This window comes from Ammospiza caudacuta, chromosome 6 (assembly GCF_027887145.1).
Source record: "Ammospiza caudacuta isolate bAmmCau1 chromosome 6, bAmmCau1.pri, whole genome shotgun sequence".
Lineage (NCBI taxonomy): Eukaryota > Metazoa > Chordata > Aves > Passeriformes > Passerellidae > Ammospiza > Ammospiza caudacuta.
Genome location: NC_080598.1, coordinates 25609155 through 25680112, shown reverse-complemented (window position 1 = coordinate 25680112; position 70958 = coordinate 25609155). Strand labels below are relative to the sequence as shown.

The window sequence follows — 70958 nt, the reverse complement described above, 5'->3', positions numbered from 1 at the left end:
CTAGAACTAGTGGTCCCTAGTGACCCCTGATGTCTCTAGAGTTACAGTAAATAGATACTCCGTGGTAGGTGTTGATGTGATTAGCTTGTTTCTCTTCTTTGACGTTATGCTTTCTGTAATGTAGAGGGCCACCCCCCGCAAGCACTATCAGATCTGTCTTCCCAGCCCCTGGGTGGTAAATTAATGTTTTCATTCATATTTGTCCATGAGTAAGTACTCTGAAATGCAGACAGCTGAGGGGCCCCCAGTGTCAGCCTAGACCATAAGCTCCCCGGGGCAGAGATGGCATCTCTGCTGCGTATGTAACCAAGATGTGCAACTTTTCAGACTCCACCATTTCTTCTGGGGAATGGATTTGGCTGAACCACAATGTCCAAAGATTAGGTTGTGTACATTTTTCCAATTCTCCAGGTTTCATTCAGACATCTTCAACAAAAAGGCTCATGAGCCTCTGGGAGCCTTTGGATGAACTTTTGCCAAATTTGCAGATAGTCACTAAAACGTAAGCCCAGATAAATTTAACAGAGCTTCTGGGTTTGGAGCTAAAGTTTAAATGGGAGTTCTTTCAATAGGCACTCTTAAATCAAACAGGGATCTCTTAAAGCACAGTGTCTTAGTCATGATTCTTATCCACATATGAATTTTGCCATTCAGGTCAACACTCTGTCAAAAGCAGATATCAACATATGTGGTTCTGCATCCCTCTCCCACAGCGCAGTGCTACACTCTGCTAACTTTCTCCAGACCCAAAAAGACTCTCCCATGCGTGGAGACAGCCACAGCACAGCCTGGCTAGATCACTTTCAAGTGACTCCTTTATCTTTGACAATTGTTTTTTCCTAACAGTCTTTTCCTCTGGATGAATCTGCTTATACAAAGTCAAAGCTTTGAACATGTTGTATTAGTTAACAGAAAAATTCAGCATAGCTAAACTATGCCGTAAGGGCTTGTGTACCCCTCTTCTCCGCTGCAGAGGGGAACAAAGATGGAAGAGGAAGGACTTGTGGGGCTGAGAGGGAGGGAGGGAGGGAGGGAGGGAGGGAGGGAGGGAGGGAGGGAGGGAGGGAGGGAGGGAGGGAGGGAGGGAGGGAGGGAGGGAGGGAGGGAGGGAGGCAGGAAGGAAGGAAGGAAGGAAGGAAGGAAGGAAGGAAGGAAGGAAGGAAGGAAGGAAGGAAGGAAGGAAGGAAGGAAGGAAGGAAGGAAGGAAGGAAGGAAGGAAGGAAGGAAGGAAGGAAGGAAGGAAGGAAGGAAGGAAGGAAGGAAGGAAGGAAGGAAGGAAGGAAGGAAGGAAGGAAGGAAGGAAGGAAGGAAGGAAGGAAGGAAGGAAGGAAGGAAGGAAGGAAGGAAGGAAGGAAGGAAGGAAGGAAGGAAGGAAGGAAGGAAGGAAGGAAGGAAGGAAGGAAGGAAGGAAGGAAGGAAGGAAGGAAGGAAGGAAGGAAGGAAGGAAGGAAGGAAGGAAGGAAGGAAGGAAGGAAGGAAGGAAGGAAGGAAGGAAGGAAGGAAGGAAGGAAGGAAGGAAGGAAGGAAGGAAGGAAGGAAGGAAGGAAGGAAGGAAGGAAGGAAGGAAGGAAGGAAGGAAGGAAGGAAGGAAGGAAGGAAGGAAGGAAGGAGGAAGGAAGGAAGGAAGGAAATATCACACAAGCCATAAGGGGTGGGTGAGTGGGAAGGAATCTTCCTGTGAAATATCTTTATGAAACCTCAAATTCACTGGAATAAAAAGAAAAAATGCAAAAACTACTAAGATGTAAAGTGAGTACTCTCATTGAGCTCTTCCCTTTGGCATGAGCTGCTATCATTCACAGGCATTTCTCTGGTTTTCAGAAGGTCCACGGCCTTTCATAGAAAGGGGAGAAGATCAGTCATAGAGAGATTGTGTGTCCCTAAGACATTGCCACTTTTAGATTCTGTATATGGAAAATAGTGGAGAGCAAAAAGGAGGAGAGAGGCATCTTGTAAGAAGAGAAAAGAATCCCCTGTGTTTATTTCGGCTGATCATAGGAGCATTGACCATGGTCTTGTTTTCAAAACCTTTGGTTTAGGAGGGGCCAAACACATTTTGGGGGAAACTTCTGGTAAAGTGGCAGAACAAACATGTCTATTCATAGTTCATGCTACAGTGTGTTAAAGAGCATGAAGTATCTTGAGGACTGCCTGAAACACAGCCCACAGCTGTCTGTCCTGTAACAGTTCATCACTTATAGCCCATTGCCTACAATGGAACAGAAGATTCATGTCACAGCCCAAATAAAGAGGCAAGTGAGTCATCAGCATCCAAGATTTTAAAAGATGAAGATGAATGGCTTCTTAGGTTTTAAATTATAAAGAAAAAAAAAAGTATTAAAGAATGAAGTGGTAGGTTTTGATCAATACTGGAGTCTGTATTCCACAACAGACAATGTAGAAATGATACCCCAGTACCTGTCTTGTCGTCCACTTCTTTTCTTCCTACTAAGCCTTTCCCTCTGCCATCTCAAGAATCACAGCTCATCTTAAAGGTGGATTGCAAAACTGTCCCGTTCATCTACATTTGGATATCTTAAACAAAGATGGCCAGTGTCACAAGAAATTGGCCAGGAGACAGCATGAGACAAGTATTTCTGTTTCATCCCAGGAAAACACATGCTCAAGTCAAAATGTGCAAACCCTTTCACCATCTGGGGCAGAAATTGATCAGTGAAGGTGATTGGGATTGGAAATGATGCTACTGCCCCCACCTCCAGACAGAGAGCAATAATTTTTTCTTCTAAAAGCAAAATGGAAAGAAAGCACCTCTAAAGGTATAAAAGCTCTTACAAAACCAACCAAGTTATTTCTGTACAAAGTCTACAAGCCAGCACTGCAATGCTTCCAGATGTTCCCCTTTATCTGGTTGTTGCCTCCCCATGGTGCACCTGCCTTTCTCCTTACCCTTGTAAACAAGTTATCTTCCACAAGCCAGGGCATATTTTTCTCCTGTTTTAACCCATGACCTAAAAGTTTGCGAAGAAGTTGTATAAGCTTTTTAATGAAATTATCAGAGGTAAAGTAACACAGTAATAACATACCCATCCTACATTATGTGTCTTATCAGGAAAACAATCACCCACATCTTAAGGAAGCTCAAATAGCTGAAAATCCAAATAGAAAGTCTGCTCAAAGATACTAGGCTAAGGTCTGCAGAGATGTCAGCATGGGAGCAAGACCCAAAAGTGTGGAAAAAGAATTTAATGTTTCAAATTCCATCAGCTTCTAGCTTTTTATCCCTGGCATCTTCCCTAGAGATGTAGAAAGGGATAGGTCATCCCATGTCACTGCAAGAAGCTTCCATTGACCAAATTGGATCCTTTCAGGACTAATTTAGTCCTGAACTGACTTGTGCTCTGCTGCCCAAGGCTACCTCTCAGTGCCCCTCTTGATGCGCCCACTGCCCCTCTGTTATGTCCTGGGGCACGCAGGGAAGGGGCCCAGGAGCTGCAGAGCTGGGCTGAGGGCAGCTGCCAGTGCTGTGGGTACAGAACTCACAGCTGAACCAAGGTCAGGCTTGCCCATGGTCAGAGCCAAAGCTGCTCATTTCCAAGGGCTGGCTGCTGTCCATGTGCAGAAGTGTGTCACAGGCACCAGCACAGGGCAGAAAACATGACCATGGAAATCGATGCGGTGTTTGGAGAACAAAATGTTCCAATGTGTTTGGCTTGTGATCCCTTGTGCCACAATCTGACTCTGTGGCTTTCTTTAGTCAATCAAGGCTGTAAAAATACATCTGTGTCCTCCCACCACCGAGCAAAGATGTGGCTCAAAGGGAGGGAATTTATGAAATGCCAACATTAAGCAATGCCATCCATTTGGAACAGTACAAGGCTTGAACTTCAAGTACCCTGTAGATATATTAATCAACTCTTTTTAAAAATTGCTATGACTTCTATTTTCTCTTCTTCTTAGGTCTTCACTAGAGATAAGTATGGTTTGGTGGGCACATCAGTGGGATCCTTCCCATCCATTCCAATGCCTGGTTTTATCTACTCAATTCTAAAGTGGATATTTAATGTTCATAATAAGAATATCCAGATGACACTAAGGTAATTAACAATAAGGAACAGCATGCTAAAAGACAGGCCAAATTCCAGCTGCCTGAGGTCTGGAGGAAAAAGAAATCTCTTTAGAAAATTAGCCCAAAAATTGTCCATAAATTATACTTTCCCAGTTTCTTAAGAAGTAGGCAACAGCCACCACCCAGTTTGCTCGTCCAGCTAGTTCATCAGATCTAGCACAAGGATTTCTACAGTCAAATAAAACAGGCAAACAAGTAGAAGCAGCTCAGGGCCCTGGGAAAAGCCAAAGGCAGGCACCCCACTTCACTCTGATATTTATCATTGCCTCTGGGAGGCACTGAGTGTCAGCTCGAGGACTTTCATTGCAGGAGAAATTCAAGATCATATCTTTGAAATGGTGCAATAAGGATAATTAATGTCCCCTGAATTTATTAAGAAATATTCTTAAGGACAAAAGGCACAAAATCAATTGCACCTGAATTGCAATTAAACATTTCCCCTTTCTGCTCTGTACCTCATCAGCCAGCCTACCTTCCTGCTCCCATTCACCTTCTTCACTGCATTTATATTTTGCTTTCCAGCCAACATATCCCCCCTAGGGATAGTCTGGCTGCTCTTACCTCCCCCTCAGTCCCAGGCTCTTCCTGGATTGCCATCCTAGTGCCTGTTCTCTCAGTCCCCACACTGAGCACTGAGACCTTGGAGCCATCATTTCTGCAGGTGACAGCCTTGCCCTGGGTCTGCATCACACTTGGAAGATGCTGATGTGGCTTCTGAAGTCTGGCAGCACATCACAGCCCTCTCTGCTGACAGCCATGGAGAAGCAGGGGTGGCCCTGCCACCCTGCATCTGCTTCCCATGACAATTCCTGCATCAGCAGAGGGGATTTGAGCAGAAGGCGATTGACTGTTGGTTCATTGAGCTTTGCAGTAATACACAGCATCCTTGTCCATTATTTTCCTTCAACAATTATCTGTCTGGTTTTATTTTTTCAATAATAGGTAATTAATAATTATATTGCAAAAGGTACTAGAAGCATAAAGCTCACATTGGTCTGAATGTGTTTATTGGATTTGTCTGTTGCAAGAAAACATTAGTGTTTTCACTATAATATGTCCCAATTTTGTACTTAATGTTTTCATAAGAATGTAAGAATTGCCATCTCAGAGCAGCCTGAAGTCCTGTCACTCTCTCGTCCTGGATCCAAAAATGATAGGTATTTCAGGAGGTGTTCTAAATGATATGTCAGATATATTCCTCAGATCTTCAGATAAAGAAAATATCTCAGGCTCCAAAGCCTCCAAAGTCTAATGTCTCAGCCATAAAAGGATCACTATCGATGATCATGACAATGCATTTCTTTAGTGTCCCTTTAATGTGTGACAGGAACCACCTAAAATATTGGTGGGTACCTTGGAAGATCAGAAGTTAAAGCAAGACCCTAACACTGGTTATTTTTCCCTTAGCTTTGGAATTTAATTTTTTCTGGCTACTGTAGGTACTTGATCATGTTCTTTTCAAAATAATTATTTTGAAAAAATCCAAAATAAAAATAAAATCTAATAAGAATTTTTACAAATAAGATTATTAAGTGGATTTCATATGCTTAGCTACCTTGAATTGATCTAATTGCCAATGACATTCACCATTTTCTCCCTGGGGAGCACAGTGTGGAGCTCTGCACAGGGAAGAGGCAGTGCCTGTTTCAGCAAGGCTGCTCTGCTCCTCTCAGACAGCGCTGAGTGCAGCTCAGGATGGCCCATTTCAGGATGGTCTCCCCCCCAGAGCCTCCTGCCAGCTCTGCCCCAGCAGGCTGGTGTGTATGTGAGGATGCACAGCAGGCTCCCTCTGATGGCTTGCTCAGAGGGGAAAGGCTGATGTGCCGCAGCCAGCTTGAGGATTTCATGGCCTCTTTGGGTGGTGGAGTTCAGTTTCAAGGGCCTTCAAAAGGGAAGTGGAAAATGCACCAATTTTGTCTGGATTCTGGCCAAAAGATGAATTTCCCCACTCTGTCCCTGGGGGAGTGAAATTCATCAGTCATGAAAAACAGAGCCCTGTAGCTGCTTCACTGGAGATGGGGGTGCAGTTCAGCGAGGACTTTACCACTCTCAGACCTGAGGGCTCATACTGGCCCCCTCCATTTTTTATTCTGCTTTTCATCCCCAAAGAACGAACATTTTAACCTGGACTGTTCCTAATTTTGCGAGGCTACAGCAGTCAGCAAGGCACTAAAGGACACTCACCTTACGCTGGAGACTCTGGCCTAGCTACTTCTCCCAAGTCTCCAAGAAGGCCATATGGATTTGTACAAGACCAGGAAAATAATGTGACTTTCGCATTTCAAACTTTGTCCTTTTTGTTGGGAAATATTAGTGCTTTCCATCATGTCAGGACACTGCAGTTACACCCCCATGACCCATTTCCATTTGTGGAACAAGGACATTAGGTCTTGCCCCACTGTGGTCAGTGTGGAGAAGAGGTCAAAGCAAGAAGCTCTGACAGATGCCAATATCTGACTAGGGGAGAATGATTATTGACTATCATGAGGAGTAAGTTTCACATGGTAAATGGAAGGAAGAATTTTATTTAGAGAGGTGAATTCTAGATGTCTGAGTAAGTCAGGGTAGATCATTTAGCTCGGTACTAACAATGCACTATTGAGGTAGGGTGTTTTTAAATTCAGATGCCAAGCTGAAATTTGGGCTAGGTTGGAATTGATGACTTGGCATCAAGCTAAAATTTTAAGTTTTGAGGGAACAATAGAAAAAAAAGTCTGTCTTTTGTTTTGTTCCAGCACCAAATGCTTCTCCCAACTCAAAGCGATTGGAAACTATTTAATTGTTTTCTCTCACTTTTATTTTTATCTTGTGGGTTGGTTCATTTTTTGTTAAACTACATTAGTTTTACACTTCTAAAATGTTTCCTACAGTTGCTTACAAAGAAAACCATTAAGCCTTATTAAACAGTCCATACATACGACCCTTTTTTCTTTGATTCACCATTTTTCCAGGTTCTCTCCACTAAAAACAGCACACGCCATTTTGCCTGAGACAACACCAGACAACCTCTGTCAAATAATTCCTGTTTTTTGGAAAAGCAGACTGCCCTTCTGGTGTAAGGCACATCTGACCTGATACCTCTATCAGGTGTTAGATCATTGAGCCAGGAGAGCGCCAAAGCAACTGGCAGCACCATCAGGACTAAGAGGGCAATGCAAAGAAAACATTGAATCAGTTTAATTCCGTGCTGCAAGGATGGCACAAGGCAAGGCAAAGATCATGTTGAAACAACTGCCTATACCTGCTGTAAATAGTCAGTTCTTTTCTCCCCGGTGCATTATACCCACTGTGTGTCTCTGTTTGCCCCGGCCTTTTCCCGAGCTGAAGCCAAGGGATTTTTCCATGTCCCTGAGGAGTGTGTTAGAAAAGCGGTGTTTATGTTAAGGGACTTCATTAACATTACTAGTCAGGCTGTAGTACCCAGAGACCATCACAGCAAAAACGAGACCTTGTTCCTTTGCGTCATTGGCCCAAGCAACCAGCAGGCTGAAACCTAACCCTGGCTGCTTGCCTTCAGGGGAAAAAATAAGAAGGGTAAAGTAAACAAGGCCCCTGTTCAGCTTTCCTGAGCCTGGATGAGAATTGCTTGCAATTATATATCAAAACTCAAAGCTGACTCTGAGCAGGCTCAGCTCTGCTCCTCCGCAGCCACAACCCTGGGAAGAAAATCCACGCCCGCAGCTTGCAGCTGCTCTGACCAGCCACCTCCACCCTAAGCCACGAATCCAGGAAACTCTTAAGTACATGCTTAAATCTACCATTGCTCAGGACAGCACTGATTTGATACCAGCAGGGCTTAAAAGCAACCTGAGGTTACAGGCTTTCCTGAACATGCTTACTTTACCGAGCCTGGTTTTCAGACATTCATTATTTTATCCTGATGACAGCTGAGGTTTGGGGTTTTTTGGCTGCCGAACTCAATCCCCCCACTCTCCTCTCCATCGTGGCAAGCTCAGCCATGCTGAACCCACTGCACACCTGCCCCTGCCAGTTCATCCCATCAGCGAGCTCCATCGCACCTCCTGCTCCTGCAGCGCCTGCTGCTCAGCTGCCTCCGCTCTGCTGGGGACGCCTGGGGGTCATGGATGGCCACTGGCCTGCAGCTAAAACCCCCCAAGCACCAGGTGCAGGTGCACCAGGTCCCCTGCATCACCTCATTCCCTCCCATCCCCTCCTTTCCCACTGGCAAAGAGCAAGGGGCTCCCACTGCCTCCCAGGCCGTCCTGCTCAATAGGGCCCTAAGCACACCCATCTAGGGCCCCAGAGTCCTTCCTACATTAATGCAGCCTATCTTCTAGCCTGTTGTTCATTCTTGGGAAAAGATAGCTGGTTTCCACCTTCCCTGTGAGCTTTAAAATTCCCCCACTTCCCAACAAATCAACTGTGTGGAAAGAGGAAGGATGTCAGGTAAAATCAGTGTTGCCCTCATCTTGCAGTCTCTGACGTTATCTTATGTGAGAATAAGGAAATTCTCCAGACTTGCAGAATCTAGAGATAGTTGTGCCGGGTAAATTTTATATAGTTGACAGGAAAATTTAAGCTTTGGATTTGAAGTGACAGCTGAAGCAATACCGTCTTATCTCACCATTAATCTCCTCTCCTTCCCCATACAGTGTAAGCTAACTAGGCTTCTGAAGAGACGGCATTCCATGTGTCTCTTCTCTTCTCTTCTCTTCTCTTCTCTTCTCTTCTCTTCTCTTCTCTTCTCTTCTCACAATTCCTAATGATGCATTTAATTAATAGTAAATGTGCATAGAAGTTTTCTGGGCAGCCATATGACAGCCACATTAACACCATATGAGCCTAATATTGTTTATTGTTATTACAGTAAATACCAAAGTGAATTAAGAATGATTGATCAGACATTTATTGTGACTTGCGCAAATATATATATATATTTAATAATAGGATATTTCAAAAGAAGAAAGAAATGTTGGCAGAAGAGAAATTCAAACATATATGCTTCTTTCTTGTTTGTTTGTTTAAAAAATAACTAATTAGCTGAGCTGTGTGGCCATATTTGAAAGAAAGAGAAGTATTCACTGTGTTTAATAGCACTACGCTAACCCAAGGTGACACCTACAGAAATAACTTGGAAGTGTCACTTGACAGTCAATCAATTCCTTATGGTCACAAACCCATTAAAAAAACCATAGCACCAAAGGTATTAAAAATATTAATAGGGCATTTAAAGTCCTGCAGAAAGACAGAAACGTGTCAGGCTGGGAGGAAGGCAGGAGCAGGAGGGCCCTGCCCGGTGTCCTTGTGCTTTCCGCAGGGAAGCGCGGGGAGATCGGGCATCCCCCACGGGAGCGCCCCTGCGCCGCGCTCACCCAGGGAAACAAAAAGAGCAGGAACCCTTATTGAAAAGATTATCTTTCCCATCAATAATCCCCCTCTAAGCGTTCTTTATTAGTAAACCCCGTGGCAAAACCTGACATATTTACAGCTTGCAGTAAACTTTATGTATCTGAAACAATATTAATAATAAAGAGCCGGTGACCAGAGCAAATCATTCCAGCCTGCAAAATGATCAAGTGAAAGCTTAATTGTACTGAAAAGAGAGAGTCCTGACAAGTTGAAAATCCTTCCCACACACCCTTTCCAAAAAGCAAACTTTACTAAGATGAAAAAAGTGTGCTGGAGGATTGGAAACATAAGAATACATATTTAAAAAAAAAAAAAAAAAAAAAAAGCCCAAGTCTGATATCACAGGCTGAGCTGAGACAGAAACCTGATCTTTTACATGGAATGGGCAACATTTGGGTCTGTTTTATGTGAATTGCTCCAAGCTGTTTTGGTTAGAAATGTATAGATTTTAAGGTAAGGAGTACCCTATAGGCAGTGCAGGTCATTCTCAGAATTGGAAGACGTTCCCCATTACTTTTCAGCTGACAAAGGTAGGGTCCAAACTTTTCTTTCTTTGCTGAGTAACTTATTTGCTTTAACGGTGAGCTGGATTTGGCAAGAGAGACATTTGTATTTTGCTGCTTGATTGTGCTTTTCAACACTCTCATTCCCTCTCTCCTTCCCTTCTAAGGATTATCCTGTTTTAGTCGCCAACCTGCAGAAATTTTTATTTTCCTTTTTCCTGCTAACATTAAAAAAAATGTTATTTCTCGGTAATTCTACAAACTTGTCTTCGCTGGTGAAAATGGGGAAAATTAATCTGTTTAGAACAATTTTTTATTTTGGAGGGGATAAACCTGAAGAGCTCCAATTGTTTTTAGAGTAGGCTTTGCTTCTTATTAAACAGCATTTATGTGCTCTTATTATGATTTTTTTTCACTAAAAATATTGAAAAATACCTTCCCATTTTACCAGTCAAAAATATTTCCTTGCCTTTATTTTACTTGACATAATAGCTCGCAAACATCTTCATATTGACTAAAGAAGAGAAATATTCATGATTTGGAAAAGGCGATTAGAAATGCCAAAAAGAGCATAAGTGTAAGAATTTTTGTAAAAATTGTAACATCTTCCAGGATGTTTTTTAACTCTGTTTCTGCTACCAAAAACAAAAACAAACCCCCGCAAAGAAATTATCAAACCTAGTTCTGCTTTTATTCTTTTAATTATTTAAAACTATATTTTGACAGCATCATATTTCTTATACATGCATGTTAAAACTAGGGGGACAAATATTGCAATATATTTTTGAATGTCTGATATGTACCATTTGTTGATTTAAAATTTACCAATGAAACACACAACAAGAGAGCTGTAAAACTCTCTTTAATATGTTACATATTTAAGTAGTGCTTACTTGTCACATTTTGGCTAATACTTATGTAGCCTTTTAAAATGAAAATAAAATATCTTGACCATGATGTTGTAATTATGCACAGTGCGTTCGTTCCCTTTCCAGAATTACTCCCTGCTTTACTCTTCTCTGATAATCACACAGCAATAGCTTCCCTACGTGGCAATTTATTTTTTGTCCTCAACGTATTTCTGCTCTCAGAAGAGTTTGCATTTGTAGGGCAGCACGTCCAGACAACGAGCTGCAAATACATATTTGTCTGTCCCCATGAATGTCTGCACACAGAGGGATGAGTAGTGGGTTTAGTCCAGTTTTGCAATGAAAAGAAGAAAATCCTACGGGAACCCGCTCCATTATTTCCCTGCCTTGGAGCCATACTGGTTCACTGTTGGTGCTTGTGTGTTTGGCACACAAGTTTCCACTGAGTTTGTCCTTTAGATATTTATCTGCTTAAAATGTGGAGGGTTTTTTTTCCTCAGAGCGTGAGATCAGATCTTATTTGTTTATTCACTTTCTGTCATCAATTGTCACAAGCCACATTTTCACTAAATTAATTTTGCTGCTGTACAATAGTTATAAATGAAGTGAGGGGTGGGAGGGTGACTGCTGGGTCACTTGTTTTTTCTTCAACTATCTTCATAAAAATAGACAGAGATTTCATAAAAAGAATGGGGGAATAATTTTGTTTGGAAAAAAAACCTTCAAGCAGCAGAGATGTGCTGCCTACTGCCCTCAAGAAATTACTAGAAGAGACTTGAGAAAAACATCAGCTATTTTTGCCTTGTGATTCTCTTTAATTTATTTTTATTGTCTATTATTATGTAGAGATACATCTGTCCATAAATAGATTGCATTACTTGCTTTCCTAATATAGCTCAGCTAATTAAATCAACCTCAAAAAAGAAATATTTTCTCATCACATTTTCAGTTTAATTGCCTCAAACTTGGAATAAAAAATTGTTTTAATTTCAGTACACTGGGAAGACTCATACTTAAAAGAATAAAGTAGCATACTCTAAACTTATTGTGATTTTCCTTTAGCCCGTTATACTTTCTAATACTCTTGACTTGCCTATTTGAAAATGTTAAAGACAATGCCACTATAAACACAGCTCTTTCTGTATTGCCAGGTACATGCACATATATATATATATTCCAAAGGCAGGTTATAAAGTGCACCCAGTTGGCAGCTGTCGGGAAGGTTATTTGTGGAGCGAGCGCTTTAGCCTAGGGACGTAGTGGGCTCTTAATAATAAGCAAGGGGGGAAAAGAATTTAATGTTTTCTTTAAATTAAGACTCAAACAGAATTGCTTTAATGAATATTGGAGAAACTCACAGGCTTCAGTTTGCTCCTACTCTAACAAAATTTCCTTTGTGGTTTTCACTGTAAGATCAAAAGGAGCCAATTAACTTTTCTATAAGGTAAACAAACTGGAAATAGACCCGCGAATGATCCGACTGGAGGGGTCCTGCCTTTTGTTGTTTTCCCTTTATTTTCGGCGCCTTTTCCCGCATCGCCAGGGCAGGGGCAGGGGAGCTGCCCCCCGTGCTGGGCTCTGAGGGGACCTGAGCAGGGGCTGGGGAGGCAGCCCAGCCCCGTGGGGCTCATGAGAGCCAGGAAAGGCTGGCAGCACCGCGCAGAGGAGCCCAGGGCTTCCCCAAAGGTTGGTGCACCAGAGCTTTTGAGACGCAAGATGTTTCTCAGCACTGAAGAGGACAACATAAATTGAGACCACCATATAGTGGGGGAACGGGAGCATTTCCTCACCATCACAAACTGCAGTCCCTCCCCTACTGCTGGCTTCACTAGGATCCTCCACAGCTTGGAAGGTTCCCTCAGCACAGGACCCCATCAGGCTGAGGGACCCAGGCATGGCTTGGCCATGCTGCACAGCCCAAGGAGAGACAAGAAGGCACACACTGGGGGTGCTCTGGAGAAATCTGGGGTAGGAGAGAAGCAACAAGTACAGACACAGACACAGGGAGATGAGTAGCGGCCAGGGTAGGAGAAACAGAACGCACAAGAAAAACTTTCAACTAAACCCTCTTCAGTTTTCTTCTCACAATGTGAAAAAAAAACCAAAACAACATAAAAATATGCAGGTCCTCACTCCCACCTTGCACATAACCAGGAGAGCTGCTCTTTTTAACTTTTTCTTTGCTGGATATTTGCTTGGTTCCCCAGCACAGCTGCACTTGCCTGGTTAGCCGAGGAACAGCTGCATTGCTCTCTCAGTGGGGAAGCAGAGTCCTCAGGATTGCACCTCTCCATTGGGAGTGCCACACTGATCCACAGCTCCAATGCTCCCCAGCAGCCACTGCTCCCCACCATCACCCAGACAGGAGAGCCCAGATGGCTCCCTGCATCTCAGCAAGTCACTCCAGTTTTAGGGAGCACCAGCTGTACTTATAAATGCAGATAAGGGAATAAAATTACCTACCCTTAGGAAAAAAAAAAAAAAGGCTTTCTGGAGCTCCAGTTCTATTTACTTGAAGTGGCCATTTTATCTCTGAAAGAGTCACTGAAATTGTGTGTACCAGAGGTAGGACAGAAGAAGGCTCATTTTTTACTCATTTTCTGCAGAAAAGTAGATATTTCAGTAAGGTGTTGGGCCATGCTGATGCTCATGCTTTGCCTCCAAGGTAGCTCTGTCTAAATCAGCTGGAGTACCTGTGACCCACACAGCTTATGGTGTGGAGCCCAGAGGTGCTGCTTTGGAAAGAGCAGGGCCGTGTCTCCAAGCCCCAGCCCCTGCAGTATTTCTGTGTGGGACTGCAGCTGTCACATCAGCCACCAAAATATCGGGGTGCAAAAACCCCCACAGGCTTCAGAGGGCACAATGGCTTGCCTTTAGCCATGAGGTCAGAGAGCCTGGGTTTGCAAAGCCAACCAGGTCTTGGTCATCCACGCAATATGACAATATGAAATCAATCAGCATTAATTGCTTTGCAGGGCCACATCTAGAGGTAGGAGCAAACTCAGCACAGTGACACCAAATTCTTCGTAGCTCTTGGGTCAGATGCTGCAGTCATCAGCACCATGGAAATACTGCAGATTGACAGGCTCAAAGACACCAGGATGCAGATGTGAGTCACATACTTTATCACTGTGTAAATATCTCAAAATACTTCCAAACCTCTGAATAACACAGAAATGCAGCCAGCTCTGGGATGAAGGGCAGCAGATAGCAGACTGCAGCATTACAGATTAATGGCAGGAAGGAAGGGAGGATTTGGCAGGCCCCCCTCACACCAAAAGGCATCCGTGGTGTTTGATGTCCATGCAAAAATATCTCCTCCCTCCCAACAGCAGGGAAGAACTGCAAAGCCATCTCTCCTGCATGCCCACCCTCAGCATCTCCAGCCCCGGCTCTCCCCCCAGGTGCCTGGGGGCACAAAGGCACATTTGCACTCTCACCAGCCATGGGGTTTTGCTGCTCCCATTTCAGTGCCACAGCCTCGCTGGAGATATGCAGAGAGGAAAGTGCTGTTCCAAGGTTTTCCCTCATGCTGCCACAGGCTGGTTCCTACACATGCCATTGAGGAGCACAGAGAGTTTCTGCCCTTGGAACGTGTGCGGGGTGACCTGAGCAGAGTGCTCATGGGGCAAAGCATCCCACTGTCCTTATGTACCAAATAACTTGAGGAGATGGGGAAGCAGAGTGATGAGTGCAATGGTGTGAATAAATTGTTAATTTAACTCTCAAATGGGTTTAATTACTGGGAATTTTCTTCCTTATTCCAAGGGGCAGCTAACAGTTTCTTGGGTTTTTCAGAACAGGCTTTCGCCGTCATGTCACCAGTACATGAAACTAAGAATTTCTCTACCCCCACTCCCAACCCCCACATCTTCCTGTCAGATCCCTTTGGTGGGAAGGAGAGTTAGCAATATTCACAGATCCCAGTCATTAGGCCTTTCCTGCATAATTTCTAGAATGCACTAAGAGAAAAGTGGGGGGCAGGGGTGGGGCGGGGGGGCAAAGAAAAACTCCTTTATTGTGCAGAGGCTCATAAATTCACTGCAGGACAATTTATAGCAGCAGAGCGTAGCACCTAACTCAAGTCAATGCAAGAGGTTAATATGAAAGGTTAAGGAACTCGGTTCTGGCTGATTTATGGTTGCACTGTCGTCTTTTATCCTGACCACAGCTCTGCAACTGTAGCTTGGGACTCTACAAAGCGCAAGAGGGGGTGGTGGTGTTAAAAAAATAATGTGTATTTAGACATTATCCCTGCCCATAAAATAAAGACCCCAAAATTCTTAAACGACCAAGAAGCTTTTGTATCACCACATGCCACTGCAAAAGCAAAGCACCTCCACTCTTCTATTGCCAGGCTCCCAGAGCAGAGGGGATTGCTGTGATCATCTTGTTTGCTTCCTGTATTACACAGGCAATAGGTTTCTCCCACAAGCTGGATTAAAGCTTCTCTTTCTGAAAGCTGCCCAAGATTAAAATTCCCACGTGCCAGCACAGAGCACAGGATAGGCAGAGGTGACTTTGTGAAAATAAGATCATATCTTGCTCCAAGGATGAACTTCCTTGACTCCAGAATCCAACCACTGCATCACAAAAAGCATTTTTCTTGCAGTATGGAAAAGCCCTATGCAGGTGGATATTTCTCTTTGCAAGTGCACATAGTCAGTGACCTCCCAATATTTTGTCTCCAACAGGACAGCCTCCTTCTATGAAATTTATTAGATTGCCTCACTGACAATCTTTTCAACTTCCTCCAGCTGTTGTCCAGCCAGAAAAAGGCAGAACTGGTGCAACATTTGAGTAGCAAACTTACCAAGTATCATACAAGCTCTGCTACCACAAATACGCATTTCTGCTGGTGTCACACTGGCAGTATTTTCATTAAAATACATGAATAATTTTTTTTTCCATTTATAAAGTTCCGTCTTAATTCCACATACTGTAAGTTCTTAATCTGGCAGTATTGAGACAGGCATTGTCAAGAAATATGAGTAGCTGAATTTCATGTAAATTGACTTTAGTAAGCAAGCTGTATTTCTGTTTCAAAAGGACAAGTAGCTCCTCTCACAAGACCCATTCCTGTGAAACAGTGTATTGGCAAAACACTTTTGTCCTTGCTGTTTACCAAAACTATTGCACTTTTAATCCGTGACCAACATCAGACTGCTCTGCCTATAGATCTCTGAATCATCCTTTAGTCCCAGACTCAGCACTGTTTACTCACAAAGTCTCGTGGATTGGCCCTAGATGTACCTCTGGGTAACTGAGAGCCCAGCCTGGGCACTCAGAGCAGTTCTGTCTGACCATCCATGCTGGAGAAGGGACATAGCAAGGATGCTTTTGCAGTAACATTTTGCAGCAATGATCCAAACCCACAAGAAATTCCTGTGCCTGTAGGTCTATTACTATGTTAGAGAAAAATTGCATTTGTCCTTTGATTTTTTTATAGAAGAGTGTCTGTCAGTCAAAGCTTTGGGGAGCTGGGCTGTGTTAAGGCTCCAGCCTGGAACTGGACATGAAGTTTTCCTGCTCAGGAGGGAGGAAGGGCTGAGAGGCAGCCCACAGGCACTCGGTTTTCCTTTCTCTGCTTGCAGACAGGGTGTAACTCAGTTGTCCCCACCAGGACACGGTGTCCTCTCAGAGCCCTTGGCCATCCTGGTCCTTGCCCATGAGGTGCAGAGACCCCGCTCCCCGCTCTGCCCTTCCCAAGCTGCCTCTCCAGGCGCTGCCTCCCAGCATGGCCCACGGAGGATGTTCACGTCCCAGCTGGGCAGCAGCACAGGGGGGACAGTGTCCCTGTCTGTTTGCAAATGCTCCCTGCACCAAGGATACGCTCCTGGCCAAAAATAGCCTTTGGGTTTACATGTGTTGGCTAAACAAACCATGAAGCTTTTAACCCCACTTGAAACCCAAATCTCCCGAGGATTTCTAATCGGAGAGAGAGAATTGTACCCTTATGTGTTCAGGAAATACATTATTTTTTTCTTAGCTGTGTAACTAAGCTTTTTGTTTTCACTTCATTTTCTTTTTGGTAGATTATGGTTGAATAAGCTCAAGTTTTAATATCTGCATGTTTGTGCTACTAGACACTGTTCTTGCTGCTTCTGGAGAATAGAGAATATTGGTTTATGGCCCATATGAGGCAGAGAGAGACAGAGACAGTGAGAAACAGAGAGAGAGGAAAGAAGTTAACTTTAGATTCTTCTTTAGCCAATTTTTTAACAACAATTCATGAGCATATTCCTGCTCTTGGCTCTTAAATTATTTGCATAATACTCTAAGTACATAAGGCATACAAGTATCTTTAAGAGCCATTATGCAAAGGTGAAGTACAGAGCAACTTTGTCAAGTTATTGTAATCCAGGAAAGTGGGCATTTGCATAGAACCATAAGTTTTGTACTCAACTGGTAAGAAGTTTAAACGCTCAGTGTATGGTATTTCAAGTAAAAAATAAATCCTCTCTCCTCTTTCTTTCCCTATCATCAATTGACATCAATAGTTAAAGGCCTTGGCAGAAAATCTAAATCACAGATAAAGAAGTAATACAAACAGAAAGCCTAATCCTGCTGCCAAGAAGTTGAACGGCAAAAAATTTATTGACGTTAGCACAGGCTAGATTGGGTCCAGGCACAGAGAAATTAGGGAAAGTTGCTATCTAGATTGTATGAGCCAACATAATGCAGTCTCTAGAGGTTAGGGAGATTTCCCTTTGGAAACTCATCCACCCAAATGCTTGAAATGCTGGCAATTCATATGACTGAGAGAAGACTCAACTTCCCTCACAGACTTGCACATATTCTTCTTGGACAGCTCCAAATACATATATATATTTCTCTTTTTAGGTGATAGAAAAGCAAACTTTATAGTCCCCATACCTGGACTAGTAGAACATATGTGTAGGTGCATTTTTTGTGTAAAGATGGGCTGAAAAATTGGTATTTTTAACACTTCCCCAGAATGTTGCATGTTCTTGCACTCTTCAAGCTCAGACATCTTTTTAGAGGTTTTACACTGTGAGCAGCCACAGCGGCAGGGAGTCCACGCTGCTGCATGTATGTGGTCCTTTGTATTCTAACCAGAGGAATCTCTCAGAAGATGGAAATATCAGTACAAGAGCCTTGAAATGGCCTCTGCTTCTGTAAAGTGACTATGCAAGAGCTGCATCCTCAGCAGACATGAGCAGCAATGCCACTGCAGCAAACTTTACTGGAAGGCTTTTCCTCCAGGGGATTCATTTAATCTCCAGGTAAATTCAGTTCCCCATGGCCCCACTTGCCACTCAAAGAAGGACATAACCTTGCAGACCCAGTCATACTCACAGTATTTTTCTTTTCCTGCTATAGTTATTTAGGGATTTCAGAGGGCAGTCCAGAAGGATCAGCTCAACAAACCCTATATAGCTTCTGATAGCAAACCAAGACAGTGCTTAGCAGCTTGTCACGTGTAGGTATGAATCAGAGGTTGGGGTCAAGTGTCCAAGAAGACCCCACCAAACCATGCCCACTGCCTCTTGCACCAGGTTTCCTGCGCAGCTGCCAAAGCCTCGGCACTGACTCCACCTGTGAGGCTTGCACCCAGGGTAACACAGGAATTATGCCCCTGGAGAGGAGGAACTGGACACAAGGCACTGGATGCAGTTCCATTTCATCCTCAGCCATGGAAGTAACTGGATTCATGTTTCTGTGGTATCTGTGAGGTCTCTGTTCATCTGTGCAGTTCAGTGATCTCATCCTTGCTGCTTGTCCCAAGGTAAAATAAACTTATGGATTTAAGGTGACTGAAGGTTTCTAAAACAAATCTCTTCTTGTCCCTCAAGGAACCTAAAAAAGTCATATTTCAGCTTTCTGTTTTGTTTAAATGGCATCACACAACTCCATTGCCCTCCCAGAAATATCACCAAGAAACTGCCTCAAATATGACCTGGGAGAGTGCTGATGCAGTTGAAGTAAATCCTGCCAGTCATCCAGAGTGAACTTTTATTCCCATTCTCCTTATAAAAATAATATTAACCAAGGTAAAAAAAAAAAAAAAAAAAAAAAAAAAAAAAAAAAAAAAAAAAAAAGAATGCTGACTTTCTTGGAACTGGCTATCAGTTGAGTGGGTCAATTTAAGGTTTTTAGTGAATATATTTCCCTCATGCTGCTTGAGGCCTTGAAGAGGAACTACTATACGTCTTCCAATATTTTTCAGTGCTGTGTGTTCTATAAGAAAAGAAATCAGATAGACACAGCACTGAACTCTCTCCTTTTGTCCAGTTTGGCTGGAAGTTTTGCTGATTCTGATTGTTGAAATACAATCAACCCAAACCCAAGCTGCCCTCCTTCTGAATAGCATTATTTTTTTTAAACAAAATTGATTTTTTTTAATGGAGACAAATACTGAAGAGTGAAATGCCTTGTGTGAATTGCCACAATGCCATCAGGGCCACGTCAATTTCTGTGAGGTGAAAAACCATCCTGGGTATTCAGAACATTAAGGCTGCTATAGACAGTTCTGCTGGGAAGGAAGATGGGAAAATATAAGAGGTAAAAAGATGTGCCTTAACCCCTCTAGAAACAGCAGGTTCATATTTCAGACCCATGGGGTCTCAGACTGATGCGTTTCTTAAAAGGAGTCAAAAAGTCACAAATTCTGTTCACTGAGCAGATGTTCTCCAGGTAATAGCAAAGGCCTGTTTGATTAATACTCTTTTTCCAACATACTTAAAATTTGCCCCTCAGAGCTGTTGGCTCTTTAATAAAATTCCTGTTCAAAAGGAGAGTGAAAAGGAAGCAAAGGACCAGCTCCTCAGTGTAAAACTAGTATTATCCTCATTGAAACCACTTTGAAGCCAAAAGAGCAAACAACTTGAAATAAGGAAAAATCTGACATTTTCTAGCCATGTTCTGGCAGCAAATATATTTTTGACCCTCACTGGCAAGGAGCTGAGAGTTGTTCCCATTCTTGTCAGCAGAGTGCTTGCTGGTGGGCAGCTCACCATTGCCATGAGCCTTTTGTTTCCAGTAAAGCAGACGAGTTCACAATCATGTGCATGCCTCATGCACTCATGACCTGTGTGACTAGGGATAATTCAAATAGAAATAATCATATTAGCTCAAAGATGGAGATCAAAAATCTTATTGACCTTTACAGGCAGTGACACCTTCATTCTGAGCACTGTGCTCAGGACCAAGTCTTGATGGTCATTTCATGCCACTGAAGAAAACAGAGGCACACCGCAAGATGCCATGGGCAAGAGTGATTTATTTTGTCTCTATATGATTTGGGGGTTTTGCCCTTGATGACAGGATTCAATGCAGAGTTTCAACCAGATAGCATGGAAATTTCAGTCACAGAGAGCATGAAGTTTCTTTTAGGAGAATCTGGATACTGTGAACACTTACAAATTGGTCATTTATGTCAAAATATAAGAATTAGTGTGAGAGAACAGATTCTTCCACATATGGAAGTCATGGCCACAATATCTAATTTATTATATACCATTTGCCCAATGAATCTGATATCATAAGCCAAACAAAAGACAGTCATTTTGTCCATAGAAACCTCAAGTGTTGGATGTGAACTCAAAAGACACACGGTCAGACTGCAAAAAGGGGTTGAAGTCACTGTGTGCCACTGTAGCAGAACTATTTGGTGGATTTGGTCCCCTTGACCCAGAGCAGAGAATCTTTCTGATTTCACTGTTGAAAAATGGTGAGAAGTGAATGCCATATAAAAGTATTCAGAGATCAGAGATACCCTGTGGAAAAGGGAGAGCTGGTTGAGCTGGTGGCGCCTTTGTGAACCAATGGAATTTGTTCCAAGGGAGTGTGTACAGGCACTGGTTGTTCAGTGAAACATCCCAGTATGGTCATTCTCTGAATCTGCTTGGGGTCTAGAGTGATATGAGGAGAGAAGGAAATCTGAAAAATTCAGGTCTAGCCACAGCTGGATTAATACACACCTCAAGGCAGAGACACAGCCATACCAGCATGTGTCTGAGTCCCTGGACAGGGAATGCAAGGTGAAGGGTGCCTTGGAGAAGGGACAGCCCAAAAGCTTTTATGACATTTAAATCTCATAATTCCTGGAACCCATTGATTCTCCTGCTCTGATGCACAAGGATGTGCTTCACATGCTCTGGATGTGCAGTTCTACATGATTAGCCCACGCATACACATGTCTCACCATGGGCCTGGGACACACCTCTCAGTAGTGAGCAGCCTGGTTACACAGTGCTGCTGCTCTCAGCACATTTTTGTTGATCACACCTGGATGAGGGTTACTGCTTCTGGGTAAGCAATCAAAAGTTTAAACTGCATCTGCGTAAATATTCACTATCACATGTGGGTTTAAGCTGCTCTCAGCAGAGTCAGGAGTCATCAAGCAAATGCCCATGGCTTGTCTGGGTGTATCACCATCTGTCTGCATGGTTTTGTCCTTTTTCAGTGGCAAATGAGGGCTTAGTGCTGGTGCACGTGAAGGACTGGTGGCTTCACAGAAAAGCAGGTGCTCTGAAAGCTTTAAATAGCTCTGCCACATACTTCAAACATGACTGGCAGCACTCCTAGTATTCTGCCCTGCATTATTTGGCCAAGAAGCCTCAGCCTTTAGCTTCCAGACTTGGCCATTTCGACCTTAAGCCTCCATATGTCTCAGTCCTTCAGAGCATCCCACCACTGAACCTTGTCTAGCACAGGTATGGCTGCCCGGGGTGCTGTTCAAACATGCCAAGGGAGTGGAACATAATGAGAACCCATGGCAGGGCATCTTTAATTTAAGCCAGGATTTGAACCCAGGCCTTGGCATATGTCTAGGAGAATTTTGCCCAAGTGTGCTTGTTTTCCTCCTTTCTTTTTCCAAGTGTTTGTTTCCCAGTTTGCACTAAATTTTATTGAAAACATCAGGCTAATAGCAATGGGGAGAGTGGTTGAGTAGATTTTGCCTCTTTTTCCCTTTTCTTTCTGGAATGCAGCCATCAAAATAAACATTAAATGCAAAATGCTGGGGCTTGAGTTATTACTTGTGAGGGTGCTGGGAGGGAAATTTATAGCAACATTACTGTGTTTTGCTAGAAATCTCTTAATGCACCAAAGTGGAGAGGTGTGTGTGTTTTTTATTAAAATGTTGCACTCTATAAATCTGAGCAGCAGGGAGGACACAGGTGGGCCCGGGGCTCAGCTGACTGGACTGTCATTCTAAACTTGGGGAAGGTCTGTCTGACTGTCCTCCCACGCCAGCCCAGCATCAGCACAGCCACAGGCTGTCTCCATCACAGGCTGCAATGGCTGTGGAGGCTCTGCCTTTGCCTCATTACAGCAGCCTTCCAGCACCTAAAGTGGAAAGAGGGAGAGGGACTTTTTGCAAGAGCCTGTAGTGATAGGACAGGGGGGAATGGCTTTAAACTGAAAGAGAGTAGGTTTAAATTAGATTTTAGGGAGAAATTCTTCACTGTGAGGATGGTGAGGCACTGGAACAGGTTGCCCAGAGAAGGTGTTTATGCCCCATCCCTGAAGTGTTCCAGGCCAGGGTGGACAGGGCTGTGAGCAACTTGGTCTAGTGAAAGATGTCCCTGCTAGTGGCAGGGGGATTGGAACTGAGTGATCTTTAAGGTCTTTTCCAACACAAACTATTCTATGATTCTTTGCTGTTATTGTTATTGCTGTTGGGTTTACTCCCTCTTTTTGTCCTTCTGATTTTTAAGCCACCAAAAATGACCAGTCAGGCTGTCATTGCTCCTGCTTTGATAGCAAATTTCCTAATGATGTCACTCAAACACTGTTCCTTTTCGGACTTTCTCAGTGACCTTCTCTTGGGCCCTGGCAGCAGTGTGTCCTGATGAGAAGTGTTCATGAGTGCACGACCCCTAAAAGATGAGGATGGCAGCTGGGCAGAGGTCTGTTGCTGTGACTGGGCAAGGTTGTCACCATGTAATTTGAAGACTTGGGTGCACTTCACCAAGGCTGCCAACTTAGTACTTAATACAGGTTCCAGGGAAGCTGACGAAGCTCAGGACCTAGAGAAATACCAGACACTGTGTCCCTGTGTCTCAGTGAATAAGGTAATTTTGCCTGAAATTCAGTGGATAAGGTAATTTTGCCTGAAATTCAGAGGCTGGCCATACTGTCACCTGGGCTGCTGCTCAGCTGCTCACTGAAGGAAGGGGCAGAGACCCACAGGACCCCGGGGCTCTTTCCCAGCATCCAGCGGACAGCAGATATTGTGGCTGGGTGTAAGTTCAAGGAATCACTGTTTGCGGCTACAAACATTTCTACATTTTCTCTACCTTAAATCAAGGGTGCTTCCCTCAGGGTGAGACTTTAAAGCAAGGATGTGACATCGCTGCGGAATGTCCATACAGGCAGGCGTGTCCTCAGCCTGCTCCACAGCTTGCAAAATGTCTCTGTAAGACCAATCCTGGACCATCCTGTGGAGGGAACTTGTGAGCCCTGTGGACCGACTCCCCCTTAATTAGACATGGTTCTGACACAATAAGCCTTGATTAGATATTTTACGAATTAAAAAAAAAAAAATAGCAGTGTTCCTGAAAGGCTTAAAAAAAAAAAAAAAATAAGCAAACGAGTAACAGGAAAGAACGAGTCATATCTACGGTCCAGGAGACTGGAAGAGCAGCCTGAAGCCCCTGCTGGGAATCACATCTATCAGAGATCCCGCGGCTGTGAGACCCGGCCGAGGCGGAGAGCGGCGCCCCCGGGCAGCCCTGGGGCCGGGCGCTGCTGTGTGCCCGCGGCTGCCGGGGCTGCGGGTGTCCCAGAGGAGACACCGTGCAGAGAAACCGGAGATTTTATTTGCAAATCCCCTTTGTCCTTCTCCCTTCCCTCTTCGGGAAAGTTCTGGAAGGGGCTTTTCCAGGGCTTGCCTAAGTCCCTCCAAAAAGCACACGTCCCCCTTCCTGTACTCCTCCTCCAAGGAACCTGCTGATAAAAGGGGGTTTCCTGCGGCAGCAGTGCCTCGGAAAGCAGCGCTCTGAGGAGCGGGACGGGAGAAAGGCGCTGCCGTGGCCCCGGAGCAAGCGTGGGAGCCCAGCGCGGGCGCTCCTCACCCGGGCCAGGAGCTCAGGAGCTCCGCGAAGCATTTAGCCATTGCCCTGAGTACTTAAACTGGGCAGCAAATTTTGGTGCAAATCACAAGGAAAATAAGTTTGTGCGTGATGCCCTGTCCGCCTAAAATTGTGCTGTGATATCTGTGATTGGTCCGCAATTGTTATCAGAAAAAGAAAAATCGTCACCATTATAATTCGTAGTACTGGGTCAGGAGTTGCTTTGTCTGGGAATATCTATTTTCCTTTGGTTTACAGCTGGTTTAAGGGGGCTGCTTAGACATTGCAACGAGAAAGGTGCGTTTGTTACAAACAACCCCGGAAATATCTACCGGAGAGAAAGGCTGGGAGAGGAGCAAACGAAATCCAAGGGCCAGGCGGGACCGGGGACGGGGCTCAGGCGGCCGCTCCATCGCGGCAGCCCCGTAGAGTGCGGGAACGGGCGCGGATCTGCCGCCCTTCTCCCAGACCTGGAGCGCCTTGCCCTTGCCTCATAATTGTAATAACAAGAATACACACTTCTCTGGGAGGGCTTTTCATCCTCCCTTGGCAGCAGGCACCAGCTGCTGCTCTCCGAGGGATGCTGGAGGTGGCTCTGCGGGCTGGGCCGGCGGCCTGGGCGGCGAGGCCGGGTCTCATACCAGGCGTGACGGACCGGGGCGAGCTCCCTCTCGCTCAACCTGCCCTCCTGCCCCGGCCTGTCCCCGTCCCTTCTCCCTCTCCCCGCCGCCGCGGGCTGTCCCAGCTCGTCCCTGCTCATAAAGGTCAGGGAGAGCCGCTCTCGCCGCGCTGACAGGTGCACCAGCTGCCACTGGATGCCTTCGGCCCGGAGCTCCCTCCTCCCTGACCTCTTTGTTTCAAGCGCAGGGCAAGGAGGACATTCTGAGGCCGGCGCTCCCCAAGGGGCGATGCCAATCCCTAGGCGCATCGCGGCCCCGACCCCAAAGGTCACCAGTGTCGGGGCAGTCCTTGTCCTGTTCCTGGGACCAGTGCCCGGGCGCTTGGGGCGGTGGGTCCGCCCGGTTCCGTAGCACATTCCCGGGACAGGGAGGCGCGGTGCCGCATCCCCGGGGCTCCGCTGCCCCGCCAAGCCTCCCGCGGCTCCCGGGGTGCTGCCGTGCCGCCTCCCACCGCCGTGCCCTCGGCAGGAGCCGCTGGCTCGGCATCACCGCCCGGAGGGGCAGCGCTTCCCCCGACGGCACAGCCGCCCTGCCTTCACTGCGCCCCAGCTTGTGAATTACGCAAAAAATAGCGCTGATTTCAGAGCCGGGGCTGGTAAGGTTACCCGCAAAAGGAAAGTATCGAGCAAATTAATAGCAAGTGCGTATTTCCCCGCGTGAAGGAATTTACTGACTGCCACCAGAGATGACATATTCAATACAGACCCCGTCCCTCCACCATCCCAGGTCTGTCCGGGGTGCTTGGAAGAGGGACGAAGTGAGCGGCAGGGATTTAGCTCGGTCCAGCTTTGCCGTCTAAGCCAGTCCGTGGTTCTCAGAGCCAGCTCAGCCCGGGCCGGGACACGGCGCCAGTGGGGTGCGCTCCCCGCGCCCGGCGGCACCGGGGTGCGGAACGGGGTGCGGAACGGGGGGCCGGGGCCGCCCCTGCTCCATCCTCCCATTGGTCCTCACACACTGGCGTCACCCGGGGCCCCGCGAGCGCCATGCCAAAAGAGGTGATTTTCCGTGTTTTTCTGGAAACACCGGGCAAAGGACGGGATCGAGGGTTTCTGCTGCTCCGGGGACAGCTCCGCGGAGCCCCGGACAGTGCAGGGCACAGCCCTGGGCCCCGCCGCCCTTCTCCGGCCGCGGCCGCCCCAGGGTCTGCGGGCAGGACCGGGCACATGAATGCCGTACCCTGCCCGCAGCTGCGAGATCCACACTGTATGGAAAATAAAACAAAATTTAAAAATCAAAATAAAAACTAAGGGAACACCATTCTCGTCTGGAAAGCCCTTGCGGCCCGGAGCAGCACCCTATGGCACCTTGGGGACCCCGGCATCGTGCGAGCAGAGCAGGCCACGGTGGCTCTGGCCCCCTCCTGCCGCCGCCCCCTGTGCCCAGCACGGAGAGGGCTGGGGACCCCGCCTCGCCCCCTCCTCCCGAGAGGACACCGGGCCCCACCATGCCCCGGCAGCGGCGGCAGCCCCGGTCCGGCGGGGCCCTCAGCCAGCAGGTGCCCGCTTTGGTGACAGCACACAGGCACAGGTGGCCTTGGGGATCCTCACGGAGCTCTCCGGCCCGGAGCAGCAGGAGGGGCCGCGCTGCGGAGAGCACGGCCGAAAAGCGGGGCTGGGGGTGAGAGCCTGCGGGAAGCGGGGTTCCCTTGCTGAGGTGGATGTAAGAGGCAGCGGGGCGGGATCTAAGGAGGCGGATGGAAAAGCTTTGCCCGTACAAGCCCGGAGAGGCAGAGGCTAGCCTGGCCAGGGTCGGAGCCTGGTCCTTCCTTCTTCCCGGAAGAAGGGGAGCTGGTCAGCTTCAGTTCTCGGCAAGGGCCTTCTTTGCACGAGAAACGCGTTTTGGCAACATTCGATATTTATCCCCGAGGAAAGGCTCAACAGGCAGGGGAGCAAAGCCCCCGCACTGTGCAGCTCAGGCCGCGGCCGGTGCCCGGCAGAAAGCAGGAGCCGGAGCGCAGGGCGGCAGGTACCGGCCGGACGGTCACTAAGCAAGCTCCACTCCTGAAATAAAGATGCAGCCTTCATTCCGCTGGGGGAAAAAAAAAAAAAAAATACATGTTAGGGGAGATTAGCACCAGTACTTTTTTCCCCTCATTCCCCCCTCGCAGTGTGTTATAAATAGGTTGCCTTCAGATCTCGGTCCAGTACAAAAGGAGCCCGCAGGTCTGAAGTGACCACACAAACCAATCCGTTGGGGGAAAAAATTCGAAACAGTTTTCGAGAGCAGGGCTCTGCCGAAGTGCCAGGAGGGAACGGTGTGAAAGATCTCCCCTCTCTCCATCCCCCTCTCCAGTGAAATGACCCCGCTCCCTAAACCGAGGTATTTCCTCGGGGTGCTGGATCCGGCACCCCGGGCTGCAGCCGTGGCTCTCCTCAGCCATCCCGCCGCCGCTCTGGCTGCAGCCATCGGGAATACCGGGAGAACGGCGGAGGCTTGAGGGGACACGCCTCAAGCCGCGGGTTTCCCTCGGAGGTGGCTGGGAAAGTGGGGAAGAGCATTCCTGCCTCCTCCCCCGGCCTCCTGCGGGAGCCGGGCTCGTCCCAGCCGCCGTCCCGCTCCTCGCAGCCCTGCGCCGCCGCGCCCGGTGCGCGGGGACCGGCGGAAACCTCTGCCTTTCCCCGGACTTCACACAAGCCGGAGTGCTTAAATCACACGGGAATAAAGATTTATTTTTCTTCCAGAAATCGAAATGCGGGATATGCCCGGCATCGCCTGCGCCTCGCTCCGGGTCCTCACCCGGGAGTGTCGCCCGCCCTTGCCTCGACGTAAAGGAGACAGCTCCTCGGAAACAAGTTAGTCAGGGCTGCCCTGGGCTGTCCCTTCTCCCCGGGGTGTCGCCGGCAGGCCACACCTGGACCGCCCGGAACTGCAGATTCCTGGCGATTCCCGCATCTATCACTCGGTCGGCGTGAGCTGCCGTGCGTAAAGGCGGGACCGGCTGGCTCTCACAGGGGCTCCCGCAGCTCTGGGGGGGAAGGGACCCTCGGAAGTGACCTCTTCCAAAACCGACAGGGACCACACCTGAAAACTGCCTCGGTGTAAAGCCCATGTACACATGGGATTGGCAAACGGCTCCTACGGAGCGCAGACCTGTCGGCCGCTCATTTTCCCTTCCCTTTTGGATGCATTTGATGCAGGGACAGGGCAGATTTGGGGTCACTCGGAGGAAAAATGATGGGACCCTGTTTCAGACGGTGAAATGATGAGACCGTGTTTCAAACGGTGCGCGTCCCATCGCGCCTTGCTCTGCGGATCGCGGGTCCTGCAGAGGAGAATGCAGAGCGCGGGCGGGCAGAGCGCCGCGGCCGGAGGGACACGGCAGGAGGGACACGAGGGACACGGCCCGAGGGACAGGGCCGGAGGGACACGGCAGGAGGGACACGGCCCGAGGGACACGGCCGTCCCGGCTGCACCGCCACACGCCGCTCCATCGCCCCGCTGAACGGGAGGGCGGCCACGGGCTCCCTGCGTGCTTTTGTACTCGCAAGGCTCCGCTCCCGGCTAACGGGGGCCGAGGGGAATCCCCCGTCACGCTAGCAGGGAGATCTGCACGCCAAACCTAGCCCAGCTAAACGAAAACAGTCAGGAAAAGTGATTTCCCGGTTATTCCCCCCCACGCCCGCTAGATCGCCAGGTATTTGCGCGCGTCCTACTCCCGGTAACGATTCCCGAATTAACCTTCCGCTTCTGGGGATGCAAATTGCCTCTTGGGCAGAGGGTTCCATTGCTGTCCTTTCCGAGGGCTGCGGATCAGCCCTGATTTGAAGTTAATGGATTTTTCGTTATAATTTAATGCAAGGAGGGACTAGCCGAGACTTGTGACCAAAGGAACCCTGGGCAGCTCTCCTTCGGGTCGGCCACACTGCGCTGCCTCTGCGAGTCACTGCATTGCAGCGTTTCTGAATAAAAATGTTACACATATATAAATACACACACACACACATATATATATATACACACATATGTGTGTTCATAATCTCCAAATATCTCCCTTTAGTTTTTCGCTCTTGCGTTGTTTAACTTTGCCGAGGAGAAATCCCGAGGCCGAGTATAATGCTGTAGCATCGAGAACTGCCCTCACATCATTTCTTTCAGGCTCATTCTTCGTTCCCCCAAACAAATTGCAGGGGAACGCGTATTTAAAGCGCTCCTCCGCCGTGAGCGACGCTGCGAGCCGGCTGCGGAGGAGCGGGGGATGCGGGAGCTGAGGTGCTCCCGGTACTCCCGGTGCCCAGGGCAGCTGCCCCTCGGCGGAGCCGCTCCCAGGCTGCCGGTACCGGCAGTACGCGGCTCCCTTGGCCGCCCCGGAGCTGGTTTTAGAAAGGCTTTCATGCACTGAGTTGGTTTGGTTTTTATTATGTCGTGGACGAGGGAAAGAATGGGGCCTGCAGTGGGGTGGGTGAGTTTGGGAGGGGAGAAAGAAAGGACGGGAAAATAATTAAGTAGAGGTAATAAAGAGAAAACGGAAGGCAAATCCGCTGAAAGCTTTCTTGGACTAGAAAACTCAGCGAGCCCGGCCCTGCTCTGAGGGAAACTCGCAAAATGGTTTAAAATCTCGTAAATGAATCCGTCTCTGGCTATTTTTAATGACGACGTCGCTAGAAACCCCTTCTGCTTCTGGGGGGCGAGGGATGGGCGCCTATTCTTGTCAGATCCGAGCTAATGAAAACGGCGGTGCCGCTCTTGCCCGTGGAGCAAAGGCCTGGAGGGTGGCGGTGGCCGCGGGCCCCTCCCGAGCCGCCGTCTCGGGGGTCACATTCCCGTTCTGCCGCATCCCGCTCCCCCCAGATACACACACACAGATGAGAGGCTCGAGTCCCCTGCTCTGCACGGCGAGGGGGAGCTCCGCGGGGAAGGCAGCACTCATGGTTCGGGCCGGCGGGACCCGCTGGGAGCCCAGAGCAGCGGCCCGGGCCCCCGCTCCCCGCCCGGCTCCGCTGCGGGCCGCGCTCCCGAAGGGGTTAAGGTTCTTCTTGTTTTCCCGTTCTTCTGTTACTCGTTTTTTCCTTTATTTCGTTAAATTCTTCTTTTCTTTTCTTTTCTTTTCTTTTCTTTTCTTTTCTTTTCTTTTCTTTTCTTTTCTTTTCTTTTCTTTTCTTTTCTTCCCAAGAACTGTAGATTTAGTTTGCGTAATATCTTTATTACTCAAAACTTCAAGGTAAGTGAGCAATAGAAACCAGATGTGGGGATGGGAGGAAAGCAGAGTAAGAGTGAGTAAGGGGTAGCAGGAGTTAACTGGGGGAGGAGAGGAATCAGGTTGATTGGGGGCAGGGGGGGGGAAGGACGACGAAAGGTGAGTATTGATTTATTTTTAAGCTCTTTCTGGGTTGTAATTGACCCCTCAAACCAAAAAGGGCTCCTGCCAGCCTTTGTCCCTTCGCAAGTCACTTCTGGCAATCCCAAAAGCTTGGTCCAATTCTGCGTGATTGGTGACCCTGTTAAAATCCGTCCCTGCTGCCCTCCCTTTTGGATGCAGTAGTTTTACACCTGAGGAGAGCACGGTTTTAGAGGTGAATTAATAATGACCGTCATAAACGTGTGGGGAGAGCCGGCGGAGAGCTCGCCCGGCTCTGTGCGGGGCGATGGCGGCACCGCCGTGCCACGGCAGGGAAACGGCTCAGGGCAGCGCTGTCAGAGCTGTCGGCCCTTAAGGGGTTAACGCGCAGGGGAGGCTTAAAGGCAGATAGCTGCGGGGAAAATCCGCATTGCCTTTAATAGAGAGAAGGGGGTCGCAGAGGCGAGGGTCTCCACAGCTGGGGCAGTGAGCAGAGAAGGGACGGAGTGAACAGAGCGTGTCACGACCATTAAATCGTCGCCGGCTCTTCCGCCGACGCGGATGCCGCACTCATCCCTTCGTGGAGTTTATGTCATCTGCTCGATTTTCTGGTTTCTAATCATAAAAATTTTGGGGCCGGTTTGTTTTTCTGGTTTGGTTTATTTTATTTTTTTTAACGCAAAAGATGTGACCTCCATCTTCCCTCTGCTTCCACACACCCCCATACACACACACACACACCCCCTTCCTAGGCCCCCTCCCCTCCACTGTCATCATCTACATATTAATTGGGGGAGAGGTCTCCCTCTCTCTCTCTTTTTTTTTTTTTTCCTATGTGGTGGGGGGGAAAGAGCAGAGAAGAGCCTCTTTAGAATGTAGTTTGGAGGGAGACACGGAGGGCAAGCTTATATGAGAGAGGGAGGGAGCGAAAGAAAAGGACCCCTTTTACTGTGCGAGAACTTAAGGGGGTTTGGAGATCTGGTCAGCTTTCACAAACATCTGAATCCTCTTAGAGCTCCCCGGCCCAGCTGTGAGTGTGTGTCTATGCGAGAGGGAGAGAGAAAGAGTGGCTCCTGGTGCCCCTCCAAGCGCATTAAGGACACTCGGGCCTTTTAATTTTAGGAATGAATGCTGATACTTGTGTTTCTTATTGTGATCCGGCTGCCATGGATTCCTACTACAACGCAGCCTCCCAGGACACAGAAGGCTCCTCGCCTTTTAGGGCATTTCAAGCAAGTGACAAGTTCAGCCCTACTTTCCTGGCCAGCAAAGGACAAGGCTTTGGTGACAGCGGCACTAAGTGCCGGAGCCGCTACAGCCAGCAGGAATGTCAGTCCCTGGATGGCAGCGTGCAGGCTCCCGGCTCCGCCGGCTCCCCGGCCTCCTTTAACAAATACCCTCCGCAGCAGCAGCCGCCGCACCTCTATATGCAGCGAGGCCCCTGCAAAACCCCCCCGGACAGCAACATCAAGCTGCAGGAGAGCAGCGGCCACAACGGAGCCCTGCAGGTCCCTTGTTACGGTGAGTCCTTGGCGTGCGGCGGGGGAACCGCTGCAGGCGAGAGCGGAGAGAGGCTCCCGGGCCTGGGAAGCACCTCCCGGGAATGCGGGGGGCGGCTGCCCGGCAGGACGAACCTTCGCGGGGTCAGGGAGACCTTGCCCGGCGGCTCCGGCTCCCGCAGCGGGGGCCGCCGTGCCCCGCGAGTATCCTCGTTCCCAGCCGGCTCTGGAGCCCGCGATGCCCGCGGGAAGCGCCCTTTCCCCGGGGCCCGCTTAGCCGCGATCTTAATCGCAGTTTGGGGTGGCAGGCGATGCGCTCCCGTTAGCTCTTGTACAACGCGGGGAACTCAGCGGAAAGCGGGACAGAGAGAGAAAGAGCGGAGCGCCGGGCTGTGCAATGTGCTCTCCGCGGGGACCGTTTTCCGCAGAAAGAATTTCTGGAAAATTTCGCCGAAATGATAATTTTTGCGGTGACGGCCTCTCCTGTCTCTCACTTTCTCCCCTAATTGCCACTCCCCTATTGATTTCTGCCCGGCTGCAGATAACCCCTCGCATCCACTCCGCGGGTCATTAGCTGCAATTAAGACACTCCCTCGCGCTGGCGCTCGGCAGTGCAGCCGGGAACGGGGGCGCTTCTCATGTCGTTTCCGACCGTGCCTTTTAAAGGTTTTTTCGGGAGGTTTCCGCTGTATCGGGGAAAAGCAAAACAAACAAACAGCTCCCCCTTAAAACAAACAGAAAAATTCAACAATGAAACAAATAAACTCGCTAAGTTTTCCTCAGAAGAGAAGGTGGAAATAAAAGCTCTTTCTTTCCCTCCCGGTGATCTCTCTGTGGGCAGAGAGGCTGTCCCGGCCTAGATTCAGAGCGCGTCTCCGCTGACGGAGTCCCATTCTCGATGCGTTAGTCCCAAAGGCAAGGACATCTATAGGACTGCGTCTCCAGGGACACCCTAAGACGGACAGTGACTACGGACTGGGGGCACGGAGGAGGTGGAAGAGGTCCGGGTCAGGCAGCAATCCCACTTCTAGGCTGCCGCCGTCATTTTAGCACCCTTTGCTCTATTTACCCTTTTCCTCCATCTCTAGACTTAAAAGAGGGTAGAGGCGCCCCACTTACTTCTGCCTGTCTCTCAAACCGCGGCTTGCCAGGTCGCCTTCCGGCGCCATCTCTCGCCCCGGACTTGCAGCTGAGGCGTCCCCGGATCCAGCTCCACAGCCCCAGCTCCCCCGTGCACAGGCGACTCCCCTTCACAGAAAAGGACATTAGGTCCTCTCCACACAGCCGTGCTGGGGGCCGCAGGCACAGCCCAGCTCCGCTCCTTCTCGCTGCTGGTGGCGCAGCCATCCTCCCGCGGGTGATGCCTCCTCACCGGGCCGCGCACCGCCGTCAGGGCTCTATTTGAGGGCTACTTACGCTCATTCGCTGACCAGAGCTGACCCTCTCTTACGCTCCCTCTCTTCCCCTGCCCTTTCCCCATGGGCGGACAATCCCCGCCAGCGCCAGGCCCGCTCCGCATCCGCGGAGGCCTTCTGGGGCCAGCCCGGGCTCCGCGGGGAAGGAGACACGGGGGGTTGAGGCCCGTGCAGGAGATAACCGCTCCCCGCTCCTTCTGGGAATGGGATGGAAGGTCAGTCCCCCGTGCCTTCCCCGCTGCCCCGACATCCTCTCTCTGCTAACCGGCTCTCTTGTTTTGTAGGTTGCAAGGCCTAGGGCGCCCTGTGATGACACATTAAAACCCCCCGGTAGAATGACACGAGTTTATTGCCTTCCTAACCCCGCCGGGGTTCCCCTGATTTATTTTCAAGCGAGGGTCGGGGTTCTCCTTCAGTGGGAGCCCCGCAGCGGAGGCGGGTGGCCCGGCCCGGCCCGCGCTCGTTGTGAGCCCCTTGTGATGTGGCTGGGGCCGGTGGGCTGTAATGAGAGACACATGGTTCGGCAAGGATAATTAATAGCAATAGCGATAATAATAGTGCTTAATGGCTGAAGGGAGAGACTCGCTAATAACAGACAGATCGGGGTTTCGCAGAGCGACTGCAACATCCATAGGCGCCTCTTCCCAAACCGCGAGACCACCACGCCGGGCGCAGGAGCTGTGCCCGAGGAGCCCCCTCGAGGGCTGCAGGGACGGGCAAACCTCGGAGTCGGGGCAGATCCCCCGGCGCGGTGAGCCCGGGGAGGCGAAAGCCGCGCTCGGTCTCCGCAGCGGGCACCGGCGCAGTCAGCAGAGCATCCGCGGCGCTCCCGGCGGTGAGGAGAGCTGCCCGGAGAGGTTCCCTCGGGAAGCCGGGGACAGGCGACTGTCCCACTGCTTCCCGCCGACGCCCGCCGCAGCTGCGATGCTGGTTCTGCCGTGCGCGGTGCGCCGAGGGGAAGGAGCCGCTGGCTCCCCGCGTCCCCTGCTCTCCGGGCCTGAGCAGGATGCTGGGCTGGTGGGCGCTGTGACTGTAAACCCCTCCATTTCAAAAACAACAAAACCCCAAAATAAGAGGAAAGAAACCCCAACCAAGCAAACAGAAACCGAGGCCAGCCAGCAGCAGGCTCTCCTGCCCGGCGATAGCCGGGCTGCCGGCTCCCCCCGCGCCCATCTTTGCCGTGGGCCCTTCGCCCGGGCCGGTCCCTCCTGGGGTGCTGCTCCCCGCACGGCCGCCCCGCAGCCCTCGCCCTTCCCCCGGTGGCTCTGGAGGCCCGGGAGAGCCCGGAGCCGAGCGGGCTGGGGCACGGCGGGCACGGCGCACACTCCGCTTGCTGCAGGGACAGGGTGTCCCCTCCTTTTTTTAGTTGTTTAATTTAATTTTATTTCTTTAATAAACAAGTCTTTTTGAGTTATAAAAAGCCCGAGCCTGCCATCTATTGCTCTCGGCTTCTATTTCTAGATCTAAGACCTTCCACTGCATTGTACGGATAAATATAGGTCAGGGAGAGTGGCGGCCGTAAATACACGGAGGACACGGATGGCAATGGTCGGAGCTCTTCCAGCCCGGCTTCTGGCAGGGACAGCGGCACCGGCGGCCCTGGCTCTCGGCCGGGCTCCCCGCAGCCCCTCGCAGTGGCGGCTGCCAGCCTGTCCCTATGGGGCTCCGGGCACGGCTCCTTCGGTGCCGATCCCGCTGCCCCTGCCCTGCGACGGGCCGGCAGCCTCGCCCTGCTCACCCCGCGTTCCCTGCCTCCAGCAGGGGTACGGGCTGTTTCACAAACCGCCACGGACAGTGAAAGCCGAATTCTTTAAAAAAAAGTCACAGAATGAGAGAATCTTCAAGGTTGGAAGAGACCTTCAATATCATCTAGTCTTGAGAACAGGTTATATATCTTGGCTTAGGAGGGCAAAAGCTTTCAGATGATTTATGCGCTCTAGTAATCTGACTTGATATTTCTACTGCATGGAGTTGAAGTAAGTTATATTTCTTGAAACATGTGTATTCACATACCCCTGTACACAAAGAAATGTATACGTATATTGCTGTCTAGAAATTCCGGCTGGAGCAAAATCTTTTCGGGAGTGAAGGCCAGCGTGATGGGGATGTTTGCTCAAAGGAAACAGGAGAAAGGAAACGGCTTTCTCTAACGGAGGAAATTCTTTAAGTACCCCGTTATGCAAATAAAGACCATTTTTTTATTTAGCTAGCAAATAAAAAGTGCGGCCGTAAGTGCGTTATTATTAGAAGTACAGAAAGCCACTGCTGTAGGAATCGGAGGCTCGCTGCGTGCTTTTGAAATTGACACTTTTAATGGTTTTCTCCTCCTCCTCCTCGTTCCCCGATGTAACGTAAGCTGCAGGCACGGCAGGAACGAGCTCTCTGGCGGTCCCTGTCCGCCTCCCGCAGGGACCGGCCGCTCGCTGCCGGGGCTCGGGGCTCCCGCAGGGCTCCCCCACCTCGGGGATGCCGCGTCCCCGCTCCGGCATCGGGCCGCTCCGCCAAGGGTCTCCGCAGGAGCGGCTCTGCCAGGAGTGAGGGGGGTGGCGGTCCCTGCCCCGAGCCCGCCGAGAGGCCGGGGTGCAGGGGGCTTGGGGAGGGGTGTCCCGAACTGCCGCGGCCCTTCGGTCCTGCCTCCCCTTCCCTCTTCCCGCGGCTTTGATCTCGGCTCCCGGCTCCTGCCCGGGCTCCTTCGCCGCGGCCGGGGGGCGGGTGGGGTGCGCGGCCTCCCTGCGGCTCTCTCCGCCGGGATGGGGATTTGCCGCTGCCCCCGCAGCTCTCTCCGCCGGGGTGGGGATTTGCCGCTGCCCCCGCAGCTCTCTCCGCCGGGGTGGGGAGATGCCGCTGCCGGGATCCCCGCGGGGAGCAACACGGGATATAAAGGGGAAAGGTGCGCTGGAGGCAGGCACGAGTGGGGAAGCGGGGCAAGGGGACTAGGGGAGACGTGATCCAAGCTGGCATCGGGGAGCAGGAGCCGGCCAGCGGAGCAGGAGGGCGGGAGGCGAGGCGAGCTCCAGGGAGCAGGGCGGCAGAGCCGGCCCTTCCGGGCCGCTGATGTGGGACCGGCTCCCGGCGAGGTTCGGCCGCCGGCTCCCGGCGCGCTGCTGACGCCGCCCTGGCAATAGCCCTCTCTTTTCCACAATAGGGCCACCAGATCTGCCATTCAAGGGTTCCGGCACCCTCCCAGGGAGGGGAGGGAGCTCTCGCCGGGAGTTTGGCTAAGCCTCTGTTTGAACAGACACTCGGAGGTGCGGGATCTCCTCCGCGGAAACCTGCGGGATTTCCTCAGGCAGCCAGACGCCAAGGTAGGGCTCACGTTCCTTACCCCTAGGGCCGCGCAGGAAGGTTTATTCGCGGCTCTTTCCAAAAGGTGTTTTGAGCTTCTCTTGAATCGGACGCTAGAATTGGTAGATCTGGCTGGAGGTTTTTATAGGATTCCTGACCCGAGCTGTTTATAACACTCATGTGTCAAAGGACCGGGAGACTCCCTGCCCCTGTATCCCCGCCGCTCCCTCCTTGCAGGAAGATTTCTTTTCGCACTAAAGCTGTTTATTTTCGACTTGTCCGCTGCTGATTGGAATTAACTCCGCTTTAGCCCTACACTTGAGCAGCGCACGCCTGTAAACCCAGCAGGACCTTACCAGCAAGAAGAAGGTGCGGAAAGAGAGAGAAAGAGTCTTAAAACTTTTACTAGTCTTAACTATTTTGAAAGAAACACAGAGCGAAGTAGACGAGAAAAATACTGATGTAGAGAGAGATTTGGAGATGCTTATTTGAGTGAGTTTTTTTCCTAAGGGTTTGGTGTAGGAGTCCTATTAACAATATATGCTGATGCCAGATAGCGCAAATGAGCTCTGTGTGTGTTATCTGGAGCTGCAGGCTGTTTATTTTGTGCAGCCTTTTGAGTGTACATTCAGTGTGGTTGCATGACTAACTGGCTGGAGTGATTCACTGGCTGCTTTATGGGTGACTGCTCAAAACAAGTTGTGAATCAAAAGAGATTTCTTTGGCTGTGGTTTCTAACCTCCCAAGTTAAATGTACCCACGGTTTAAGGGGAGCTAATGTGCAGACTTCAATCCCTCAGATCGTGAGGATTTCTTCATTTTCCAAGCCCTGCGTTCAAAGCCGTGATGAGTTTCCCTTGTAAGAGGGAGGTGATGTCTGAGAGGCTCGGAGCCAAGGTCTGCTGCTAAAGGACATCTCCAGACCTGTCCATTCAGTCACCCTAGTTCCTGGCCCTTTAGCCAGTTTTGCTCCCTGGAGCCCTTAAGATGCTTTATTACTTGTTCAGGGCATTTTTGCAGCTTAGCAATTCTCAAGTTAAAAGTGTGAATGTGTCTTGGGGCAGTAAGAAGTTTTTATTCTCATTTTGCAGTTGGAAAAACTGACACTTGGAGTACCCGAGTGGCTTGTGCAAGGTGAAGCTGTGGCCACTCAGTGGCATCAGTGTGACCTTTGCAGGGCTGTGGCTCAGGCAGAAAGAAGCACTCAGCCAGCTTGAGAAGGAGCCACTGCTGGAGTCAGAAACTCATGGAGTAGAGGTCCCATGTGTGATTTTGTAGGGGCTTTAACTTGTGTTTCTTGACAGCCACGTCCTTATTCTGTGCAAAAAGCTGTAAGCAATCAGTATGTTCTCATATCCTCAGATTTTTCAGTATGTAAAATAGGCTCAACCTGCCAATCCACGTTAATGGTCTAATCTTTAAAAAGTAACTCTTCAGTGTAGGCAACCTATATTGGCCAACACAAGATATGAGTTATGCTTTTCAGAAAATTCTGAGCAATCCCTGCCCCAAAAGTCATATGTTTCTGAGGTACTCCTCCTACACATCTGAAAAAAATCCCATCTCAATTGTTAATCATGTTGGAAAGCACAGGTCTAACATCTTTATGTAGATACATTTTCAAATGGAAAAAAGAGATAGTTGTGGATTAGGATAAGCCTGAGTGGTAATGCAGCTGATATAGGACCACTGTGACTTGAGAAACATTTACTAGGAGATGGATGGAAATATTTCATATTAATAAAATGTCAGAGCAATTAATCGTAGTTACATGTGTCTCAGCAGCCTCAACTTGTAAAGGGAAGTTCATAAGTAAAGGAGGAAAGCTACTTACATACAATCAATAAATGATCTCCACTTTATTTTCTGTGTAAGTTCAGATGATTCGGTGCTATTATACATACTGGTGAATCTGCTTAGCCATATTTTTCATTCATGCTTGTAAATCATCTTCATATTTTGACTGTCACATAAGTAGATACAATGTGAAAGAGCAGTTGTGATTGTCATGATAAAGGTCATTTTTTGGTCAAAGAGAGGGACCAATGAGAAATAAGGTAAATTGATGGAGAGAGGAAGGAGAAGAGATGAATGAGGAGAGGCAGGGCAAGAAGAAGAAGAAGAGAAGGTATCTTGAATGGGTAATAAGCAGTGACAGACTCAGCATTATTATGGAAGGTGGTCTGCAACAGATTTTATGAACTATCTAAGTTCATATCTAAGTATGAACCCACTAGTATAAAATTGTTTATAACTCCCTTGAGAATATCTGTGATTCAACTTTTTGTAGCTGCTGTCTTCAGGTCCCAGCAGGACTTAGTCATGACAAGTCGGTATATCATGAGCTATGGTCTCTCATCTGCACTGACTGAACACTGTTGCATTATCCAAGTCAGTACTAAATGTCTATTTAAGTCTGTTTGTATCTATTTTTTTTTTTAATGAAGATGCAGTTCACATGTTATCCTTTTTACACTTAATCTGCTTATTGGAAACAGATGGTTGAATCAGTATTGTTTCTAAGTATATTATTTATTAGCAAGAACTAATAGGTTCATTAGCTGTAAGGCAGTGGGTGAGCTGGTGGTGCAGCCTGAAAGGTAAGCTGATTTACTCACCAACAGACTGTGCACTGCATGCTGAGTCTGGCTGCAAACTCTGTGGGACTTAACATGGCAGCCACCTCTATTCAGTGGAAGTCTGAAAAATAACCCTGCGAAACCAGAGGGCAGGGGTCAACAGCATCAAGGCCCATCAGAGAAGTGCTATCAATGAGGAATGAGAGTACAAATGCTTTGGGCAGACTGGTGTTGAGGGGAAATAAAATAAATTTTTAAGATCTCGATATAACTCCTATCTGACTGCTGTTCCCCATCTGGGCTCTAGGTGCAAGCACTGCTGCTTAAAAGAAATATCTCGTGTCACATCAGTTCCTCCCTGCAGTGGAAGCAATCCCCTTGGGACTTTGGATAGTGACTGACTGGTTCACTTGGGAGCTGTACATCAGTTTTAGGGTAGGATGCTGCTTCCAAAAAGGGAAATGGGGAACTGTATTCATTCTTTTGATGCAAGAGAGATCAGATAACAAAAGTGCTTGCAGATATCTAATCTATTCAGGAGCAGTGGGAAGTGAAAAGAAATTCATACCAAAATTAAATCAAAGCAAACCAAAGTTGTACAGTATGCAAAGGGAAAGAATGCAATATTGAGAATTTTCCCAGAAAGGGTCAAAACCAATCAGAGAATTACTCTGTTCTGGAACAGTCCTCAGAGAGATCTGAAGCCCCATCTGCAAGACCATGACTCTGCAAGGTGTTGAGAAATGTATGTGACACAGGCCAGAAGTTGTTTTACAAAACAGGGGAAACAGAAAAATATTGCTCAGCCCAAAACTTAGTACAAGACCCGTGCCACGGCAAGGTTTCTGAAAGAAAGGAAAAGCACTTTAAAAATCATACCACAGGCTCACAGCGGTACCTGTCTGCTGGGCATGGAACTGCTCTCAGGCTGTTGGGTCTGCCAGGTGGGGATGGGTCACCTGAGAGACTGGTCCTTTCCAGTGTGTGTGTGTGCACAAGCCCACAGCATCAGGTTTTTCCTGCCCCAGAGATGCCACTCAAGAATTACTGAGTACTGTCAGTGGGAACATGTGGAACATGTCCATTCCCACTGTGAGGGCAGCTGGGAAGGGGAATGGGCAGAGCCTTGCTCTGCAGAGCTTGTTCCCAGAGGGGAGCCCCAGGGCAAACAGTGGGGCAGAGTATGCCTTAGAGCCTGGGCCACAGTGCTGCGCTTCATGAGGCAGGGAGACCTTCTGGAGCACCTCGAGGTTCTTTCCAGCCTTCCCTGGGATGGTGCATGCCCAGACCTCTTCCTGGAGTAGAATCAGGAGCACAGCTGTGGCAAGGACCCATAGGTGAGAGCTGAGGAGCCCTGCACTATAGACATAACCTGGCTTATCAAGATTTGGTCTGAACCTTCATAAGCAGATTGGAGCCAGATATCATTCTGAGCTAGACAGGACATAGCCAAATGCTAGAAGGCAAGAGGAAGAAGAACCTACCTAGATTGGCAGAGGAGCTGCAGACATTTTGTGTTTCTCACATCTCCAGTGAGGACTTCCAAGATAAATAGCCGATGGACCAGACAGTTAGACAGAGTGTGCAGAAGGCCAGAAACACTCCACGAAGCTGTGGGATTTATGGCAGAGCTTACATATTGCATTTCAGCTCTTGAACAGAAGTTGGAAAGCTGCTACTGGACGAGAGGGAAGCTGGTTGCTTTATATATTTATGAGCTCTTGTGCTAGAGAAATGAGTATTTCCATCCAGATCATACCACTTCAAGCTATTAGAAAAAGGGACTTATGAAGGATAGAAAGCAAAGGGGTATTGTCTGCAACATCAAACATGAGCACAGCAGCTCAGTTAACTGTGGCTCTGTTAGCAAGGGGAAATATCCACAGAGAGAGTTGTTATAAATACATGGCTGGTCAGGACAGAGCCTCATAAAAATAAAAAATTCATGAAAGGCCCAAAGTCAGCTCAGGAAAAGCAGGGACCTGTAGCTGTACATGCAAAGTTGGGTGATGCTGGTTTTAAGTTATAGTTGAAGCTCTAATAAATATTTGTGCCTGGGCTTGGATATTAAGCTGGTATCCAGAGAACCCTGCTGTTCCCTTGTGCCTTTTAATTAGTTTGGGTTTGTGGCTGGTTGTCCTGAAAATCCCCTTTTCCTTGGCCTGAGTAGTAAAAATTGGAGTTCTTGGTTGAACAAGCTTTTTCTCCATTTGTCAGCAGTCCACCTCAGAGGGGGGGCAATGGGAATAGCCAAGTAGCAGGAGAGGGGTTTATCACCTGTGTAATTCACAGGCACCACAGGTGCTCATTCAGGTGTTGAATTTAAAGATGTTGTATAGAAATGTTGTATAGGAGATGGGAAAATAAAACAACGTACAACAAGCACTCTTGAGAGCTCATGATCACCAAAACACCCAGAAAAAGAGGTTCTGATGTTTTGCTGTGATGTCTTGAAGTTGTAAAGTCTTTAGTCATGCCATGAGAGAACTGTTTATGAGGAAAATGCAGACAGATAATGGGAAATTACTGCAAGGAGATATGATGCTTTTCTTGCATGTGTTGTATTTTTAAAGTGGGTCCTCAAAGATGGGGAGAAACCCTACTGCAGTTGGTGATGGAAACCAGAGGGGGAGATGATGGGACAGTCCAACATGGGTCTGAGGGAAGGCAAGGCCTGAGGAAAATGTCCTTGCTGGCAAAAAATGCATGCAGCAGACCAGGCTGCTGGGATCCAGGAAATTGCTCAGCATAGCCAAGGTGGGAGATGAACTAACACTGAGCATACACATCACTGGGGCTGAGACCTGGTCAGTCCTGAAAGCACCAGGGCTTTCAGCCTGCAGTGTTTTCCTTCAAAAACACGGCTCATGTGAAAGAAAGAGGTTTGGGCAGTCTGTTGGTGGTGCCTGCCTCAGTGGGCAGGCCCTGAGCTGTCTCTTTGAGTTTCTATGCAGCTTTTTGGACCTCATCAGCTGTCCTGGTTAGAGAAGAAAGCCAGCAAGAGCTTTTCTGTTTGATACATTAACCAGAGGGTGCTTGTGTCTTACCATTACTAGATAACATCTGGGATGTGCCTTACTAGGCTCATTTTGGTTTCCACAGTGAATATCTGGAGGTGAAAATGGCTTTCATGTTAGCACAAGTCCATCAAATCCTGTAGCATGGGTCTGCCATCCCCTGGGTAGAGCAGCCCTCCCTCAGGAGGCCGAGCCAGCAGGCCCTGCACAGGCAGCCATGTGTGGTACAGCTGGCATGTCCTGGTGAGGGGTGAGCCCTTCGACAGGAACCAATGATGATTTATAAACAGGCTGTCATGAGCTCCAGGCTGCCAAGCTAAATGGAACTCAGAGCAAGGTGAACTGCTGAAGAGAGGCATAATATGCACCCTGGGCAAACTCAATGCAGTGCTTCCCCCATGCCAGGGAAGGGAGCACAGAACTGTCAGCCTGTCTGGCCTTGCAGGGCACTGATCCTGCTCCTGGAGGCTCAGCTGAAGGCTTGCCAGGACTACAAAAGCTCCACATGCCCCTTGTGAGAAGAGAAAGCTGCCCTGGCAGTAAAAGGAGAGCAGCCAGGCATTTTCAGGCTGAAGCAGCTTCCATTGAACACAGCTGGGGGTGCCTGTGGGGTCGGAACAGCGCTGACACAAGAGCACAGTCACCAAAGACTAGTTCTGCCAGTGCCTTGTTCAAAGGCTTTTTTTTTGTGCAGATACCTCCCTCAGCAGGGCAGCAACAAAAAACTGAGACTACATCCTTTTTTACCTCCTTCTTCCACAGGGTGCAGGAATGAAAACTCTCCTGTTTCATCCATAGATGTAAGTTTGCAAGAGCAGAGTTCATGAAACTAAGAGGGAGTGTTCCTCAAAAAGACTCCTGGTGTCAAGCCAGGTGTGATTTAAAAAAACAAACCCTCGCTTGGCAGCCTTCTCTGCTTTTTGACTCTTTTCAGATGATTGAGGCAAAAGCCCTCTGGTCATGGAGGGAAAGCATGGAATTTAAAGATGAAATGGTTTATAGGAGATAGGAAAATAAAACAACATATGACAAGTGCTCGTGGGAGCTCATTATCACCAAAACACTCAAAAAAGAGGTTCTGATATTTTGCTGTGATGTCTTGAAGTTATAAAGTCTTTAGTCAAGCCATGAGAGAGTCAGTTTTGAAGAAATTACATATAGATGATGTCAAATTACTACAAGGAGGTGTGATGCTATTCTTGCATGTGTTGTATTTCTGAAGTGGTCCCCAAAGATGGGGAGAAGCCATGCAGAGCAGTGGCTCCTGGGGACCTTACTGTGATTCATTGTCATTGATGTTGTTGGGCCTTTGCCTGAGACAGAATCTGCCAGAAAATATTTGTTGGTAGCTATGGATTTCTTTAGAAAATGACCTGAAGTTTACCCAAAAAGGAACCAAGAGACTATGATAGCAACCAAGCTTCTAAGGGCTGAATTTTTCACCATATTTGGGGACCAAGACACAAAGAGCATGGAACAAGGCAGAGGCTTTGATGCCAAAGTATTTAGACAGGTTTGTCAGATGCTAGTAAAGGCAATAGGAGGTATCCAGCATCCTAAAGATAGTAGGGAGGAGAAGCTTGGCTGGTGCTGAGAGAAGGCATTGAGCCAATTGTGTGCCACCTGGCCTGAGATGCCTCCATTTACACTCCCTGCTCTCCCTGTGCTGCTCCTCAAGGCTTAGGTACCTGCCCCGTGTCAGCATCTGAGAGACTTTAGTGTGTTTTGCACAGCACCAAAACCCCATGAGTGTGCAACTGAATCACACCCCAGACACTCCACAAGAGAGTGACAAAAGGACCAGGATGATCCAGCCCTTTGTCTATTCTGTTGGGTTTTAATGACTTTCAGAGTAAAGGGAAAGCACTGTCTGACCCCAGTTGTCCCTTTCAGACATTAGCCAGGAAACATAGCACAGCCTTTATGAGAAATTCCTAAATCTAGACTTTGTAAGTCTGGCCTATCTGGACTCTGCAAAAATCAAGTGGAACAGCCTAGGTTTTTCTAGAGAAAATCTGATGCAAATATTGTGAATGTTCTCTGATGTATGCTTTTGTGTGTTAATCTGGCTGATTGCACCTCCCACAGGGATGGAGATACTAGGAGCCTGCAGCAGATAAACCATGGTCTGTAGCACTGACCACATACATGCATTAACACGTAAGAGGCCACTGGGTCCTGGCCAAGGAGAAGTTATGAGGGTAACTGAATGGGTCCTGAAAGCCAAGAACGCAGCCAAGGGTGTTGAGTCTGGTAGAAATTAGTTCCCCACTGGGGAAAAACAGGGAATGGCCTCATTTAGCCCACAGATTTTATTAAAACCAAGAACTTTGCTGAGAACTCCTCCTCAGGATTTCAAAAGAAAAGGGAGCAGCAGCTGAAAGCCTGTGGTGACATCTCAGTGGGAGCAAAGTCAATCCAAGCTCTGTGAAAATGTCCCAATAGGAAAATGTGATATGAGTGTGTAAATAGCTACCCTGGTTGCTCTGGCATTTCCTCCCTGTATGCCTGGCATGAAGTAGGTCCATGGCTCTGTGTTCTTCTGGAAGGAGGCTGAGCAGGGCATGTTTGTGCAGGTATCCCTGACAGAGGTGAGCAAAGCAGTTCCCTTTTGTTCAGTCCTATGCCAGAAGTATTAACACAGTGGTGTGAGCATGGGCCCTGAGGACTGCCCAAAGCACATCCCAAAGCATGCCTGGCCCAGGTGGCAGGGGAAAGCAGGGGAGCTGGCAGCATGACAGTGATAGCAGTGTAGCACCATGGTAGAGGTGACCTGCTCCTCACCCTATGGTGCCCTGCCCAAAGGATGTCAGACCACCCCTTCTCCAGGCAGGCAGTCCTGCTCCACAACCTTCAGCTCTCCTGTCCCAGATTTCTCCTGGGGCAAAAACCATTAAACAAAAAGAGAGTACACAGGCTTCCAGACTCTCCCTGCCTGGTAATAATCTATGAAGGTTCCTACTGTAGCATCCAAACACCACAGTCCATCAGTTGACAGGAGATGAAGTGACGTTTAATTTTCTGTTTGTTAGATCATGTTCTTGACAAAGTTAAAAACTAATGTAGTCCACAGTGCACTGCAGTTTGAAGCAAATTTGACTGTATAGCAGTTTATAAGCCTAGCTTCATAAGCTCAGGAGATGCCAGTGGCAAGAACAATGTGGTTTAAGCCAAGTCAGGAAGCTGCATCTTTGCTTTGGAAAACGGGGGCCAGAAGCAGCAAATACTCAGAGGGTCCCTGATGCCAGGCAAATCTCTCATTACCAGCAGGCACTGCCCAGGGCTGTGCTCCCTTCTTTGGGATGGAGAGTTTCCTCTAGCACTAAAACCTTGGCTCTAAAACCCTGGCTTCTTGGAAGCTACATACCCATAACTGTGTTTGCTGAGGGGGTTTTGGAGTTTGGAGTCCTATTATTTACATCCAACTGTATATTTTCTCCTGAGAGCCCTATAAACCAAATGAATTGCAGAAGAAATCACACATTCCCACACAGGCATGTTTTCTCCTCATGAATCCAAAAAACCATGACCCAAATGTACTGTGAGATAGTAAATCTGAGAAGGCAGTGTGTGGGAAGCCTAGCCTGAGATGAGAAGGAAGGAGAAAGCAGCCCACTGCAGCCCCCAGCATCTTTCCATGCAAGCACACTGAGCCTATGAGCTGGAGATGCTTCGGGGAAACAGAGGCCAGTTGGTGCTTAGTGGCCCCACTAATTCCAGGAGCCCTCAGACACTGGAAACAGAAGTTTTTTATCTATTCTTCCTAAATTTTAATCTTTCCAGACCCTTGCAGACAGGCTTGCTTCTGAAGAGAAAAGAAAGAGCTGGTGAAAAGGGATCTTGCTCTCATCTAGAAAACTGAAAGAGCACGTACCTTTCCAACCAGTGCTTTCCAGGTGTATTGATTCCAGCCCATGTTTTCTGATTGTGTATTTTATTCTCCTCTCTAGGCCATCCTGTCTGTAGTCACTCTTTCCATCTGCTTTTAATACCTCTTGCTGCTTCCCACCCTGCTAGAAAAGGCAGCTTCTAAGTACTGAAGCTCTGCTTGTGGCACCAGCATCATGATGTCTCTAGGCAGAGACTTTCTGAGTTGTGGTCCATGTCAGCACACAGCCACCTTTATGGAGATGAGGTATCTCCCAAAATAAGGGCTCCCCTAAGGAAGTATTTTGGGAGACAGGGAGCAGGAGGGATGAACACCCTGTGTGTTTTATTTGCAAATTGTGAGCAAGATGTGAGTTTTTGAGGTCTGTCTGGGACACAGGATTGTTGTTGGGATGATGATTGTGAGTAATCTTTGGTCAGCAGATTGTGTGTGTGTGGGTGAGCTGGTGCAAGGAGCAGGCAGCTGAAAGGGCTTCTGTGGTGGTGAGTGGAAGGTGGACACAAAGGATGAGCCCTTGTTCCCTGATTGGATGAGCACCTCTGGCAGAAGCAGGTTTCTGGGACAAACATTCCTTTTCACAAGTTCCTAAAGACAATTTCTGTAAATATTTGGTAATGTTTACTTCACATTTGTAGTCAGTCATGTCAATACAATCCCATTCTGGAATGCTAACTGGAAGCAAACACAAAAGTGGGCATGAACTTAGCTGTCTAATTTAGGCTGATTTTCATGGTCATTATCCTTCATGTAATCATCCAGTTTGGTTGAGAACTAGTGGTGCTCCAGGAGTTCCTTTCCTTCCAAGGGTCATGATTTTTTTGTTTTCTGTTAGGAAAATGTGTTACCAGAGTCACTGTTGTTTGTGTCTACTGCCTGACACTTCATACCACAATCCTGCATCCAGTTTCTTCTAACTTAATCAAAATTTAACAATCTTGCCTAAAAGCTCCCACAGCAGTTGTTTGCCTCTGGCTGTTTTTATAATACTTTTTTTTTTAAAGTTCTTCGAATCAGTTAAGACATTTCCGAGAATGTAAATAAAACTAAGCACATTTTTGTTTTCTCCATGTCAGGAAGAATCCAATGATGACTTTTTTCCTAAGTTCTGCCGCACTGTGCTGTGGAGCCAGATCATCAGATTTACAGTGGAGCTGGGCTTTGGGTAGGAAAAGTGCTTTATGCCTTTCCTCTGAAAGATTATCCAACAACTAGCCACAAGGAGTTGTGGTTTGAACTGTCTCAGTAGTGACACCTTTGATTTTCACACCTAAAGACACTGCAGATTTCTCATGTTTTAGGAAGTGTTTTCAGCCAGGTCTGAACTTACTCTTATTGCAGTGGCCATTTACCCTGGTAGCTGGTCCAGCCTTGCTTGGACCCAGGCAATGAAGGGGAGCAAAGGCTGGGAGGAGGATAAGGAATTTTGATGTGGCAGAAAATTGTTCTGAAGGAGTGTGCTGGATTGAATGGGGGTTTAGATCTACTTGACCAGGATGCAAAGGTAGTGCATGATTCAGGGCATCTGAGAGGCGCAGGACCTTCACCTCCAGGCTGCAAAAATATTAGACAGTGCTTAGTACTTTTTAAAACTCAGGCTTAGATAGAGTGTGTGTTGTGTTCTCTGTCTCACTTTGCCATCCACACAACACAAGAAATAGCAGTGCCTCAGCTCTCGGGGCTTGCTGTGACTCGGGCATCGCTGTGGGACTCTCTGGCACAGCTCTGTGGATGCTGTGGAGAGCCCAGGTGACACTGCTGAACAGGGTGTGGGTGCCAGGCAGTAAATAATGATCACCTTCCAACACTGGATGATGATGAGAAAACTGAGAAGTGTTCACCATAGAGAGGGGTGCAGTGTCTGTGATCCAAAGACCCAGAAAGCAAGAAGTGTTTAGCTGGAGAGTATGTGCAGGATGGGCAGTCACTATGAGGATGCAGCTCACCAGGGATAGTCTGGGAAAATAACTGACTCTCAGAGATGGAGTAGAAAGTAAAGGTCAAATGCTCTTGGCTCATGCAAACCTACTTCTGTTTTTTTTTTATTGTTTTGGGTTTTTTTTAATTTCATTTTTCCCCCCTGGTGACAATTATATGTGTTGCAAGGTGAAGTAGTTCTCAAGTGAAATGAAATCCCTTTCTCTGACCTCAGAGTGCATAGCTCTCTGAATTACTTGACAAGCACAGTTTACCCTTTGAGCAATTAATGACTCCCCTTTCACAAGTAAGAGCACACTTTTGTGGATGTTTTCCTTGCTCAGTACTACTTAATGGGGTTTTTTTCCTTAATAACTGTCATTTGACCTGCATCTTGGGTTCAATCCCCATATGGGCCATTCACGTCAAACTTGGACTCAATGACCCTTGTGGGTCCCTTCTAACTCAGAATAATCTGAGAGTCTGTGAATGTTGCTATTTTCAGCTCAAAATTAAAAATGTAAGTTGCTGATTGTGAATACTATTTGTTGTTCATTTACTAGAGGAATCTTAGGCACATACATTTCATTTCCTCTTGGTGCCTCATTATCAATAAACCTTTGCCTCACTGCTTCTGTAAATGATTTTCATCCTTTTCCTTTGGGAACCATGTGTTTGGGCTCTTGCACAAGTGTCTCATGAGAGTAATTGGTCAAGTCATGGAGTATCAATTTTACTCCTTGATGAATTTTCAAAAGTTCATTAAAGGAGGATTATTGAACAATACATAAGTATTTTTTCGGATGAGGAAAGCATTGCACTTAAACCATGATGCAAGCAGGGTTTCCCAGAATTTTACCAAGTACAGTAGCTTGTGTCAACTATTGGAATAATTCAAAATAATGCACTTAGATTATCCTGACTCCCTAGTAAACATATACCTTCTCTCTTCTAGGTTATGAAGGATGTGGAGCTAGAGCCCCAGAGAAGTCCTAAGTTGGTATATATGTTTCAGAGCTTATGGCAAATGAGGAAGAGTTTCAGATACTTTTTCCTCACTCCTCACAGCCCCAGCAGAAAAAACAGTGACGTGCAAGAGCATAGCACTCATCACTAATGGTGGTCTCCCATCAGATGCTGCAGCGGTGTTGGCAGCTCATGGCAAACACCAGTGGTGGACACAGACCCAGAGCCTGACTGAGGCACGGGAGAATTGTTTGCTGCAGAGGCTGGAGGGAACCTACAGAGGCCAAGGGTTTATTAAACTTCAGTTTGACTGGAGTTGAAATATGTGCCTCTAGAGCAGGGCAGCAGAGGTTCACGGAGTCCTTGCTGCAGACATTTTATGACAGTCTTTGGGGATACATATAAGAAGACTAGGGCATTCTGAGTAATTTAAAAAAATATTTGTTTAGACTGTGTCAGGGTCAAGTGGAGTTTCCAAGCAAGCCAGTCTTAGATGGATTTTTCTGTCTTTGCCCTTTCTCCACAGCTATGGTGTAGACACATTGGGGTTCATGGCTAGGCCACACAGTGCAGCCATGTGTCCTCAATACCTCAAAACAACTCTCAAGCTCAGATAGACTTTGATGTCATTATGTACCCCCTGCACTGCACGTGGGCTCATGGAGACCAGGGATGAGAGTCCCTGGTACCAGTCATTGCTGCTGCCACCTTCACATCATGTCAGGAGTCTGGGCTTTCCCACCCCAGTTGGCATCAGCATCTCCTCTGCAGGAAACTCCTGTGAGGCTGCAGTACTGCCCCCACCTCATGGTGAGGATGTAAAGCTCAGGGGAAACAACTTGCTGCTCTCAGGTACTTTTTTGGATCGGTTATTGCGTCTTGCTGTTGGTTATTGTGTCTCGCTTCTTGGCTGGCAAGTTCCCAGTTTGACTGTGCTGCTTGTTACTTCACTTTGGGATTTTGCTGCCCTACTACTCTCTGCCAGTAAAAGCTGATGCCAGTCTGTTGCCCAGGCCCAGTGATGGTGAATTAGTGGGTTTGGTAGCCAGAAACCTCATTTCTTTCTGGAATGCTTCTAAAAGCGTAGTGCTCATAGGAATTTTCCCAGACCTGGCTAGCCTTGAGTTTTGCAATGTGCAGCTGGAATGGAATTAAATTATAGATGTTCTTCCAAGAACAGGCAGGTTTAGGGAGGGCTGAAAGTTTTTTTTTTCCTTGTCTGGGCCTTTCTTTACTAATCAGCTGCATAAAGCTAAAGAACAACAGAACTGCTTTGCTAAGAAATCTTGCCCAAACTTTGTCTCAATGTTTAAACTCAACCCTTTCTGTGGTTCTGTGAGGTTCAGCCAACTTTGGTTGTTTTCTGCTTTTACTCCAGCTTTCTATCACTCCTGTTTTCCAGTTTCCAAGTGTAATTGGTAGCACTCAAATCCCCCTGAGTTGTATTGTACTTGGGTTCCAGTGGGGTTGCCACAGCACCTCATCCAGACTCAGCAGTCCCCAGGTCTTCTCCGTGGGGGCACCTGAGGGCCCAAACTGACAAGCACAAGGAGCACCATGGGAGCAGTGTTGGAGAGATTTCTTTGGGCTTGCCTGACTGCCCATCTGAAGTACATAACACTGGACTTTAGCACAAGGGTAGGCCAGGGACACACATGTGCTGCAGTGCCTTGCTGGACTAGGGCCACAGGCTGGCTGCTTCAGCCTGGCACAGCCTGCTGGACCCTGCCCTGGCCAGGATCCACAAGCCACTGAAGTTCATCTGCCATTAATCTGAACCAGGACTTCATAATGCAGGTCCAGCTGAGCTCCTGCCCAGCCCATTACAAAATGGCCCTGACCCCCCTCCCGCTGCCCCTCTTCCCAGTCGGCAGTTTTCAGGTTACAGGTCTGGCCCTGCTACCAGCAGCACAGAGCAGACCACTAGAAGTCACCTCTGGGAGGCAGCTAAACTTCAGCAATGCTTGGCTGTCTCTGCTGCAGAGAGGTTGCTTTAGCAAAGCAGACAGACAGAAGAATGCAGAGAGAGGCAGACAGACCAACCAACCCAATGACGAGAACAGCATCCAGGCAGGCACTGACCCACAGGATGGGGTGAATCACTCTGCAAGCTGGCAGCAGGGAATTAAACTGTGCCATAGCCAGACATCAGAGCAAGGATCATCTCCCTTCAGGCAGCTTTGTCTCCCCAGCCTTCCTCACCAGCAGGAAGTGGAATCCCCCACTCCCTCCTTGTCCAGATGGCTGATTTATACCTTCAGTCACAGGTGATGGCTGGTGGGGACTCACTTAGTGTCTTAGCATGGAAGGTTAGCATGGAAGGCAACACACACACTGAAGTTTGGAAGGCTGCGTGACTGCCTCATACCTCCCTCTCACCCTGTCAGAGCAGAGGTCCTGCTCATCCAGCACACAGCCTGGGGTGGAAATGGTAGGGGAAATGTGGGGAAGAGAGAGGCACTGACTGGTTGTAGGGGAAACCTCTGGAGAAGATGACAGCTTGTGGAAAAGACCCCCCTTTTCTCTTGCAGTGCTCAGGGGAGGGATCTTTTCAGATCCTTGCAGTGGCCAAATGATGTGGGTAAGGTTAAGATGAATACATAAATCTGCATCTGATGGGAACTCTTATGCTCTTCCTTTCAGAGTGAGAGCTTAGCCCTAAGCCCTGCATTGACCTCAGCTGTCGCTCACAAGTGAACAGCACTCAGTGACTGCTGTCAGCCCCAGAGCTCCACAGTTTTACCTCTCTCTGCTGCAGGGACTGACTTCCCAGGGCCCTAGCACAGGGAGGGAGCTGAATCCCAGCTGCCTTAGATGCTACTGTCAAGCAGCTGGAGATAGCAGCCAAGCAGAGGAGCAGCAACCTTGCTGGATCTAGATTTTTCTAAAAGCAATACAACAGAGGGATAACTGAATGATCCCAAAGACCTGGTGGATTGGGCAGACATTGCTCCAGATGCTGAAAGCCAGTAAGGATGTCCCAGGAGGAGAACTCAGCTCAGACAGGAGCAGAACAGAGCTCCCACACTGGGACAGAGCATCAAGGTGTGCAAAACCCTACAGTGCCTGTCTGTGGAGAACATAGGTCTTCAGCAAACAGGACCTGTCTGTTCTGTATCTAGGTATGAGTCTATGACTGAGATGACACCATTTAATACTTTGTCCAATATTAGTGATGCTGATTTTTTTTTCTTAATGAAATCACATATTTCATCCATTCAGCACTGAGCTAAGTCTTCAGAGCAGTTAGGTGCTTACATCTGGTTCTGAGAAGCTTAGGAAAAACCAAAACCCTCAGGTGATCACTGTCATGGCAAGGCATGCAGGACTGCTTGGGAAGGAGGAGACTACTTATCCAAGAGGTATCAAAACCAGAGCCAAGATTAAACTGAAAGCCCTTTCAAGCCCCCTTCTCATAGTTGTCTTCCTTGTCCATCTTCCCTGGCTGGTACTCACTGGGGATATATCAGTTCAGAGGTTCTAGATGGCTTTGGGTTAACATGCACTGCTTTAGGCAGAGACCCAAGTAGGATGGAGCAGAAATCCACCATTTTTCCTAGCTATTTGTGACATGCCAGTGGGACATGTGGGAAATGAGACATTTTACAATGCATTAGCTGACCCATCTTGTCTGTCATACTTTCAAACTTTGCACATGGCCTGGCATGTTGCAAACCTGTAGCTGACCACCCCCATGCAATGGAGCAGCTTCATTTTCTCCCCGTGGAGGCAATGGCAGTACATTTTCTTGCTCTTTCCTTATATCATGTTCTGGGAGCCAGAAAGTCAACTGCAATTGCAGCAGGTTGCTAGAAGCATTTTTGTGCCTTCAAAATTTGCTAGTCAGCACTTTCCTGCTTTTCAGATGGATGTGCCACATGAAAAAGGACTTGGGGAATGAGCTGTGCCTTTTTCTCTAGCCACAGCTTCTATGCAGAGTTTTCAGAATTGATTTGTTTATGTAAAAGCCAGTTTTGTTAGCGTCCTTTAAAAAACATGAAAGAGGAGCAAGCAGAACATGTTGCATTTGTACAGACAATGCTGAGTTCTCCCCAAGTAGCCACAGGGTGTGTGAATCCAGCTAATCAGGCAATAAAGCAACACATGCCCTCAAAAACAGATGTTTGTATTGGGGAAAAAAAAAGCTAGCTCAGAATAAAAGTGAGAGGAACAGAAATTTTCCCAAGTAAATAGTGCATATTCCCAAGGCTTGCTGTGATGTAAACTTCTCAGCAGCACTAGAGCTAATGTTTATCAAGCTGTCTGTCCCCAAACTCATACAGTGATTTAATCCAGGAGAACTAGCCAGCCAGGAACAAGAGGACTTAAGTGCAGCCAGGGATGAGGTGAATTTGAGTCCCACAGAAACATCTCCCAGGCACACAGTGGAGGTAGAGCCAGAGACTCAAGTTATACACTGGCTTCAGGGCCACCAAAAATCCACCCATGGACTTACTGTGTGGGACCTTTGACACTGTCTCCAGATTGCTTTTCAGCAACAGAAGGAGGTTTTTAGACTTTTCTGCTCCAGGCCTTAGTATTGCTCCTGCTGTATGCTCTGATCAGTAAAATAAGTCTGTTCTCAAAGAGGAGAGTCCTAGGTGTGGTGAGGAGGAGCACAGTAGAGAGAAACACTCCTTCCCCCTTTCATTCTTTTACAAGTAGACTTTTCTGTGGGACTTCACTCTGCCTATAATTAGCTTCCCAAGGTGATCAGGTATTTCACAGCTGGTTTTAGTCTGTGAGTTCCACTGTGAGTAACCACTGAGTGTGTCCCCCCTTTGCTGCAGAGCCTCAGGAGGCTGCAGCAGCAGAGCAGCAGTGCCAGCAGCTTTGACAAGCTCAGCAGAGATGGACAGTGTCCATGCAGATGAGAACATTCATGCAGTGGTCTCCTGAGCACAAAGGGAAGTCAGTGAATGCTGTACCTTGAGCAGAGGAACAGCATAGACCATATTCAGCCTTCCTTCAGGTTCTGCAGAATCAGCCAAAGGAGGTCCAGCCTGGGAGGGATGGACAGGCCATATACTCATCCTTATCCAGAGCTGAAATGGACATGCTCCAACCAGCTTCTGCTTAGCAGCAAATGATAACTGCAGCTCCCAGAATGAAGTCAATGGTTTGTGTCCTATCTAGAATGATACCACCTGCATTTAAGAGATGGATGCTGCCCATTTTTACACTTCAGTTGGGCACAAGAGTGAAAGTATGATTAAGCATCTGATCATTGCAAATAAAATCAGTGAGGCCACATACAACTAAAAAAGTGTTAAAATCTTTTCTACATGTGCAGACTGCAAGACTACTGACTCCCTGAACAGGAATAAACCTAAATATTTGGGTCTTTATGTGTCTAAAATTCAGTAACTTTGATTTTTCCTATATAACTCAAAATGTGGATGTTTTTTAAATAATAGTCTTGTGCTGACTTCTAGACTTTAATGACAGATAGGAGGCAGAAGACTGCAACAGACAGCTTAAAAACAAGTATAATCATTTCAGCATGTGCTAAGGCAAGATCACAGGAGTTGGATAAGGTTCCTGTAGTTGGCCAAGTCCATGAGGTGTGCTGGCTGGATGTGGTGCAAATCTTCCTTGGTAAGAAGTGTAAATGCACTGCCTGAACCCTCTCTAGGCAAAATTTTAGCACTGGTATGTAAGCAAGAGTTGAGAGAATTACATTAAGAGCTTTTTTATTTTAAAGGGCCATTGCTATGAAGAGTCAGACCATGCCTGTGCAGGCAAGGAGAGGCACCCTGCAGTGGCCAGCACTGGAGGCCACGGAATTTGGGGGTGGGCAGGGGGGAACACCCCTGTGCCCACACTTGGACAGGAAGGCAGAAGGCTCCAATGTCATTTAGTGAGGGAGCAGAGGGGCAGCCTGGTGCAGCCCATCCTACCTGTGCTGTGCTCTTTGGCCACGGGTTATCCACAGGCAGACAATGTCTGTGAGCTGCCACAAGCCAGTAGGAGTTCCAGGCTGTTCTTGAAGCCTCCCAGGACAGGGATAGCATCAGCTCTTCACTGAGACTGTAATAACTTGGACAAGATATTGCCAGAGCAGTACATTAGCAGTGCCAAGACCCAGCAGGCTCTTTTACCTGCAGCCCAGGGGAAATTGCCCTGTGCTGGCTGTGTCCCTGCCCTGTGCTGGCCATGTTGCTCTCCAGCAGCCTTGTGGGCTGTGGAGCTGCCATCGCAAGATCTGTGTGAAGGAGCCTATCGGGCAGGAGCTGTGGCTTGCCATGCATTTGCTGTGCAAAGAAGATCTACCATTTCAAGTTGGACCCAAAGGTGTGTGTTGGAAATGTCCCAGTCTCCATCCCTGTGGATGCACCAAACTGACTTTGCTCTAAATTAAATTCCATGGATTAGACTGTACATAGCGAAGATTTTACTTCAGCACTGTCGGTTTCTAGGCTGTTTAGGTGGCCTGGAAAGGCCCAGGGATGGCCTTGAAGAGCCGACGCTTCAAAGGACGAGAAGAGACTTCTGATCTTTTCTCGGACTCGGTGTTTATTAATTGTTTATCTAAAAGATTTTCTTTCAGCCCAACAGAGGTCTGCACAGCAAGTCAGCCATGGGCACACTGCGAGCCCCCGGGGCGGTCACTTATCTTTATACCTGAAGTTACGTATACAATATTTATAATTTTTCCCCAATACCTTCTACCCTTATTAACCGGTGCACTTCTAGTAATAACCAATCCCAAAGTGCCACCATCACCACAGAAGATGGAGGCCAAGAAGAAGAAGAAGAAGAAGAACAGGACATGCCCCAATTCCTCCATCTTACTTCTTTAGATCCCCCTGTACAGAAATCCTAAACCCTGTGTTTTACACTCTAATTAACTTATCCCTTCACCATTCACCCAGTGAAACCTTCCCAGTCCTCATACACGTGTCGTCTCCTGTGTCGGATCAAAGTCCTGCCACCAGACACTTCTGGCAACATTCCAGGACTCCCGAGCCCCCCAAGGGTGTTCTCGGCCACTCTGCACCTCCATCCTGAGGTGCTGAGATCCCACACAGCACCCTCTCAAAATAGGACACCTGAGGAACAAAACAGATGCAAGCTGTGAATCCAAACATTCTGACAGCAAGATAAAGATGACTGTTCCCTCCAGGAGTGTGTCCACAGAGCAGTGCAATGCCTTGCTGTCTCAGGGCCTTACCTCATGACCACAGGTGAACACGGTCTTGTGTCTCCTGCACCCTCTTTCTCCTCCATAGGGCTCCCAGGACAGATATGGTGAGATTTGAAAGGCATTATTCTGCATATCCCCTGCAGAAGTGGGAATGCAGGCATCCCTCCTGCCCAAAAGGAGCTGCAAGATGCTTGGGGCCCACATGCCCAGTTATCCTGGACTGTCCCATGGCAGGTGACACAGGGTGACTCAGGGAAGATCTTGGGAGTTCTGATGGTCTAGCAGGCAGCCAAGGCACTGGGAGGGCAGGGTATAATTGTGGGAAGTCAGAAAATATCCTCCTTCTACTGCTATGAGGGCAAGGATGGATTGGCAAGCAGTGAAGGAGGCACCAAGCTCTGCTGTCGGGCTTGTAAGGGTGCAGTGGTCTCACATCAATTCCTTGTCATAGAGATCTCCACAATATGTAACTCAAGGTCTCTCTAGGTTTGATTAGAAACAGACACCCTAAATTTTGCACTGAAACTTTGAGGCCATCTCCAGTTACAGGAAGTCTGGGCATATCCTTATGCAGATGTATGCAATTTGTTTCACTTCAGCAGTTAGTGTGACTGTTTAAGGTCAGGGAGCCTGCTTCTAGGGAATGAGAGTTGCTTCTTGGGATGCACACCATGCCCTCCCAGCACTGCCATCAGGCCCTCCATCCCAGAGTTTCTGCCCCTCCCATGGAAATTATTCGTCCCTACCAGGGCCCTCAGGGGCTGGAGGTGAGGAAGCCCATGTGTGCTGCAGTGCAGGAGCACTAGAGCAGCATGGCTGAGCTGCAAGGAGGGCTCTGGACTGGCAGAGCAGGCATGGGAACACCCCCTGTGTGTGCAGCAGGGACAGTCCTTGCTCCTTGGGGCTGATGGTTTGTGATGGAGATAACTTATCACTGCTGAAAATCCTGGGCCCAGCTCTCAGCTGCAGTTTGAGCTATGCTGTCAACAAAATTAGAACAGACAGAGAGTTTTCTCTGTGTGTGTTTGTGTTTGTGTGTGTTTGTGCAGGCCCCTCCCCAGCTAACTGAGCTCCTGAGGCAGAAAAAAACCAGCAGAGGATTTCCCAAGGATAGGCTTCAGGTCTTGTGTTTGCTGCTGCTGGAGCTGCAGGAGGCTTAGAGGTTAGGGATGCAGCCAGAGCAAAGCTGTGGGGGAAATGTACTGAGCTTCCTGACATCATAAATAATAAAAGAAAGAGAGAAGGGAGAAAAAAACCCCAAGCCAACCTCTTGGAATACTTTATTTATTACTCTGTCTCTACTGAGTCTCATAGGTGGTAGTCCATTGCTGCAGACTTTCTGGAACCATTTTATTTTCAATTGTAAAAATTATAAATATCATGTCTGTAGCTTATGATTTACCAAGGCTGTGGGGCAGGGCACTGTCCCAGTCTGTTTTGGACAGGTCTGTCCACCTGCATCCCCCAGGAGCAGTGGGAGAGGTCAGCCAGTTGGAGAAGGCAGGTTCTAAGAGGAGGCAGTGTGTCAGTCACTGGCCTAGACACTGGTCCTGGAACCCAGGGAGCATAAATTTTTACAAAATGTTCCCAAGGATCAAAGCAAAGAGCGCTGAGATAGACATCAAGCTTTGGTAGGCTTTGTAGGGAGCTCCTCAAAAGTCTGAAGGAACAATATTAGAGAAAGCAATACATCTGAAATCACAGTAGGGTGAAAGTGGCAGGTAGCTCCATTGCTTTCATCCAAGGTCTGCCTGCAAGCCCTCTGTACCACCTGGGCAATTTTCTTCCCAAATCCCTTTCACAGCTCATTCCCCCAGGCTAAACCTGGGCCACCCTTGCTCTCATGCCTGAGGGTGACAGCCACATTTCACCCTCCAGGTTTCATCCCAATCATCTCAGTGCAGCCTTTCAGCTGTGAGAGTGAGAGATGGAAAAGGACTTGTACACTGTGCACCTTCTCACAAAAATTCCATGGGCTTTTGGCTGTGACAGAGCTGTTCACAGAAGGGCTAAACTGTAAATATACACTGAATTAGCAAAAGGATTTTGTAACAAGAGATGAGTATTGCCAAAGACACAGGCAAAGATGCCTAAGCTGGCATTAATAACACTATCACATTGCCTGGGAAAAGCTCCCAGTGGGGACATCACTAAATAGTGGAACTGTTTCCCAGAAAGACTGATCCTGGCCTGGTAAGTTTTAAAAATAGACTAAAGGGAAATTTAAAAAAAATATGAGATGCTTGATGTGCTCTTGGCTTGGTAAGGAGAGCATAGAGGATAGAAAATACCACAGTATCACTTCCCACATATTTAGGAACTGAGTGTAGTGGCTCAAGGTTAAAACCTGCAGTAGGGCTACCATGCTTTTGCCCAAAGATCCCAGCCAGAAGTGTGGCCAGGTGTGACACTCAGCTGTGCACTATATGGCAGGTAGCCAGTTGCTCACACAGATCCCTCTTTTTCTGTCCTGGGTTCAGCCCACCATGCAGAGCAGTGGCATCAGATAAGGGAGAGCCATGCATCCCCTCCAGGGTCCTGCTGGCGTAGCATCACTCTTGCTAATGAAGGGGACACCCTGTCACTGGTGGCAGGAGGTGTGCAGGAGAGGACACACACAGTGCCTGTGCCTGAGGGTGCATACACCTCATTTACAAAGCTCAAAGGTGGTTTTTAGAAAGAAACCTGTTCACTGGTTCAGGGCTTGAAACCTCTTCCTCCTGCCTGCCATACTGCTCTCATATGTCATGTCTCATTAATTAATTGTTGAGGGCAACCAGGTGGGAACAGTGCCCCAGACTGCTGTCACACTCCTCTCATTTCCCTCTGCCCTGCACACATTGGGGTGCTGTTTCTGCAGGTGTCTCAAACTGTGCTTTTCCCCTTTCACAACGTCTTTGCCAAAAGCAGTGCAAGTCCTGGCAGAAGGCTGTGGGGTTGACTGGGAGTGTCAGTCAGGAGCACCTCTGCTGACACACCAGCACTGCCAGAGGATGCAGGAGCAGGAAACAGACCCCACTGAGCACCTCATGTGGCTGCTCTGTACTCCTGTTTTTCTATGCTGTGTTATTCAGCAGGGGAGCAGAGATGGGCTGGTGGCAGGGGACCTGCATGGTGCAGGGAGCAGACAGGTGCCTCTCAGAGACCTTTCCTGTGGCCACAACCAAGGAATGTAGTGCTCCATGACATTCAACCCTGATGTGGGTGTTGAGAGATTGAAGGAAGATCTTGCTGGAGTGTGTGCACATGAGTGTGCAGGGCTCATCCTCCCACCTGGGTCTCTGAGAGGGAGCAGGAGCTGAGAGAGCTTGCCCAACCTCCTCTTGTCCATCTGTGCTGGGCAAAATAGGTCAAAATATTTACATGTGTTTCCTTTTCTCTCTCTCCCTGTCCCCTCCCCTTGGTCAAACCTGCCCTCCTCTTCCCTCCCCTGCCTCCCACTGAAACAGGTAAGGACAGAGCTTTGGGAGAGCCTGACTTGCAGCCGAGCTCCGACCCTTCAGCAATGGACAGCAGCTACCTCAGCGTGAAGGAGGCCGGGGTGAAAGTGCCCCAGGACAGGGCCAGCACAGACCTCCCCAGCCCCATGGACAAGGCTGACTCGGAGAGCAACAAGGGCAAGAAGCGGAGGAACCGCACCACCTTCACCAGCTACCAGCTGGAGGAGCTGGAGAAGGTCTTCCAGAAGACCCACTATCCCGATGTCTACGCCAGGGAGCAGCTAGCCATGAGGACAGACCTCACCGAGGCTCGTGTACAGGTATGGGGGAAATCCTGCTGCTGGGTAAGGGGTGGATGAGCTCCAAAAACCCTCTGAGGTTCCCTTGCAGCCCCTCCATAAGCTGCAGGCAGCTGAGCCCTAATCAGAACCTGTGGCACAGGGAATGCACGAGGAGGTTCATCCACGTCTGACACTGGTGTCACCTCCTTTATTTGGTCTGGTGTCCCACAATCCAGTGTTCACAGAAACACCTCTTGCCCTTGAGCTAATGGGACAGCAGGTGGGTAAGCCTCAACACCACCCTGAACAAAGTTTGCACAAAACCTGCTCTCTTCACGAGGCTTGCAGGGGACACAGGTCCATTAGTCTGAGTCGGAGCAAGCTTTTCCATAGCATCGACTCTTTCTGGCAGATGGGGCTGCAGGGTGACTGGGAGTTCAGTGCCCAAGAACATGGTGATGCAAGAGAGGCAGCTCTTGGTGCTGCTTGGCAGGTGCTGAAACTGCATGAAAGCTGGAGATCTGGAGGCAAAAGATGCACCCACCACCTTAGGAGAAGCAGGAGAAACAAACAGCCATGCTCTGTTGACAGCCTCAATCACCCCCACCCACACAGGTGCCAGCTCTCATGAATTAGGTCCCTTGAAATAACCTGGGGTCCAGCAGACCCAGAATGCACATCACAGGAGGGAATGATTCTCTGACTACCACTCTTTCCTGTGAGTCAAGGTTAAACAGGTTCTGTCAGGGCTCAGAAGCATCTGCAAAAAGGAGCACCCCTGCATGGGGCGGACATCCGCAGCTCACACCTTGGTGGTCAGCTCCTTCTCCAGCACAGCTAATCCTCTCACTTCCATCGGCAGGCATTTGTCAGCTCACCATCCCCACAACCTGCTCTAGCATCAAGAATAATTGGCCCATGGAGACACCTGATTCTATCTTTTATACCAGGAATATTTCCAGCTCCCAGCCATCTTCTTTAAACTTTACAAGTAGCTGTTGCAATAAGGCCCACATCCATGCTTAAGTCCATTTTACTTTGTACATTCACTTCTGAATTCAACCAGAAGCAGAATTTTTCCTGTGTGCTTGCCTAAACTGGTATGCAGGGCTGGTGTGCTCTTCTTCCCCACAGCTGTTTCTCTTCAGGCTGGGCATGGCTGTGTTTCAGTAGGCAGCAGTGTGATTCCCATCGGTCCTGAGTGCAGCATGCTGAGCATCACAGGATGGGCAGAGCAAGGCAGTGCTACAAACACCAGCTCTTTACTTGTGCCACTGCATGCAGCTCTTCATTTCCCAAGAACACACCACAAGTGCTAATGGGGTCTCCTGGGAGGCCAGCATAGCATCGGGTTACTGGCTGCACAGTGCATGACATTCCTTCAGCTCAGGAATGAGAATGAGGTGCTGGAGGGTGGCAAGCTCCTCCTGCTCACTTTTGAACCAGGGTTTGCAGCTACTGTGTGTCCCAGGCAGTGTGAAGGGCTGTCCATCAGAACCAGGGCAGGTGAGGCAGATGCAATCTACACATTCTTACATATAACCCTTCATTTTGGGGTTTTTCCCCACTTTACTACTGGATCACACTCCAGCTGAGGGCAGAAGAACTCCCTAGGTATCCAGGAGTATATTTGGCAAAGAGGAATTTCAACTTGCTCTGAGAAAAGCGTGCCACTAGCCTGTTGCCACAGGCAGCCAAGAACAGCCTCCCTGCCAGTGCCACCTCTCACTTGGGATGGCGATGACAGGGCTCGTGTGACAGAGCTGCTGAAGGGCCTGTCTGAGTGGCCTGGCTGCTCATGCACTTACCCCATGGTGAAAGGGGTAAGCACTTGCATTTCAGTCATTCCCTGGCTCTGCCAGGAAGGACCTGGTGACCTGGGCCATGGGCTGGCACCAGGCCACCACCTCGTGATGCAGGCCTGCTGTGCTGTCAGCAGCAGAGCACACTGCTATCATTGGAGAGCAAGGAGCAGCAGCCTTGTGCCCAGAGCAGCAGGTGCTAGGTACTCAGACACCCTCCATGGCACAGGGAAAGGCCCTGGCTGCTGGGGGTGCTGGGCGTGTTCAGGCACACATCTGCTGCAGCCTCATGGGCTTTGGGGGAAGCTCAGAAGCCCCTCTGCCAAGGAAGATATGTCCATCTAAGGGATAATCCTGCCCTGGAATGATTTTTTGGAGGTCAGCTTCAGCTGCCTGCGAAGCTGAACTAAGCAAACCAAGATGACAGAAAGGTGAGGCACAGGTTTAAGGTGTGATGCTCCCTCTCACAACTTTTGGCTGGAGGTCATCCCCTCTGGCAGGCTTGGCTTCCTGGCGAGCATAACCAGCTGCACTGCAGGCAGGACCAGATGCAGAGCCCAGGCACGCTCTGATTTTTCCATCCTTTTGCCAGGCTCATGCTTATTAGTGAAGTAGCTGCCAGAGATTTTGGTGTCTGGAGAAGAGCCCATGCCAGCAGCATACATGAGGTGGACCATACTGTCTGTGAAGCAGTGGCATTCCATGGCCAGGCCCCTCTCCTGTTCCATCTCTTTGCCTGCCTCAGTTTCCAGCCATCTGTACTGGTGTCTGACAATGTCAAAGACAATTCCCCTTGTGATGCAATGCAAATTTTCCTGCCTACTCCCCACAACCTTGCCCCTTGTTTCCATGTACTATTAAGATACTGCACATCCCTGTTTTCCAGAGTGGGAGCCATGCATAAGCTCTGTGCAGAGGCACAGCCAGGAAGAGGTTGCTATGGCTCAGCCACAAACCTGCAAGGGTGCACAGGGGGTCTGTGCTCATGTAGGTCCTACACATCATGTATATCCCATTCCTTTCTTCTCCTCTTCCATGTCTGGGGCTGCAGAGCCCCACAGAGAGCTTCTGCTTGGTACCAGCAACTGCTTGAGGCTCTTTCAGCTCATCCAGGTCTGCAGCAGATGTCTGAGGCAGTGGCACTAGAAAAACAAGGTAGACACGTGTATTCACACATTATTCCTTTCCTTTGCACAGAAACACACACAGGCATGTCCCATGTCCCAGCCTGGCCCTGGCTGCTTATCTCTCTTGGGTTATCAGTATCTGCCTCCTGGACTGCTCTCTGGGAGAGGAGAAGGGGATGGGACTGGAAGGAGGCTTCGCAGCCAGGGAATATAACCCCTCAGCCAGCCCCCCTCAGAGGCAGCTTTATGATTGCTGGGACCATTAATGAAATGTTTTTGGCGGTGACCCTGTGATGCGGCGGGGGCTTGAAAGTGAGAGGGAAATGTCAAACTCCGCTGCAGCAAAATCACCGCCTTGGAAAAAAAAGAAGAGAAAGAAAGCAAAGCAAAGCAAGAAGTAATATATCTTGATCCCTTTTCCCCCATAAAACCCTGGGAGGCTGGTGGAAGGAGCGGAAAGACTGAGCTAAGCCTGCAGGAAATTAAACATGAAATGAAAACAAGCTCGAGTTATTCAATTCTCTCATCCCAGGCTCCAATTTCCCATTCCAGGCCACTGATAAAATGGTGTCCAGTTTCAGCACTCAAGGATGAATTCTGGCTCTGTTCTTGCAGTCTGAAAAGCAAAGGGCTGGTGTCCATCTCCAGCAAGAGGAGACACAGCCTGGCCTTTCACAGAGGGATGGGGTCCTGAACACAGACAGATGGAGGCTGAGCAGAGAGAGGAGGGTAGCAGGGTGAGAGGACAGGAATGGGGAGAATGGATGCTGTGGGGCTGCCAGAAGAGAGTAAAAGCACAAGAGACTTGAACGTGGCGGGCAGCTCTTACCTGCACCAAAGCAGTGATGCAGTGAGGGGTGCTGAGCACAGGGCATGAGCACAACCCCACAGCTGCCACCAGCCCATCACCACATGTGCAGAGGGCAGCCTCACCCACCGCTGCCATGGTGGGGGTAGGAGAGAGGGGAAAACACCTTTAATTTGGAGGAAGGACAAATCAGTGATGCAGCCCCAGATATCCAGACATGGTCAGTGGCCTGGGTTAAGTCCCAGCTGAGCCCATCCCCCTGTGCCCAGTGCAGGGCACACGGGGCTTGTTGGCAGGGGCAGACTGGCAGTGCCCACTGGGTGTGAGGGTAGAGGCAGCAAGAGAGTGAGAGGGAGCCTCCTTGCTTTGTCTCAGGCCACTTCTGGCCTCTCCACCCCCAGCAGCACGTCAGCTGTGTATGCATATGGATTTAGGTACCACATATAGCTGAATGTTTATGGAGATATGAAACATTCTCTGTTCTGTAGATTTTTACAGGGCTGATTTGGTACATCAGGGCTTATCAAAGCATTGTCTGCAGGAGTCAGATACATGCCATTACCATACACTCCTGCTGTAATTGCTTACACTGAGATTCAGTCCACAATGACTGCTGGCCCCTGCACAGCAGAAGTAGCCCATCCTGACTCCAGAGAACATACTGCACTAGCCACTGCAACCTCTGCTGCCACATTCCCATCCCACAACAGCCGCTCTTGACAAGGAGTGACAGGCAATGAAAGGAAAATGAACTTCTGTTTGGGTTTAGATTTGCTTTTTAAAAGCAGGTGTCTTCTAAGACTGTGGAAATACTGAGGATTAGTTGAGGTTTTTTGCTGACATTTTCACATTATACATTGCCATGCCTGTCTTGTTTTCCCTGGAGCACTGTGGAGGTCTGGAGAAACCCAACTGCAAGACACCAAGAAGCCTATAAGGACTTGGACCAGAGGAGAAAGGAAAGCTTTAAAAAGCTGTCCAAACCTTGCCACAAGTGCTTCAGAGCTCACTGTCAGCTCTCAGAGTGTCTCTGGTGCCTGTGACACCAACACTTGGACTGAAGACACTCTTCTTCAGCCTAATGCAATGACTTGTCACATCGTCCCAGCCCACCAGCCACGTGGCAATTTGGGAGCTGCCTGTTTAAATCACTTTGCTCTGTTCAATCCAATGCATAAATGCTTTAGAGCAGGGGCTGAGACCTCACTCTGCTCTGTCAAGGCAGCTGTTGTGCTGTCCTGGGAAGAAGAGGGCACAGACCCTGCACTGCTGTGTTCGAAGGTCCCACTGCAGAGCCACTCACTGCCGTGGGGGCCGGAGCTGGGCCGCCCTGCTCCCAGGTGGGATGCTCAGGCGGGCAAGGCAGCCGGGGCCTTCCCCACACAGGGAGGGGCTGCGTATGCCTGGCACATGTTCATCCCTGCCCTGCACAGGCAGCCCTCTGCTCCCTACCTGTTCTGCACCCCTCTGTGCACAGCGGGGCCTCCTCTGCCTGAGGAGGAACCAGGTCACCACCGCTAACTTTGAATCTGCAGATCAAAGCGGCGTGATCCAGGCCAGCCCTGGGACTGGCCTGCAGCTGGGCTGCAGTGGCTGTGCCAAGAAGAGGTAGAAGAAAAACAGACAGATGCCTGAGGCATCAAACCTGCTCCAGTAGGACGCTCTGCATGTGCAGCGTGTTTGCAGCTGGGATAACGTTAGGATGCTTCTCCCAATGCTTTTTGCACCTACTGAAAACACTCACAGGGTTTTTGGTTTGGGATAGGGGGTTGATAGCAGGTCGCTGCTTTGGCCAGCCTGTGGATGGCCCATGCCAGTGGCATTGCCATGGCCATGGGGCCAGGCACTAAACCCTGTGCTATCCACAGCCCACATGAAGAGCACATGCCTGGCAGCTGCACTGCTCCCTGCCCAAAGCAGACCACAGTGCATGGCCAGACCCTCAGCTGCCTACTCATACCACAGGCCTGGCAGAAAGAGACCAGCACCAGGCTGTCTGTGTGGTGGGAGGCAGAAACTGAAGCAGGAGAGCCTGAAACAAGTCTTCCAGCACAAGCAGGAAGGTCAGCTCAGACCAGAAACCCAAACCCCTTAACCCTCCCAGCAGCAGCTTCTGGCTGCACTGACTCAGGCTGAAGGTGCCACAGCACTCCTGCCCCTGCAAAAATTGTCCTGCCATCCTACCTTGTGCCAAGCACCTGGCTTGTGCTGCTGTCCTGTGAAGACATGAGCTTCCTACCTGGTGTCTGCTTTGCCCAGGTGCCTGGCAAGCAGCAAAGCTGCCCCACGGCCAGGCGTGGGAAGGGCCAAGCTGCTTGTCAGCAATACCCCCTCTGGCCCCCTGCAGCAAGTCACCGTGTAAAACTCGAAGCAGAGCTGAGAGGCTCTAGGAGTGCTCCTTTCATGCACTGGTGTGACCTGCACAACCCAGCCCCCAGTGATCGCCCTCATCTCTCAGTGCCTTCAAAGCAGCTCTTGATTGATGTGTTTCCCTGACTCACGGAGCTTCAAGAGGCTTTGAAGACACTGGGCCAGGCTGTGATCTCTCTGAGGCTGATGCAAATCAGGAGCAATGGTGCTGACAACAGTGCAATAATCCACCCTGATGTCAAGCCAGTAAAAATAAGAGAAGAAACAGAGGTTTGGTCTTTGCCTTGAAGGGATCTGAGCAGCACTGTGAAGTAAAGAGTAGCAAACCCTGCAAAGAAAACTCAGTGTAAACCAAAGGATGTTATAGAAGGACACCTGTCCTTTCCTGCAGCTAAGGAGGGAAGGGGTGTTCAGCTTTGTATTTTTTGCTGCGGTTAAGAAAAATGAGGGAGCTGGTGAGAAATGCAAGCTGTAGTCAATGGCATCATCATAGCTAGGATTAGTCCTGGGGAAAGCCCCGCCACTGCTGTTTTCAGCCTGGCAGCAGCAGCACACATGGATGTATTCACATGTCTCTGAGACTGGCTGACAGCAGGAGAGCTGCAGGCAGAGCCTGGGTAACACAGATTTAGGGGTGAGAGGAAGAAGGGCTATTCCAGGGCAAATCAGGCTGTGGGAGGCAAGAGCTTGATATGTCCCCAGAGGGGCTGTGCACCAGAAGATGGACATCCCCGTTTGCATGGAGTGTTCTCTTTCTAGGAGCACAGGCTAGCCCCAGACCTTCAGGAGAGCAGGGAAGGACTGTCTCTCCCCTGCAGAGCATGTGTGTGGAGCGATGCCCTTCTCTGTGCCATACAAAACCACCCGCCTGGTGAGGCCCTGCCCTCTGGTGGGCTCTTCAGGGCTGCCGGGCTAACGGCCCCTGCCGGGCTGCCCTTGCTCACAGCCCTGCTGTCGCCTCTCCCCAGGTGTGGTTTCAGAACCGGCGAGCCAAATGGCGCAAGCGGGAGCGGTTCGGTCAGATGCAGCAGGTCCGGACCCACTTCTCCACCGCCTACGAGCTGCCTCTGCTCACCCGTGCTGAGAACTACGCCCAGGTGAGTGCATTCCCCTGCCTGGGCACTGTGCTTGCTGGACACGCTGCCTCTGCTCCCAGTGCTCCCCAAGCCAGGCTTCACTTCTCAGGCACATCTGCCTGCCCTTAGGCAAGGCTGCAGGGAGCGGGGCTATACTGCCAGGCTGTACTGAAGGGCTGGCAATTTTTTAGTCAGGTGCTCTGCCTGGCTCCCTCATGCCCTGGCCCAGAGCAGTCATCTTTAAAGCAAGTACCAAGCCCAGCACTGTGTGATACAGAGCAGCACCCTTGGGCACAGGCCACCCCGTTCAGCACATCCTATCACATGTGCTGCTGCCCACTAACTTTCCACTGGTTTGAAAGAGATCCAAAAGACTATTTCATGCCCAAAGAATAGCAGATCCCAGGGATGCTTCCTGCTACCATGTCTGATTTTCATGCCCCTTGGACATGGTGGTTGGATAAAAGGATTTTTCCCCTGGCAAATTCCCACAGCAGTGTCCCAGTGATGGGCTGTGGTACGCACAGCACACTTGGTGACATCTGGGGATGCTTCCCAAGGGAGTTGTAGATTTATGCTCCAAAGGAAGAAGGGAGGGGGCAGCCATGCTGGGGTACCTGAGGCTGCTTCTGAGTCCTATTGAAACCGTTCCTGCCCTGACCCTGGAAGCAAGTCATGGGGTTGCCTCACCTCTGTAGCTTCCTGTCTTGGAAAACCTGTCAGCACAATAGCCTCTGAAAGACTGGGCCAGCTCAGTTTCAAAACGCTCCAGATGATGCCAGGCAGACTGGGGTTTGCTAGCTCCTGGGCTAGGGTGTGCCTCAGAAAGCACTCCCGCCTTCCTCCACTCCTCTTCCCACCACCCAGAATTTGCTCAAGGGTGCAATTCTGCAGACATGATGCTCTGAACCTGACTGTCCTCACAGATTTGCTGGAAGCCCTCTCTCCCTGACACCCTGTCTGTCAGCTGCCTCCCCAGCCAGTGCTGTACCAATGCTACCCTGCAGCCAAGCCGGGAGTGTTTGACCTCTCTCCCGCTTGGCATCTCCCATAAACTGAACAAGAAACCCTTTTGAAACAGCTGAGATGCCAAAGCAGCTTTTCAAGCAGAGAACACTCTCAGCAGCCTTTTTAGCATGTCCTTCTCTTGCCTTTGTGACTTACACTGCTCTCTCCCTCCATACACTGCCCTCCTCTCCCAGCACAAGAGATCAAAAATTTGAAAAGCAATTTGCAGGAGGTAAGAGATCAGAGAGGGCCCAAGGGCAAGCAGTGGAAAGAGGCAGTGGGATGAAGGGCCCTTAGCTCTCTTGCTCCAGCCAGCTGCTCACCTCCTCCCTGCTTTCATCCTGCATGCCCATGTGCCCCCTGCTGCAGCACACCTATTTCCACTACCAAATACTGAGCCCTCCTCTCTTCTGCAATATCATTTTTATGAGTGACCCTGCAGGATCCTAGATGGTCTCTTGAGGTGGCCCTGCAGGGTTGTGCTCTGCAGCAGGGTGGGTGATGCTGCCTGGATGGGCCCTGTTGGGGGAGAGGGGCAATGAAGCTGCCTGTGCTGGGGGCTCAGCTCCGACAGGCATGTCTGTGTGGTACAAAATAGCCCTTGCCTAGGCAAAGCTGCCCCGAGCTGGAGAAGGACGGTGGATGAGCAGCCTCACAGCACTGCTTTCTGCCTAATCCCTCTGTAATGAGTAGGACCACAGAAACACCATGGATGACACAAATTTTCCTGTGCTGAGAAAAGTGCTCATGGGACAAAAAAAGTAAGAGCAGTGTCTGGGAGAGGAATAAATGCAGATGCTATGGCAGAGAAGGAGCAGAATCCTGCTCCCTGTGAGTAACCCTGCTGCACTCCCTGCCCCTGTCCAGGCTGCATACAGGTTTTGGAGTGGATTTGCTGGCTGCAGGAGCACTGAGGGTGCTGCAGCTGGCAGGGCCCAGCAGACAGGACTGCATGTCCATCTCACTGGCTGCCCCTCCACTAGGCTGCCCTGCCAGGCCGGGGCTGCACACAGTCCATTCCCTCAGGCCAGCTGCCCAAAATATCCTCCTTGGGGCAGCCTTGATGCTTCTTTTCCCATCCCCAGATCCAGAACCCCTCTTGGATCGGCAACAATGGAGCAGCGTCCCCTGTGCCTGCCTGCGTGGTCCCCTGCGAGACGGTGCCCTCGTGCATGTCCCCCCATGCTCACCCCCACGCGGCCGGCGGCGTCTCCGAGTTCCTTGGGGTCTCCGGGCCCGGCAGCCACGTGGGACAGACTCACATGGGCGGCCTCTTCGGCACAGCCGGGATGAGCCCCAGCCTCAATGGCTACGAGCTGAACAGCGAGCCGGACCGCAAGACCTCCAGCATCGCTGCCCTGAGGATGAAAGCAAAGGAGCACAGCGCCGCGATCTCCTGGGCGACATGACAGGGCTGCGGCCCATGCGCGCCAGACACGGAGAGAGCACGTGGGGACAGCCCAGTCAATCCATCCGCTTGGACTCCAGACAGCAGTTGCCTCCTCGGGGATCTGAATGCAGCACTTTTAGCTACCCTAGGCATATAAAGTACATATGTTAATGTAAGTGGAGTGTTTCCAGCATGAACGTGGCAGCTCCCGGCTTCCTGGGATCAGGCAGGGAGAGGGAGGCTGTGGAGCAGCACCTCTTCCATCAAGATCTGGGATGGGATGCATCCTTTCTCGCTGCCACCTCCCCAACAACCTGGGCATTTTTTCTTCCCACTGTTTTTATCTGACACTAGACATGCCTTTCCAAAGAGCAAGAGCCCACTGGCCTTTCAGCAGCTTCTCCCATCCCACCACTCACCAACACACACTCACACACACACTCTCACATATTCTGCCCTGGGCAAGGGACTGCATGGGGACTCTAGCACCAGCAAAGAGACTCTCTCACATTGCCAACATCATTTTAGTGGGAGCTACGACTTCCCACAGCCGAGTGGGGAACAGGGCTGGGAAGATAACCAAAGCCAGAAAAAGCCATCTTCTTCTTCCCCGCTCCCACTCCATCTTGTACTCTGAGATGAAGCAGAATTGTAGAGGCCTGTGAAGGGGATGCCCCTCTACCCACCATAGCATGGTGTTATCACGCTGAGAGTCTTTGCCAGCCCTCTGGTGACCCAGATGGAGGTACACCCCAGCAAACAAAAGCTTTGCAGCATGGCTCAATGCCCCTGGGCTTTGCTTTCCCTAATTGTGCTCTCTGTTGAGCCTCACAAGTATGGTGGTACAGGAAAAGATTCCCTCTGTCTTTCACTGGGTTGGGAATTATTAACTTCAGTTTAGAGACAGCAGCTCTGGCAGGGAAGCACAACTGCTCTGTAAATCTGCAAGTCCCCAGAAAGACTGCTCTAAGAAAGAGCTCAAGCACTAGCACACCACCACAGTGGCACAAGGCCACCAAATTCCTCATACACCTCATGCTGGGGTCAGACATGTGCAATGACAGGCCCTCCCTCAGCCCTCCACCCCAGTGCCCTGGGGCACACAATGGCTGCGGGCATCTCTGCACCAGGGACAGCAAAGGAACAGGCTGGGAAGGGGCTCAAGGGAGAACAAAATGATCCTGCCCCATCTCCAGCCACCTCAGATCCTCTTCATTTGCAGAGGAAGTAGAAGAGACCAGAGCTTCTCTGGTTTGTGTGAACCAGCATGCCTCTCTGCCTTTCCGTCCCAGTGCTCTTACCTGCACAGAGCTGTTCAGTAAGATCTCCTTTGCAAGGCTAAATGTTTTACAAGTTTTTCAGTGATCATAATGCATAATAATTTTGGAACATCCTTTTACCCCACTGAAATACCGCCAAGGAGAAGCTGAAAGTCAGCTGAGCACTACCAGCCATACAGTGTGTGGCTTTGCAAGCTGGGCTTGAGCTGGGGTAGCCATCTCCAAGATTTACAAGGGAATTATAGGATACTACTCCCAGAAAAACTGGTGTGTCACCCTTCCCTCTTTCCTCTGCTCAGTGTTAGGGGATCTTGTGATGTAAGGTCCAGGAATATCTAGTGGTCTTGGGAAAAGTTCCAAATAAGCTACAACCAAATGTCCAGCTTCAGGTTAATGAGCCATACAAGTGCCTAGACCGTCAATACACTACCTTAATGATACCCTATTGCTGGGTGAAAAGTAATATATTTACTGGAATTAGAAAACACCAGTAGTACTGTTTCTTTTCTCTCCTCAGAAATGCTAAGACATGCATTCCCTGCTATGCACAGGGAGCCAGCATGCATTTCACCACATCATCTGCGTAACCAGGGCCTCTCCCATCACAAGCAGCCAGGATTTACATGTCAGCCTAAACATTCAGCTGAGACCTCAGGCATGGTGGCTTAGATGCTGAAAGTGCTGCTGATCACCAAACCAGGCAGTATCATGCTGACCAGTTGCAGGTGTGTACATCCCCACTGAGTACCCCAGAAGCCACTGAGCTTCACAGCTACCCAGGGACTGGTGACAGGAGCAATTTGTCCAGATTTGTGCAGGCAGCTGAGTACAGTGTTGAGCT

General features: G+C 49.2%; 1 protein-coding gene across 1 annotated transcript; it reads left to right on the top strand.

The window, feature by feature from the left end:
* The first annotated feature begins 30948 nt into the window (after window positions 1-30948).
* Window positions 30949-68856, top strand: ALX4 (ALX homeobox 4). Its single transcript, XM_058807637.1, has 4 exons — window positions 30949-31345; window positions 58985-59295; window positions 66332-66460; window positions 68533-68856. Exons 1-4 carry the CDS (start codon window positions 30949-30951, stop codon window positions 68854-68856), a joined length of 1161 nt encoding a protein of 386 aa, XP_058663620.1.
* Window positions 68857-70958: the final 2102 nt, after the last annotated feature.

Excerpts from the sequence above, each read along its gene's own strand:
- ALX4 (XM_058807637.1), top strand. The coding sequence starts at position 30,949 with ATGAATGCTGATACTTGTGTTTCTTATTGTGATCCGGCTGCCATGGAT. Across the intron at positions 59,296-66,331 it reads TCACCGAGGCTCGTGTACAG|GTGTGGTTTCAGAACCGGCG; the intron begins GTATGGGGGAAA and ends GCCTCTCCCCAG. Across the intron at positions 66,461-68,532 it reads GTGCTGAGAACTACGCCCAG|ATCCAGAACCCCTCTTGGAT; the intron begins GTGAGTGCATTC and ends TCCCATCCCCAG.